General features: G+C 38.7%; 1 protein-coding gene across 2 annotated transcripts; it reads right to left on the bottom strand.

Moving 5' to 3' along the window:
* Positions 1–3,379: 3,379 nt before the first annotated feature.
* Positions 3,380–57,388, bottom strand: FREM1 (FRAS1 related extracellular matrix 1). 2 transcript variants are annotated; one of them, XM_065745553.1, is made up of 36 exons: positions 57,158–57,388; positions 52,648–52,742; positions 51,791–52,092; positions 51,108–51,304; positions 50,151–50,474; positions 48,990–49,098; positions 47,562–47,693; positions 44,776–45,120; positions 44,063–44,205; positions 43,437–43,633; positions 42,307–42,397; positions 41,508–41,675; positions 40,858–41,066; positions 39,468–39,561; positions 38,855–39,107; positions 37,321–37,518; positions 35,983–36,168; positions 35,274–35,470; positions 34,212–34,434; positions 33,315–33,459; positions 30,013–30,154; positions 26,780–26,975; positions 25,796–26,060; positions 21,261–21,679; positions 20,375–20,572; positions 19,697–19,841; positions 17,190–17,319; positions 15,748–15,820; positions 13,887–14,036; positions 12,547–12,785; positions 11,774–11,821; positions 11,339–11,521; positions 10,947–11,072; positions 10,124–10,239; positions 4,787–4,872; positions 3,380–3,913 (listed from the first exon to the last, which is right to left on the bottom strand). In XM_065745553.1, exons 1-36 carry the CDS (start codon positions 57,386–57,388, stop codon positions 3,714–3,716), a joined length of 6,555 nt encoding a protein of 2,184 aa, XP_065601625.1. In that variant the 3' UTR covers positions 3,380–3,713. The 2 variants fall into 2 exon arrangements, with proteins under 2 accessions (XP_065601625.1, XP_065601624.1); XM_065745552.1 differs by lacking the exons at positions 26,780–26,975; positions 30,013–30,154; positions 33,315–33,459; ... (17 more) ...; positions 52,648–52,742; positions 57,158–57,388 and having other exon boundaries at positions 21,261–21,732; positions 25,796–25,878.
* Between the last annotated feature and the right edge of the window lie 3,971 nt (positions 57,389–61,359).

Genomic DNA, 61,359 nt, shown 5'->3' with positions numbered 1-61,359 from the left:
CTTACAGAAGGTTTCCACCCCCTGCCAGATCTCCGTAGTGTAATACACAAGAATTCAGATCAGAATATGTTGGTTTCGAAAAGCACTCCAGGGGCCAGTTGCTAAGCAGTGTTATACACAGCTGTCATCTTTCAGTCATGTTCTCTGTCAAACTTGTTTGAAGTTGGGCAATAGATATAAAGTTTGACAGGGAGAGGAGGTGGTTAAAAGAAGCAGGCAAATAAGGAGCTCACATTACCTTTCTCTTTGTAAAAAGCCAGCCTAGCAACTAAGCTGTTGCCTCTAAATTCTACTGCTTTTAAAAGGCATATGGATATGTTCTATGAAATAGGTCTCATGTTTATTCAGAACATCCATAGGTAAATACCAAAATTTACATGACTTTCAGCCTGTCAGAATTTCCCTGTTGATCACAGGATCACACAGAATCACAGAACTGCAGGGGTTGGAAGGGACCTCTAGAGATCATGGAGTCCAACCCCCTGCCACAGCAGCTCCCTAGCCCAGGTTGCACAGGTAGGCGTCCAGGCGGGTCTGGAACGCCTCCAGAGAAGGAGACTCCACCACCTCTCTGTGCAGCTGTGCCACTGCTCCGTCACTGCACTGGGAAGAAGTTCTCATTTGTGCAGAACTTCCTGTGCTTCATTTGTGTCCATTTCCCCTCATCCTATTGTCACACACTGCTGAGAAGAGTCCAGCCTCATCCCTTTGCCTCCCACTCCTTAACATATTTATAGACATGGATCAGATTCCCTTTGAGTCTTCTTTTTTCAAGGCTGAACAGTCTCGTCCCTCTTCCTCCTAATGGAGGTGGTCCAGGCCCTTTACCATCTTTGTGGCCCTGCGCTGGACTATTTCCAAGAGATCCCTGTCTTTTTTGTACTGGGGAGCCCAGAACTGGACACAGTTCTCCAGATGAGGCCTCACCAGGGCAGAGAAGAGGGGGAGGTTCACCTCTTTTGACCTTCTGGCCAGATGCTGATCCTCTAAGTGCTCGTTTTCCATTGAGTGTACTCAAAGTCTAATTCAAACAGTACTGAATTCCGAAAAAGTTGCTATCAACATTTCAGGATTTTATTCCCTTTCTTTCCTGAGCCTCTTAGAGACACCAGCTTCCTAATGCGACAGAAAAAAAAGTGACTTATTCATGCTTTCTATGCTCTGAGTTTGTTGTTTTCTTCAAACTCTGGTATTCTAATAAAAGATGCAAAAATTGCTGAAAAAGGTATTTCATTTTTAAAGATGGACAAATTAAGAGCACATATTCAGAATAGTTCATTTTACTGAAAAATAATTCAGCAGCCTTTCAGGTATCATATAAGAGTATCATAGCCTTGCAGTGTATACTAGTTTCAGGTTTATTAGTGAATACATTGTTGTAGGTTTAATGAAATCAGTAAACACATACATTTTGCACAAGTTAACAACCTGTTTTTTAGTGAAGGTTTCATATTCTTCAATCACTTTAAGGTACTTCAAGAAAGGTACAATATAGGAGAATTCTCCCCTCTTCATATGCAAGCAAACAAACAAAAAATCTTTGTTGTCTCAGTCTAGGCATTAGCCATTTATTACTTTCTGGTTAAGTAACAAAAGCTCTATGGCCCAAATTCTCTCTCTGTTCTAGTTTTTCATTAAATAATTAGGAGAGGTATTTAAACAATCCTTGTAAGTTTCACAAAGATAGCACCAATAAACACAGCAGGAAATCCCCAAAGAAATAGAAGTTTCTGGTTATTTTAACATTCTCTGGTACTATTTTTTCACTGTGATTCCAGAACACATTTAGAGATCCCATATGTGCTTTACTGGACTCATTACTGACTTTTTTCACTGAAAACTATGAGAATTAAAAGCAAGCCTGGACAGGTACTCAGCTACGTGTTTTGGGAAATTCTTGAAACAATTAGCATATATGTATCGGTTTTAGATAACTCCTTCAGCAAGAGTGCTATAAAAGCACTATAAAGTGTCTATAAAAGTGTCTAGAAGCTTGGGAAGAAGATAACAAAATAGAAATCCTGGAAGTATATTAGGTTGTATCTGCATTTATAGCATTAATAGTGATAAGTTTTTGTCCATGATGTTTTACATCTGAGCTTGTGATGCACTTGTGATTATTTACCATAGCTACTACACTAAGGTCCTTACTACATAGGAGTACTGACATGCCTATTCTAACACATCACAGACAAGAAGGAGGGATAAATAAAACCCAGAATGGTGCCTTTGAGCCTGGAGAGGTGATGCTGCTGCATCTGTTCCCTCACCAGACTTTAAGGAACCCTAGAAGGAGCAGAGATGGAGCAGAGATGGTGCACAAATGCAGTTGATTCAGAGGCTGAACAAATTCATGAACTTACAGAGGGCATGGACAGAATTAACTGGTGGCAGCCGGCAGGCAGATGGGAGGGCTGAGAGTTCATATGGAGCAGAGTAAATTCTCCATACTCTGTGCCACACCACCTGTCACACACTCCTGGTGGGCAGAGGGAATGTTTGGGATATTTTATTTTTTGTTTCGTTTTTTTAGGAAGCTTACGACTTGTTTCTGTTTTAACTTTAAGACTGGCAATAAGAAGGTCCTAAAACAAGACTTTTGACACGTCAAAGTGCTACCAAATGGAAAGTTATGGACAACTAGTTTGTTTTTTTTCCTGTTAAATGCTGGTTTTTAAGCCTTTCTCAGAACTAAATCTGGATTTTTTTATTTTTAAAAACCTTAAATCCCTAATAAGGACTTAGATTAATACTTTCCAAAATCCACAGCTGCCTTAATATAATGTGTGTCTCACAGTTAAATTGACTTATACACACATACAAACCCTATTGATGCTCATGTATCACTGAATATCCCATGATATTATTCTGGGATTAAGTTTCCATATTAATTTTGTGTGCATGTGTAAATCATTCTTCGAGACAGCATTAGATCTAGACAGCCTACATTACTTAATTACACTGCAAAAATGATGGAACCATCCTGGAACTCCAAAAAAAGATTGAACAGTTTAATCAGAAATGTCAAACAAACGCAGCTCTGCATGAGCAGATTTATTTGAATCTGAAACTGTTCTTGGATGGCAGAAAAAGTAACAGAGGGCTCATGAGCAAAGCCACTCATGTTGGTACGTTCTCAGTAAACCCTTTCAGTGTTACTGTTTTGGTAAAATGTTGTAGTATGGCATGTGGAGAAAGCACCAGTATTCCAACAGTCTCCCTCCCATCTTCTCTCAATAGAACTTGTTTTTAACAGCAGAGCCTTCCCTCATTTCAGTCCCAATTCTTTTATGACTGCAGCATAAAACTGCCGTTTTCACTGCAATTTAATTAAAGTATCAGCCAATTCACAATCAGTCTTAAAGACTGAAACAAACTGATGTGCTACTTCTTTTTGTTATTTTTTTTAGTAAGTATGTCTACACAGAAATTTGTTGTAGCATGTCAGGCCTAGTTCTTTAGTGTGAAAATACAAATGAATCAAGTGACAGATAGATGTATTTGGAGAGAGATCAAAGTCTTGAGCAGGACTTGCTGTTTACAGCTGACCTCTGTTTCTTGGTATGAGTCCAAAGCATCTGCATCTCTGGCAGCATATAAAATAATCTTTTGTGATCATTAAGATAGCTTTCTATCTGCATACTTTCACTTGTCTGCAGATAAATAGACAGAAACAAAAAATATCCACATGCTTTCACTGAGATCCCCATTTTTTACAACTTCCTTGAACATATGTAGCTATTCCGTTTGGCCTTCTTGCAGTCAGTTGCTTGCCATTTTCCTCTCTTTTGCACCACTACACAGTTGTTCCCTCTCTCTGGAAAGTGATAGGAGCTTCTTCTCCAGTTTATGTAGGTAACAGGTTCTCCTCCATTCCATTCCCAGTGTCCGGGATTTACTTGGTCATTCAAGCCTGTGTGAAATCAGTAAGAACCAATGAGTGATATTCATAATCTCTGCAGCCTTATGCCAATGGAAGCATGTTCTTCTGGCCTTCTGTCTAAAATGCATACATTATTGTTCTTCAAGAAAAAAATAACATCTGGAGGAGTATAAGTAAAATACACTTGAATATTTGTATGGCAACTAGACTCATCTGAATAAGTGAAAATATCCTTTTCTTCATTGTTGGCTGATCCAACAGTGATTCCTCTTTTTCTCTGATATATTGCGTGCTATCATCTCCCAGGTTTCTCTTCTGTCAGTTAGGAAGGCAAATAAAATATGTCATAGCTTCAGACTTCATCCAGATTCCTCCCGAAAATAAAAACCTGCAGATCTTTGTAGATTTTTTTACCTTTTCTACTACTTAACTCGTCTTAGAACATGCATTTTCACTTAGCTTCTGAGTTCTTAAGACCAAAATGGGTGGCATATTTTCAGATATGACCTATGTTCTTAGCTAGAAGAGATTACAATCATAAATTTGACACAATGGGCTAATAGACTTCTTATCAGAGGAGTTTATTTCCACCAGATTATACCACTGAACATGATTCCAAACTGACTGCAGTTTTTGAAGTTGGTACAACTGATTTTCCAACTGTCTTTAAAATGTGAAAAGTTCCAAGGCAAAAACACCTCAGCAATAAACTTTTCTTTTGATACATAAAAACTTAGCCAGGTAATTAATGTTTTTTGATTGCTATGAAATACCTGCAAAGTTGAGTATGATACTACATTTGAAACCTAGGCTGAGAAGTTTATCACAGTTTCTTCTTTCTGAAGTGCAGGGAAACTACAAGCCTCTGAGGAAACAGACTTTATAGTCAGATGATGTACTTGCCTATCCAAAAAGGCTTCCTCCCGCCGAAGTTCCACAACCACTGCATGTGTTGTTCATTAGCTACACTTGTGAGACTCCCCAGGTATCTAGGCTCAACAAGAGAGGATGAAGTAATTAGAATTTCACAGAGTGACAGACATCTCCCATGGACTTATCGTCAAGAAGGACAGATTCTAATATAAAGCAGATACCTGAAATTTCACAGGAAAATCAGTACTGGAAAAAAAGAATAACTATGATACATTATACATTAATGTTGATGCATTATTTTCTCTAGAATAATGATCTTCCATAATAAAAATCCTTCCACTGAAAAATACATTTTCACCCATGTCGTAGTACAGCCAACCCTTCTGAACTGTGTTCTGACAAAACTAAATCTCTGAATAGTATAGTTTAAAAGTCTGTGTAATTTAGGGAGTTGATATAGAATGGCAGTGAAGTTCTCTAGAAATACTGCTGAGTTGTTTGCAGTGACTGTGCATTTAGTTCACATCCAGGAGCAGTTTTGCTTTGTATTAACCAGATATAGAATGAGACCAAGGTACCAGTTCTGCTCTGTGCACTAGTATTCCAGTTCCTTAGGAGGACCTGCAAAACCTGTGGATCCTGTGGATGCCATATCAAAATGCCATGCAAGATAGGGAAGCAGGTAAATCTTACGTCATGATAAATTCCTAGCAATCCTCAGTGTTCCCCCAGTCCCTATCACACAAAATCTGGATTACCTCTTAGTGTGGGTATGCAGGGGCATAGTATGGAGTAAATTCACTGCGTTGATGACAGTATACTTCCTCTGCAAAGGCCTAACCCATTATCCCTACAGTCAAGTGAAATTACATACGACTCATGCCCCTTTGTACACTGGGTCCACAGCTCCACTTCGTACAAGTACAGGAAGGCCTGCAGGATGCCTGCATGTTAGCCTTCACACTGTGTGCAATCATGCCTGCCCTACACCAGGAACTGCACAGTAACAGGCCCCACCTAGAGCCTCCTAAGTTCTGGCACCATCAAAGAACAAAGCATAGGGAATCTTACTGACATTTCCTGTATACAGCTAAATGTGTGTCTGGGTGCCATCAGAAACACAAATGGTAGACTGACCCAGCAGAAAAGGAGTTCGAAGCACCTTGATAGGAATAAGGCATTGTGCACCCCCTCATGGTACAGACCTCCCAGGTTCCACCCACTGATTGCAGAGCTGTCCTACCAGCTCCCTGCAGAGGCTTTCAACAGGCTTCTTGGCAAAATTTAGCTAATGTACTGTCAGTCCCCTTACATCACAAGAGTGGAATGTTCCCATTTCTCTAAGCCCATCCACCAGGTCCATCTAGCAAGGTTCCAGTGAAAAAGGAAGTAAGCAGTTATTCTGGCAAATGCTCTTGGAATGCTGAGGCTGAGGAAAAATTTGCTTAGAAGTTTCTGTGGCATTGCTATTAGCTAAGCAGGAACAAAAATAGAGCATTTTATCTTTCTGCTACTTAAGGACAATCAAAGCACCAGAACTTAAGTAATTTGTTTATCCCCGTTGTTTCCATTGCTTTAGAAAAACTAAAAACAAAAAGTGTCAATTTGCTATCACTGACTATATAATTTTTGACATACAGAGGTGGTTTCAGCAAAAACTTCAATTACCGTGGAGAGACTTCAGCACTGCAGTGCAATAATTATAATGTTATTTAATCTTTTCTCCATAGGAGTGCTTTCTAAGTAGAGTCTGAGAAACACACATGGCTGAAGAGAGAACAACCGTTCTAATTGTTACACCTAGACAGCGGATTTGCTGTTTCATAGGGAAATGAAAGCAGTACCACTTAGGATAATTTTACTAACCTGTACCTTTAGAGAGAGATCCAGACACAGGAAATGACAAGATACTGTTATTTATGGAGTTATATAAACATACCACTTTGTAATATAAATTACTCCAGAGAAGATATCATAGTGCTTCATAAACAACCATAAAAAAGCAAAATAAATAAACAAACCAACAAGCCGAACCACAGCACTGATTCCTGTGCTAAGTCAGTCCATTTGCAAATTATTCCTTTGTGCTTTAAAATTTCTGATTTCAAGTCAAGAACATTCATCTAAGAGCAGCTTCTCAAGTTAAGGAAATGTTGCAGGTAGCCATCAATTTTTATATGTTATATGCAAAAACACTTAGCATGAAGACTTTCCTGATTCTAAATTAAATTAGCCAGCACACTTAAACCATCTTTGTACCATTCTGATAAATAGAACTTCTGCAAAAGCACACTGAACTAGCAGTATATATCTTCATAGCACGGGAGGACCCCTGATACAAACTGCTGCAGTCAATTCACATCCCAAACTGACAGTGAAAGAAGGGGGGAAGTGGCTGAGTCTCTGCTCTCATTAACCCAGGCTTTTGTTTGGCTGCCTGTGGAGTAATCCTGGTGCCTTGAAATAGCTGCCTAGTGTTGTTTATGACACTTCTTGGTATTTAAAATATTCAGATGAGACTGGTAGACACGCTGTAGAGCTTACAGCAGTCCTTCATTTCTGGTGTGTCTTTTAAAAGTCAGACAAGACACCCTGGGCCTTTAAAATGACTATAGATATCTGAGTCACTATCCTGAAGTCACCAGCAATAGTGTAAGTTAAATCAGTCAGAGAAGTAGCACAGCATTAAGAGAGGAGAGGAGCAGGGTCCATCCTGCTTTGCATCATGTGCTGCTGAGTTGTCATGAAGGATGACCATTGTGGTAGTATGTCTCTGCCTGTAATTCCAAAAGAATAAAACCACATGTTGCTAATGTACAAACAGAGGACAGAAGAACAGCCCCTTCTTTAATAAGCTGTTAGTAAAGGATCTCAAAATGGATCAGACTTAGATTCTCTATAAATATTTAATTTCAGGAAGATGAAGTCATAATTTGACAAGTAGAGCAAAACAAGCAAGAGTGGATTCTGCCTTTCCAGTGAAGGGTCCTCTCAGTGGCATCAGTAAACCTATCTCCTGTCAGTGAGTCCTGCTGCCCTGACACCTGTGGAAGTTATGTTACTATGGGATAAACAAGAACTGCAGCATAAATTACCAAAATTGCTAATAAACAAGGCTGCCTTGTGATCACTGAGCCATAATATCCCTCAGATTCTCTTCATGTTCACAGGAGTCTCTTCACGCATAAGAAACAAATGTAAAGAAATGAATTAACTTTTCTCTCCAATGTATTGGAGGAAGTTTTGAAATGGTGAAAGGTTTTCAGAGCAATGAGATTTTTTCAGTTTCACTGTCCCCATGGCACACAGCAACTTGAGACAAGATAAGCACATCTTTCTGTTGTGTTTTACCTTTGGACACGGAAATCAAAGAAAAGATCGATGTGTTGCTGCTGGTAACAAACGCAAGCAATGCATGTCAAAGCCCATTGATGCAAAATGCAGCAAAAGAAGCCCAAATAGGTTTGCATAAGCCCATGTGCATACAGTTACATCCAGACAGTAATTGCTACCACAACTGATAGCATTGCTTTGACTGAGTAGTTTGGTCTCAAGTCCATCAACTTGGGATAAGAATGTTTTCTCAAAAAGAATTAAAGGTTGATTAGTTGCAGACTGTTAACAGCTTTAACAGTGTGTTTTTCTCCTTCAAAAGTTTAGCAACAAAATTGAATAGAGTTTGAAAATAAAATCATTTTTGTCAGAATAAGAATTATTCATTTTCACTGAAAAGTGGCAGATATCCTGACAGTCGGGTTTTATTTATTTATTTTTAATTCATTATCTATTGTTTGTATGATATACTAAAAACAGAGGAATGGAAACCATGCTGATCTCATTTTCTTGTTGGAAAACACCAGTTATTTATATGTCAACAGTGGATGTATTAGGAATATTAACTACAGAAATACCAGAACTGGCAGGGGTGGATGATAGGGGTGCAGGGAGTAGAGCAAAAGCACAGAGTATTAAGTTATCTTTTAGCAACACTTCTAAGTGTGTGCCTGGGGTCGTACTTTTGTAAATCAATTCCAGGTGGAGATCAGGAGTATTTCATTTACCATGATAAAACTTCCTCAGTCTCTGGTAATCTGACATTAATTAAATTGTCACTGCCCTAGGATTCATTTGCTTGGGGATTGTGATATGCCTTGACTCTTTGTGTAGCTGTTTCATGCAGTCACTAACTTACTGTTACTCAGTTCTTAACTTCTGTATTACACACTGTAGCCTTCAGCACAAAGTTATCTCCTACAAACAGTATGTGTCCTTAGGAACACACTCTTATAGGAATCGGGAACAACTCCCAGGGATTAATATGATTAATTCACTGAGAATTCCCCCAGGAATCAGGTGAAGGTTGAATCCTTCAGAAAAAAAAAAAAAAAAACCCCTTTAAAAAAAATCACAACTGACAAGTTTACTTCGATAAATGGAATCATTAGGTAAAGTAATCAACCGTGTAAAATCTGTGGTGAGTTTTCATGAGAAGTATCTTCCATCAGCTACTCATTACTCCATTTACTCATTACCAAGACACAATATGCTAATATAACAGACCAGAATGAACTGAGGTTTGTTACGCCTGCTGGTCCATGTTTCATATACCCTTATTTTTTTAGCTCCTTACTGAATGTATTTTGTTTCTTTCGTGTCCAACCTATGTTTCTGTTTTCATTTCATGGAGCAATGGAAATGGATTATCAAAGCCCCTTGTTTTGTTCAATCTGGGGCTCAAAATTAAACACAAGACTAGCATCAGTTTCAGTCCAGACTCAGAAAACCAAAATCACAAAGCAAGCCTCCAAAGATCAAGACTAGCTTGTATGGTGAATTTTATATTTGCCTCCTTCTTTGAGACAATTATTATTATAATTAATTAGTTTTCATTTATCTTTAGAAGTCGGAAACTTACTGTAAGATTGCACGTTAAGGTTTCTAAGTAGTTAAAGAATACGAGGAACAACATCTTGAGAAGAATACTACCAGGAACACAGGAGCTGGCAACACTTTGCTGTTGCTTGTATCAACTGAAGGTAGAGCAAAGGAAGCTGGGGAGCAGAGAAGACTGAAGTACTGAAATTTTGCTGTATTTCTCTTCTCCCAGACTAACCCACACATCTCCCAGTGGGAAACAGCTAGGAATTAATGCTGTGAATAAAGTATGGTAACGAAGCAAAATGTAGCGAGACTAATAATGTTTCTGTTTTCCACAGGGTCATAATGCTAGGACTTGTTCAGTCATTTTGATGCTGTATAGCACAAGAGAAGTGGGACTTAGCCAAATCAGCTCAACTTCAGAATCAACAACCATTTCAGGGAAACAACCAGAGCACAGCAAACACATTTTCTGGAAAAGTCTCTTACTGTTGTCTGCAGGCCTGAGCAGCAGTATCCCAGGTGACCTTTTGATTCACTACCAGGAAATAGCAGCTGCCATTGTGATGACTCCATCCAGAGGGACATTTTTTCATACCTGCCTCCTAAAATGAAAGATGAAAAACAACTCTTGCTCACAGTAGTCAGCTCTGCTCTACACATTAATAATCAAGCTGGAGGCTGGAGGTACTGCTTATGACCTCTCTAGGATCCCGCTGAACATGGACATTGACATATGACAGTAGAGCTAAAGCATCATTTAGAAGATGTAAAGAACTACACGCCTACTGAAGGATCCTACTATTTATAACCACTAGCTTAAAACTGGCATGTCTTAGATTCAGAAACCCTCTCAAGAGTGTAAATAGTTTGGATAATATTTCCGGCTCCTGTGATCTGTGTAGGGAATGCAGTGTAGGACAGTTCAGTATGAGATTCTAAGTGGTGGGTGAGGATGTATGCTTATAGAATACCTAAGTTATCTGGTTTTACTAAATTAGACCAATTGTGTCATTGACGTCATTCACTAGTTCTCTCATGCAGTTATTCCCAAAAGTATTCAGTACATTTGTGCCTACATGGCTTGTCCAGGAGCACCTGTGGATGACGGATGAAAGGTAACCCTAGCAATAAAGCTCTCCTCTTGTTTCCGGGAATCATCTCTTCTGGTGACAGCAGACCTGGCTCTGGACAGCTCTTTTATCTCCTCTGCATATCAATTATTGTTACAGAGTGATCCATTACTTCAGAGTCTTGCTTATTGTAGATTCCATGTTCTGATTTAGATGCATATTCATGACAACATTTTTACCTTGCTTTGGGAACTCCAGAATTTCCATTTTATCCCATCACACTGAAATAACTTTTGAGTGCTTTCTTCATAATGCATCAACCCCTTCAAATCTGGTGTGCAGGCCCTTGAAAAGGAGTGAAAATCCTGAAAAAGGAAATGGCATTAGAACAATCAAAAGAAAATAACTATGCAAAACAAGCTACAAGAAACTGATGAAACTGCTCATTTTAAAACTTAATGACATGAAAACTCTTCAAGGACTTTGTTGTTATTTGTCTGTGTATTGTTTAAACTTTGTTTTGGAACAGGCAGAATTAGGCTTCAGACCTCAGAGGCGTTAACTCATTTTGGGAAAGAGCATGACTGAAAACAGATGGTAAAAATGACTGTGAAAACAAAAAGTTTCATACCCAATGTCTTGAGCTTGGTTCAGATGCCAGTTGTGCCTTATCAGCTTGTGGTATTTCTGTCTTCCTAGTGGAAATGGCATTTATCTGTGATTGTGCTTGGCTAATGACTGACACTTCAGCCTTCTTGTTTGCTTTAGCCGATGAGGTGTCATCCTCTACTTTGAGTGATACCATCCCATGGTACTTGGTTTTACAGTTTCAGACACAAGCAAAACAGGAGAGATAAAAAAGGGTTAGCACTTCCAAGCTACTTTTAAATACTCGCTTCTCCTCCTGCCCAACAACCAGTCCACCCAAGCAATAACATAAATTGCTGTAAATCAAATTACACCAAGGAAAATGAAAGATAAATAGAAAAATAAAGTGTTGGTCTACATGAAGTCAGGAAATAACAGAATCAGAAATAAATCATGGCAATATTCATTATTCTCTTACTCTGTAAACCACATCTGTTCCATTTCTGAATACAGATGAAGGATGAACCTGAAAAAAGGGTAGACTATTAGAATGAGATGGGTGTATTCATGCATAACAGAAACAAACAAAAAATCATGTGAGATTTAATGTATAGTGTAGGTTACAAATCCTTCACGACATATCTTGGTTTTAGTTCTTCCTTTCTGAAAAAAGAAATTGATGGCTTATGAAAAGAACTGTAGAAGATCTCACATTAAAAGTGTATATATAATCAGATTAACTTTTAAGATCACAATATCAGAATGTGACTAAACCACCTAGTTAAACCAACTTTGCTTAAACAGGAAAACAATGGGCAGTAACTGTACCTTGCTTAAGATAATAATATTTTCAACTCTACAACTTCAACACCAGACTTACAGTTTCCATGCACTGGCTTGATGCTAGTGATTTCAGTGAAACTGTGTCTTTCTTCTAGCTGACCTATAACTTAGACAAGATCAGAACCTCTATAATTAGAGATGTTGCTAGTTGCATGTTTCCTTGACCAACTCTTTTTTCATTTCTCTCTTAAATACATAGATCTTCAAAACCAGGAAACATTCCCATGCCCCTCCACCCCTCCTCAAAGTATTTTAAACAGCTCTACAGGTCAGATTCAGAGCAAACTCAAGTCATTTATAATTATTGCATAGTCTGGTAGGACCACTACAAAAACAGGACAAGTAAATGAAGATACCAAATACCAATGAATTAATAAATCAGCCCATTGCTACACAACAGTTTCTTACTATTCTGCCATTTCCAGTCACTCTCAGCCTGGCCCTTGACTGATTCGCCAAGCTGTTCTCCTGAAGCATGTCACCTCTGTGCTTTCTCATCCCTTTGGAAGGAGGTGGTGGGATCCCTTCCAAGTGAATGCTGCCAGGCCTGGGAGGGGATGAGGAGCCTGAGGAAACTGCAAACAGTGTGCCTCTCCTCCAGAAGTCATGCTTGCTTTGGCTGGAAGAATGTAAAGAGCTGCACTGACCTGAAAGTGGAAAAAAAGGCACATGGTCAGTTCTGGATATACTAGCAGATAACTGGTCATATAGACACGGCCACTTCAACAGCCTGCCATTGAAAGTTGTTCCTTAATTAAAACTCTATAACTACAACAATCTATGTTTGTACTATGTCTATCTAACTATCGGAATCCCTACCAAACCTCTTCTGAAGATATCTGTTTCCAGGCATAAATTAGGGTTTGGAGTGCTGAATTTTCGGGCAGGGATGAGTATCTTTAACTAACATTACTGATATTTCCATCATTACTAGCCAATTTCCTATCCAGAAACTTGAATACTGTTGTTCCTTCAAACTAGCTGTGTCAGTGAATATCTTTACATTACTAATAAACCTAGATCTTCAATTTTAAAAGGATTTTTTTTCTTATAAAATCAAGCCTCATTCACTATAATACATCCACTTAAAATACAGTTTCATTAAGTGCCAGAAAGGAAAACATTCTTCAGCTTTCACAGGACTCAGCTGCTTTGCTAATCATTTGTATTTTTCTGCTGTTTTTTGATAAGCTTTTAGGCACACCACATTTGCTTACTGAAAAACACAATAAAGAAATAAAGGCCTAAACTCTGTAGTAATCACTGCTGTGCACTGTAATGTTGTAGACTGTGATTGTTAGGCATTAGAAAATGTACTTCTGAGAGCTGAGTCTAGTTGTTAAGATTCTTTTTTGAGAGGAAAATCAACCTTTTTCAGAGGTGTGTAACCAGTGTTATACAATCACTGAAAAAAAAAAAAAAAAGAAAAAATTTCTAATGGAGTCAAAAATCCTTTTTTTCACTTCAGTAAATGAGTGCTGAACTCATGTTGTTATGAAAAGTGGCTTGTTTCCCCTTCACTTTTCTCATTTTGTACTCGTTGCTTTCTCCATGCTGTGTTTCCTAAGAGGATGGATATGACTGTGTGAGAGAATAAATGGTCTGCAACTGCCAAGCCTGTTTTCTCTAAAAAGAAAGTAAACATTTTGATGTGAAGGTAAGTGTTAGGAACAACTTGTGGTTGAAAATAAATAGCTACCTAGCCAAGATTGTCCCACAGTTTAAAGACGAAGATCAAAAGCGAATACCTCCTTTTGAGTCCAAAATTTTCACTACAGCTTTTGTCTTGGTGCCAAGAACAGCATTCACAGAGGAGTTCAGAACTACTTCAAAGACTTCATCATCTTCCTCTAATCTGTCATAAGTAATTGCTATATTCCACATCTTGGTTGACATTCCTAACAGAAATAAACATTTTAATTACTCTTTAATTGCTATTTCAATCAATCAGAGTGTCAGAAATATATTAATTAACATGTCTGCAGCTAGAATGGAGTAGCTTGTGTATGCTATTGTTCTGCCACCAACTGACTGGATGCCTGCTGTTCTTCTAAATAACTTAAGGTTCAAATTTGTTCCCAAACAATGTTGATTCAGTTTGAGTGCATATATTGTAACAGAAATCTGCTTTAGACATGAGAAATGACACTACAATACATAAATTTTGACTTCTGAATTTTCAAGAGAAAATGTGTCATGTAATTTTATGCTGAGAGCTTAATCTAAAATACCTGCTAAAGGATCAAAGAATGCACTGGCTTAAAGTACAGCCTTTCAGAAGACATATTTTCCTCATTACAAAATTTTGACTTGATTGCCTGTCTTTACCAGGTAACTTCAGGCTTGCATTAGTGGGAAGGAGAAAAGATCATTCCAGCATAAAGGATTAGGCTGGTTATTAGCAAAAAAAGCTTTGAAATTTGTCTGGAAAAAAGTCAGAAGTAGAACAACAGAAATTGATAGCAGATTACACACTGCTATCATAGAAACACATTGGAAATAGTTTCTAAAAACTCATTGCTAACATCCAGAATTAATGTCAAAGGTACAAGGACAATATCGTGAAATAAAATCTCTTGATACTTTATACCATAGCCTCACTCCTTTTCAATCTGAATCCTCTGTTAATAAACAGCTTAGTTAGTGCAAATAGACCACAAACTTGGTTAGGGCCTCCTCTTCCTAATCTGTATTTACCATTTATTGATTCAAGTCTAATGTGCCATAAATTGGCATAGTTGATGTTTATTTTTGTAACAAATTTATTACACTTAATAGATATTTAATAAATATGACTAATGAATAAATATCAAAACTTGACTAGAAATTGATACCCTGAATGTACTAATCTGAGGGGTCCTTTCCAGTTAAGCCTAAGCAAAGGACTTTCAAAGAGAGCCATTCAGGACGACATGAGAGAACTCAGCTGGTTGAAATGAGGATCTGTCCAGAAAAGGGAAAGAGTGTGCATCACCTGTCCATGTTCACAGTTAATTTTCATATGGCTCACCACCATAATCAGAAAGACAGTAAGTGACAAGATACCCCATGCCTGGAGAATCTGCTTGTAAATGCAAAAAAGGAAAATTCCACTGAAAAGCCTTGCACTGAAAATCTCTTTCTGATAATCTCTAGCCATTTCAGTACAAAGACTGGTAAGTCTGATCGCACAGTACTTTAGAGGAAGAATGCTGGTTAAGTGCAGTATGAAAGATTTCTTACACTGATCCCTCTAATCTTTCTTCTATCTTTAAATTGAAATAATAATAATATAAAACTAATACTAAATAAAGAGTCTCATAGAGTGGCTTATTGGTTTCAAAGTGCTTCAGAACACTGAAAATTAGGGATAATATCCACCTTTCCCCACAAGTTTCTACTGTGGTCTGCTAGGCATCATTCTTTATCCACCACTGAAAATGAACCAGCAGTTGCTTACTCTGCCCCCTTTCATTACACTCAGCTTTCTCTAAATGAGCCCAGGTATCTTTATTCCTATTCAAGTCCTCTGCCTGTGAACACAAAACAGGTATCTCTCTCCAAAATGTGAGTTTACACTTTCAAAATCCGGGAATTCACTTTAAAATTAGTCAGTGCTCTCATTCATACCTGGATCAAACTGAATAAGTTTGGAGGAAGTCACTGTGAAGTCCTTTCCCAGCACAGCAGATATTTCATTGACCTGCAAAGAAATGAAGCAGTACAGGGCAAGCTGTGACCTATGTCATCAAACCAATGCATTCTGCTCTGTGCTGAAGGTATAATGTGTCTCCTCATAAGGTCTCAATGAGACACGCCAAGCTTTAGCTGTGCTTAGGCTGAAAAACAAGATGGCCTATAGGATAACCTTGTGATATGCAACTGTAATGTGCCCCTTGCTCATGGTTTAAAACTTAATGCCAAAAAAGCATTCACTCCATCTTAAAATCTTGTCTCTCCAGATATCAGATTGCAGCTGGACAGCATCAGATCACAATGCTGGTCACCAGGCCTGGGAACCCAACTCTTGGACAGGCACCTATGGCTTCCTGGAAAAGCAGCATCAGCCAGGCTGTGTTTGCCTGTTCTGGTCTTTGAGAGGTCTTGGAAGAAGAGTTTCCACAGAGAGCTGCCTGCCAGCCCCACAGACTCTTCGGGATATGTATGAAAGTATATGTGTTCAGGAACACCAGTGCCTTTGAATTTTCACACCACAGAGGACACTGGCTTCCACACTGTGGTCTCAATGCTGTTTTCAGTTTCCATGGTCTTTTTAGCTAACAACCAGATTCGAATTGCTGGTGTCTGTTAAGGATGAGGCAGGATGGCCCCTGCTGAAGTTGAAGTCATAGCATAACTCTCACTGATTTCAGAGGGAAAAAAAAGACAGAACAGTTCCAATCAGGGCTATAATGTAACTATAAGGGAAACTATTTTTGCTAGCAAGGAGTGCTAGAAAATCTTGGGACTTCCATTCTATGAGGAAAAATAAAACGTGTGAAGACAAGTTGCACAAAAATATCCTGATTTTACAAAAAATAAAAAATCTGCAGCTTGCAGTTTATTTCCTCTGGCGTACAACATAGCCTATTACTGAAGATATGGGGGCTCCTTGTGGGCTGTTTCCTAAGCAGACAGACATAAAGCCGGTTTACTGCCTTAACAGAGAAGCTGCAGCCACAGTAGCTGCTGGGCTTCTCAGCCTGAGCAGAGGAAGAGGTCCCAGGACCCTCCGTGAGGGTCTGCCCAGAGCCTGGATTCCCAAGTGGCAGATCCTGGAAACCCAGCCTGAAAACAGTGTGAGAGAAATGTCTGCACTGTCACAGAAGCTCATCAAACTAAAATATTACTCCAAAACATGCTAGTTAGGGCTTATAGGCAATTCTTAAAGCTACTCTGTCAGAAAGTTTCTGTCTGTCTGTACTAGACTGGATAAAGTCCCAATAAGTCTGGATTGAACTGCATAGCCTTTTTCTAATTAATAAAATACCTCTCAACTCCAAAGAAGAAATTAATGGGCTCCAGTGCTTGTTATTCAGTTTCCAGTTAAAATGTTGCTGTTTCAGCTTTACCTTCACTGCAATAAAGGCAGAATCAGCAGAGTGTCCTGTCCTGGTGAGTTTCAGGGACACCGTCCCCACGTTCTCACACACTTGATATTCAGTCTGCTGCATTTCAATGCGAGACCACCGCAGCTCCAGCCTGCAGGCAGAGAAAAAAAACAACCTGTGTAGAACAAAGCCATGTGCCCTGCTGCCCCACCCCTGCTGCCTGACGGGTCTGTATGGTGGCCTCTCGACCCTCGATCTAGCCAATACACATGTTAAGTCAGTGTTTTCCTCCCAGTCAATGCATTTGTGTGTGATTTGGCAGTTTATGTGAGAAGCAGTAAAGAAATCTCCCAGACTAGTCCTTGTCTATTCCAAGCAAAACCTCAACATTGATTCAGAACAAAAGAGATTCTGCAGCAAATTTGAGAAGAGTTTGTAGCATCAAACAGGCCAAGACAATTTACTGTGTTTCTCTTCACCCCCATTATTTGTTTTCATTGTCTCTCCCTAGTATTTTCTCAGCAATATTCTTGTTTCTTCACACCTTTTCTCTTCAGCCACAGAAGGGGCTGAGTCAAAATTTCTCATATAATGAATTTTAGAATGGCCTCTAGAGAAAATGACTGAACCTTGGAGAATCATATGCGGCATCAGCAAAGAGATTAGCTTTTGAGAAGCAGAAGGAAAGAAAATGAGCTGTTGTACTCACAAATCAGCCTGAACTTTTCTAAAACACATGTCTAGATCGTACATGTCCAACCTGCAGCCTATGGGGTGTATGTGGTCCAGGACAGATGGTAATACAGCTCCACGTGATTGTGAACTTTTAATGTTGTATGACTTTTAGCAATCTTTTTGCAAACAGCTCAAGCATGGACTATGTAGGTGACAACAAAGCGCAGTGGAGCAGGGGGTGCAGTGCAGTGCTGAATGCCACTCACATCCACCACACAGAGATGGATCAAAACCCACATGTATTACGCATTTATATGCACTTGTGACTCTTGGTGAGTAAAACATAGTGATGGACAATAATATTTCAACATACAAAGGAGTGTGTGCCTGCAAAGATACATAGTTTTTGTTAGTAAGCAGGTCTAATATTTCTCATTTAACTATTCAACTTGGGCTTGTGATATTTCATCAAATTGTTTAATAAGATAACATTAGTTTTCATTAGTTTTAGAAAAGTAAAGGAAGTAAAATATCTCACTAGTTTAATGGTTTCGTTGCCCTCTTTTTTATGTTTTAATAAAAAATATAATAAAAATAAAAAAGTTTTGTTACTTATATAAATTAACGATATTATATATTTTATATATAATATATAGTATAGGCCTTTAAGGGTTGAATAACTATAGAACTACTGGAAGTTTTTTTTCCTGTCTTCCTATACCTTCTGATCTTCAAGGAGCAGATAGACTATACAGAAGCTTACAGAAGCAGATACATTTGCTTTCTTTTTTTCTAAAGAGCATGTATGAGCCAAATGTAGTCCAGCAGCATTAAGATAAAAGGTGGCTTTCCATTTTAATAATACCAGCGTTCACATGAAATTTTCTTCCAACCCAATAGCAATTAGATAATGAACTATTCAAATAAATAGTCCAAAAGTTTAGAATCAAGAAAACAATTTTTCCTTTAAAAGACAAATTTCTCTTTGTTCTGAGATCCAGTGCACTTAAGAAATAAGTTCTAATTCTCTGAAAATTCTATTTCCCACAGGAATAGTGGATTTCTTCTCTCTTCCTAAAAAATAAAATAAAATAAAAAGCAACAAGCATCTCTACGTATGTTCAAGAACGCAGAATTTCCCACAAATAGAGCTGCATTTTAATAATGCTTTTAGTATCAGTTCTTCTGTGAGTAAGCTCAAGGCAGCTGAGGAATACTCAGGTTAGCTTTGTTCAGATGCGTTTGTATATAGGGACATCTCTTGGCATAGTGCATAACTGTGGAAACACTGTCTCACTGTTCAGTTTGCACCCTCTCTCTGTCACTCAAGTGCTCTACAGAGCAGCTTGGAGCTTGAAGCCAGCTTTCTGCTCCTCCCCCTTTTCCCTCTCCATGATTCCCCTTTTGTGGGTAGCTGGTCTAGCCCAGGAAAATAATATTGGTTATTTTTCTCAGTTACTTCAGATTAAATACTGAACATTCAATCCTATGTGCAGAAATAAGAGAAACATTGTCCCCTCAGAAGAGCTTCATCCCATTTTTGGTCTTTAGCATCAGGTACTCTGCAATTTTTATACATTAGGTTTATTATGTGTTTCTCTGGGACCCTGAATGTGCTCTAGTCTAACTTGAACTAACCCTTTTTATTTCGCTTCCCTGAGAGGAAGAGACCTACGACCTACTGTATTCTTTAGAAAAAGAAATGGCAGTATAAGTCTTTGAAATCATGTCTGTGTTCACTTCTGCTGAGCTTCAGTGAACACGTATTCATTTGTCCTAAGCCAGAAGCTGTCCCAGAGCCCTAAGCAGTGATGTGTTACACTGCATCCCTCAAAACTGAAGATCAAAGTTACATTTGGGGAACCGCTGAATTTCCATTGGTATCTGTGACCTGAAACTCCAAGTTGTCTGAATTCACTTCCCACAGTGGGTTGATGACATAAAATATAATTTTGCTATTTAAATCCTTTTGGCTAAACCCTTCACGGATAAGTCCACCTGAGAAAGAAAAGAAACATCAAGGTAAGCCAAAAGTCCATTAAGCAAGAACCACTTAACTCACTCATATCATCTGCTTTCAAATTTCGCTTTGTAAAACACTTACAGAAAACTTTGAACTTCCAGTAATCTGCTTATATAGCAACACACTAACATCCCAGTTCATTATAAGCCCCAGCCAATTAGTTCCCCTGTGACATGTTCATCAAGTGACCTAGTTTACCTAATTCTTTTTCAATAATTTCAGAGTGCATTTGCTTTATTCTAGCTTTACTACTTCCTGCATCAGTCTTTCAGGTTTTGTTTCCCACAAGTAGTTTCTCAGTTGCAGCTAATAACAGTCTCCTGGCACTCTGCAGAGATCAGTGATGAACATGAGACTCAGGTCTTAGTGCAAAAGCTTTTCTTTCACATTCAAAACTAGCCCTATATTTAAGAAATTTTGATTTCCTGTATCAAGCAAGCATTAACAGGAAAGGTTTTGAAATCTGGCCTGGTATGTCGCAAAAGACGGAGATTATAGAACACAGTACCTGTTGTTACATTTTCCAAGTATCCATAATGAGGACCTCGTAAGATCTTAAAAAATATTTTGTCATCTCCTGTACTGGGGTCAGTTGCCTTCAGGGACCTAGAAGTAATATAGATCCCATAATTGCCATTCTTCAGCATTTCCACATCAGATAAGCAACGGAGATGAATGATTTTTGGTGCCATTTTGTCCAAATGATCTACCTACATCAAAATTAGACAGATGTATATTCATTTTACAGTATCAGAATACTCTCTCTCTATACTACTTTTGCTAAAAGCACAATAGCCCACTTAGGATAGCAATAGTAACTTTGAGAAGCCATCTATTGCAATATAAATCTGATACCAGTTAAGCACTAGTTTCCATGAGAGTCTGCCAGGCTCAGTTTGGACAGTCATTTGTTTCATGCAATGAGAGATATAACATGCTTGGGAGAGAAACACAAATAATCTGTACTTCTGCCTTGTTGTCTCCCACATTCCCTATAGTCATTCTCCGTTTTCTTCATAGCAAATTTAAGCTCCATCAGTTTATTTGTTGCCACAGTTGGACTATGGTAACAAATAATACAGTATGGGATTTAAATTTCAATACAGAATATCATAGCAAGTATAAGCAGGATGTCTTTTTTTTCTTAAATAAAATCCATTTCTTTGCATTTATATATATTTACATATTTATATTTTTTCTGGGGAATGTAATATATTAATTATTTAGTTCTCCAGGTTAATTACTTGCAGAATGCAGAAAGAAAACTTTTTAGCTTAAAGATATCACTGTTAATTCAAAAACTTCAGCGAAAAGCAGTTCTAAGCTTAGTCAAAAAGTATTAAAGTACTATTTTCCACTTTATATATCTCCTTTGATTAGGCCTGTGGTCACACTTGCCTGAATAATGAATGCCACTGGCTCGATCCGCACCCTCCCATTCACGATGAAGCCTTGATTAGTCCTATCTGTTGCAACAAATGTAAATCTGTCAATCTGGGAATCCCCACCTCGGTGCTTGTATGCAACATCCATATTGTCCACTTCTTGTTGGGTGAAATTATATTGCAGTAGTACAGTCCCTCGGTAATAGAGATGACCATACTGGGGGAGCTGAGTCAAAAGGAAGGTAAGGTTTTCTTTGGCAGTGTCAGAGTCTGTAAGCTGCAGGACATCAGGAGAAAGGAGTACCATACTGCCTTCCACTAATCTTAACCCCATATTCCTAGATAGCGTAGGCAGAGTTTGGTCAACTGCCTCCAAGGAGATAATGAATGTTCCATGTTTAGTCCTCAGTCCATTGCTGATGATGAATCTGGCAAAGAGAGGCAAGGTAGTCTTCAACATGTGTTCTTGATTCACCATGTACTGAAATAAAATGATAATGCACACCTTTATTACAGGGCTTGCCTGTGGTGATACTGCACAACACATGAGAACTAGAGCTAATTTGAGCACAAACTCAGATCGTGGGGTGGATGTATAACTTAAAAGCATGAAAACAGATGGACATAATTATACTGCATCTGCAGGAATCTGATATGATGCCAGAGGAATGGCTTTGAGGGTAGACCCATCAGTCTTAGAAGTACTAACAGAGCTGACCTAATCATCTAGCTCAGATACAGATGGAGCAGATCTGAAATGATGAGCTGACTGAGGCTGTAGGTACACATTTTATACTTAACTATATCTTCAGTGAAAGTGCTAGCTTTATCTACAGCTTACTGAAAGAGGTGTGTGAAGTACATGATCTACCTGGACAGGGGGTTTGTTCTATTCACTGCTACAAGCCTGTCTTATCCAGTAATTGCAAACTACATTAAAAAGAAGAAAAATTGGAAAATAAACATAGAAATGCATTTTCATCTTGCTTTACAGAGTATTTTAAGCATTAATAGTACATGTAAATTTCTGCAAATTCAGAAGAGCTAACATATTTCTTTACAAAGCCCAAGTAAAATTTCACTGAAATACTAACATTGTGTGGAATATATTGAGCAGAACTGTACAAGTTGCTAGGTTAATTTTAAAAATGTAGCTGTCCTTATCACACAGTCACATCTACAGAGTTATTCTTCCATGCTCACAATTTGTATTAATAGCAGCATAGTTTCTTATAATTCTCTCCCAAGCAGTAATAGTTTCAGATAAACAAAAGACATGATTGTGCTCTACTGTTATTTTTCCTTGCCTAAACTAGAAAAATATAGAAGTCTCCAAGTCTGGAAAGAAAATATGTTGGAAATCCACCAGCAGGATATGGGCTTTTGCCATACAAGTGACAGCATGCTCTACAGACATTTATCAAATTTTGTGGTTGATAAAAATAAAGAGAAAACCAGTCTACCGGGTATCTAGGTTTCACTGCCAAGATCACTACTGAAGTTTTGTTGTTGTTGTTGTTGTTGTTTTGTTGTTGTCTTTTTTTTAACGTAATAACACTGCGCATGCTTGGAAAAAAATCTGTTGAGGGTATATGAAAATAAAAACTGCCTTGGAAATGTTTCATGATCCTTTATTGTCACATCATCACATAGTACATAAAGCTTACCTTTCTTTCTACCAAGCTTTCTGTGGTTGTGCATAGTGCATAGAAACACTTATTGGAGAGTGGTTTTCAGCCACCTTTGTTCTGTCTGAACCGAGAACTAAACACCCTCTTTAGATCAGTGCTGCTTTGCAAAGAAAATATTGCTCCCGTTCTTCACCCTCTGATGTGCATAGTCTTTTGAATGCACATTTAGCCGCACTTACACTGTTGATCTCATTTGGGACAGTATCACTGCATGTCTCAATCTAACACACTTCCATAATTGCAGTGGAATGAGGACTGGTTGACATTTAGATTATTTCTGTCCTCTTACTCTCCTTACCTTGGAGGAGTATTAAAATAAATACAGGGTCAAAACCTGGTCTGCTGCTGAATGATTTGAATATGTCACCTTCAGTTGGTCATAGAGGAGCTTACTGCATCACACGGGCTGTCCATCTAAAACTCTCCACTACCTTCACCAATGCGGGATGATTAGGGCTTCATCAACTTGTAAGCAGGCAATATGCCACTAAGCAGATGGGAATGGGCATAGGCATATCAGGGACAATATAACAGTTAGAAATATGTTTACTGAGGATGGTATTCCCAGCTGGGAACCTAGAGACATCTGTCTGCACTGACCTAATGCTATTGTGCCAATGCTAAAAGCATTGCGCTATTAGTAATCTAGCTAAAATCAAGCACAGAACTAGAATAGTGAGGATAAATTGTATGCTAAGGGAAAAAAAAGTGAAAACACATTCAATCAAGACCTTATCTGCATCTCAAAAAATCTAGGAGGTTGCAGCTGAAGTGAGTTTCCTCCAGGCCCTTTGACAAAATTGTAAAATTGTTTTCAATTATATCTCAAACCATATGTAAGTGAAAGACTTAGGATAATTCAGTTTGTGAAAATGAAGATTCAACCAGAATCTTCTACAGCACACCAGACAGGAGCAAAACTCTTGATTATATACATCAGGCTGAACATTACAATGCAAATGTTGTATGCTACTTGATTTCACAGGTGATGTGGAATCAAGCTGTCTGTGCCCATGAAGTCCTTTTCTCCTGCATCTTCAGTGTTTGGGGTTTTGTTTATTTCTGGTTTATGGCTGCTTTATTTTCCACTTGGGAGTGGAGAACAGCCAATATTCTCTTCACTCTGATGTAATTTAGGGGACAACTCTCAGGCACAGTTAGGAGGACATGTTGCATGGTTTGATTTCACCATTACCAATATTTCATGCTTTCTGCAGTTTGATGGTGATAGAGTTGGCTGTAGAACCTACCATCTGTCATGGCATTTAAAAGATAAAAATGGAATCATAAGTAGTGCCAGCTCATTACAAAATTGCGCCAGCGTGTCAAAACGGAGGACATTAGCATGTACTTTTAGCATCCTGCTGCCAGCATCTGATGTCAGGTTGCTAATCACTTGAAGTCATCTGTCCAAACAAGCACTGCCAAATCTTTCTTCCAGGCCAGCAGCACCAAACAATGCACACAAATTTATGACCAAAGAAAGTACTTCAGTGGAAGGTAAAATCTGATCAGTTCATTTCCCAGCCTCCTACCCACACATTCTCCATAATTACCCATATAATTAACACCATTCCTTGTTTAAATAATAATAGTATTGTCCTACAATATTGATATGTCTATACAAAACCAAATTATTTGCCAAATGTTAACATCAAGGAACATCAACTATTGTGATTAAAATATTTATTGAAAATATTTATTAAAGCTTTGTAACCTTTCTTTTCATAAAGCTGATTTTCTAATTTTGTTCTATGCTGTTGGCATAAACAAAAGACATTGGCGTCATCGATATGCATAGTTTCTCTAGATATATTGATCTATTTTTGTTAGCTTGGTACAAACCTTATACTGATTTATGACACTCATACATCACCAGTCCTAGAACTTTCATTATATAAGATAATTCTGGTTTTGGCCGTAGTATTTTACAACTGTACTGCTAGGTTTCCATAAAGCCAAAAAATATCCTTTCCCGTTTTTTCTTTATAAGTTAATCGAACAAATCTCAGAGTAAATTGAAAATCAGAATTTTTGTTACATTAAATTCAGTAGAAGGGATATTTCTAAGTGCTTCCACTGAGGAGAGTCCCAAGATTGAGAGTTTATTTGATATTTCCATGCCCCACTTTCTTTGCTTCCATGACAAAAAAACGCTCTTAAAGCTGTTGATGAAGTATGTCCTTACAGCTCCGACGTGGGTGATGGAAAATGCATCTGAAGTCAGGAATCTTTTCACACTCTCAGAAGAGTGTGAATTGCTCTGAATTGCAACTGTTAAGAGCTCAGCATTTCATTTTTCATAATCATAAATGAAAAGCAATTAAATTCTCACATGGAAATCTTGAATTTTACTGGAAGTTCTTTTCCTGTCAAGGGCTCTTTTTAGATGATGTTACAAGGTGTTATCGTTCTTCCTTCAAAAACATTTTATTTACTTCTGAAATATTTTTTTTTCTGAATTTGCTCTCTTTTAAAGATACCTCTACAGTCATTACCTAGAGATTACTCACTGCATTGTTGCATTCTCTAGCCAGTGGAATTTTATTTAATAAAATAAGAAAATATTCACTTTGAGACTAAGCTTAGTCTAAGCTGGTCTAGTTTGGGTGTTATAGTAATGTTTAATTTAGTATATACTAAATTGTAAATGTGGGTCTGGCTACTTATTCGAAGTAGAAAATGTGTTTATTACTAAGGCAGCCACAGCTATGTGTATTAAAGTGAAACTATCTTTGTCATATGAATATTGAGAATTCCCACAGAGCTTCCTCCTCCTCTTATATTTTTTCTCAGTAGATAACCCAGAACTCTACGGGGAAATGTATGTGGAGGGGTTTTTTAACATCTTACCTGAATGTATCCTCAGGAACATCTGCCTTGGTGTTGTGAACATAGCAGACTATTTGACTTGCTACATCCATTTGACTGAAGCTCGTTATGGGGATGTCAGGATAGCTAACATACTCTATTTGTCCATATTGAGGTGGGGAAGTTATCACATAGAGAAGCTCTTCAGGGTTTTCAGTACCATCCAGTGCAAGCAGGACATCAGTTGTAATGTAGCCTCGATTCCCTTTTGGTACCTTGAGAGGTTTTATGAAAACAGCAATGTCTCCTGCATGATAAACAAAGTAATAGTAAAATAGTGGTTCTGAAGTGAAAGTTGTTTTCTTATGCATCATTTAGCTATACAAAATCCCTCATCAATAGAAAAATTATAGGTTCTATTGAATTTCACAGTGGGAGGAACTTCAGTATATTTCTAAACTATCTTCTGCTCAGAGTAAGGTCAGCAATTTCCAGGCTGGATAGGGCTTCATTCCATTGGGGCCTGAAAACTGGCAAGAGTAGAAACAGCAAAACTCTAAACACCTGTTCCAATCTCAGGTCTAAACATAACGTAGTGTTGGTTAACCTGGCCTAATTTAGTTCTCTAAGAGGTACCTCACGAAGAGTGACTGTAAGACCATAGCATAAACCCGGGAGTTTTGAACAGTATTTTGCTTACCTTATTATACACTTGCTATTCTCCTGTGCTGCAATTTACAGCTAGTTTCAGATAAATATTCTCTACTCTCTTTGAACACCAGCTGGGATTCCTGAGAGGCAAGGCAATGCACTGCCTTAGACAGTGCTTTCTCTGATCCTAGGATCACCTCTGCAGCAGCTGGAGCATCAGGGCTCTGGTTGGCAGTGAAATCTGAGCAGATAGACTTAGGTGTCTGTAGGGAGATTTGCCAAGGGCCTACATAGTGCTTGGGGATGTACTGAGACATGTACCAAGACATTTTTTCAGAAACAGGCACTACGAAACATGATCGGGCAGATCTTTACCCTTTTCCATGTCCTTGATATTTATGTTGAAGTCTACAGCTGGGGATCTGTTGCGCCCATCCCACAGGTAAAATGTGAACAAGTCTTGGTTCTTGGACCCTGTAGCTCCTGTGTGGACATATCTCACAAGGTTCATATCCAGTTCTTCCTGAGTGCACTTCATTCCAGTTTGGAGAGTCACCCAGTGTCTGCCTACCTAGAAAGAATGAACATCCTTCAGTAAACAGGTGCAGTCTCCTATGCATCCTCTGCAGTTATTTTTGGTTATTAGCAGCTATGACAACCAATGGTGACAGCTTTCTGGCTGCCTTCCTAAGCTTTAGACTCTTTCCACACATAATATTTTGTGTTTTGAAGGGTGGTATATAGCTGCAGTTGCTCCGAAGCATCTGTAGGGCTGGAAGAAAATAGCTATCATGAACTTCTCGGTGAGACATCAATAAGATGAAAATTAGTTTGCTGACACAGCTCATGTTTTCTATTTCTTAGGCAGAACTGCTCATACTTCTCTCCCAAACCGTATCTGAATAGATATCAGAAATTGATCTATGAACAGCTCTAGGGAAGCACAGAAGCTTCCCTAGAGAGCCCAGAGGTTTTCTGATGGAAAAATATGAAATGTTCAATACAATTTTCTAACTTTTAGAAGATAGATAGTGCCCTAAGCTGGACTGATCTGTGTATTTGACACATGTAACACGAAGAGGATACAAAGCCTTGTAAAGTCAGAGGACAAGCATACATTCCTATTGTTTCAGGTAGGGTCACGTGAGACTGCAACAGGTATACTACAAAATATTAAACAGGACTTGCTGTCCCCTGGGTAGATGTTGAATATATCAGGTATGCAAGTAGTGTCCTCCTCTGCCCTCTCAGATGGAGTCTGGGCTCCAAGAAGAAGGAAGAAAAAAGATTAGGCGAGAAATTGGTAGCATGGATGATGCCACACTCAGGTCTTCGGGTTCTATGATCTTGGACACACCTTCAAGAAAGCGGGCTGGCTGACATCAGAAGAGATAAAACTGACTGGGTGGGGTGTCCTGATTTCATCTGGGACAGAGTTGATTTTTCCTTCATAGCATGTGGCGTAATGCTATGTTTTGGCTTTAGGAGAAAATCAGTGTTGATAACAGACTAATGTTTAAGTTGGAGGTGCAGTACTGCACAGAGGGAAGGACATGTCAGTTTCTCAGCTTCTCATAATGTCCTGTCAATGAGAGAGGCTGGGAGGGGCAGAAGGACTTGGAAGGGGATGGAAACAGGACAGCTGACCTAAACTGACTAAAGGGATATTCCAACATCATATGACATCATACCAATAAAACTTGAAAAATTTTGAGTAGTTGGCTAGGTGGGCAGCTGCTGCTTGAGGACTTCCTGGGCATTAGTTGTCAGGTGGTGAGCAATTTCTTGTTTATTACCTGTGCTCAGTGAAGTATCAGAACATGTACTTACATATATATAATTATCATTACTAACATTTTTCCTCTTCCTTTCTTGTCTTAGTAAATAGTTTTTAATCTCAATCCATGAGTTGTACTTTGGTTTTTTGGGTTTTTTTTTGTTTGTTTTTCAGTTATCTCCCCCATCCTACATAGACAGTGGAATCAAGTGCACCCTCAACATATTTGCAGATTACACCAAGCTGAGTGATGCAGTCAATTCAACTGAAGTAAATGAAGGCATCCAAAGGAACCTAAACAAGCTTGAGAAGTAGGCCCATGTGAACCTAATGATGTTCAACAAGGTCGAGTGCAAGGTACTATTCTTGAATCAGATTAATTCCCTATAGGTGTTCAGACTAGGATAACTCATTGACAGCAGACCTGTGGAGGGCTTAGGGTTCTGGTGAACAAAAAGCTTGACATGAGTTTGTACTTGCAGCCCAGAACGCCCAGTGTTCCATGGACTGCATCAAAAGAGGGGTGGCAAGCAGGGTGAGGAAGGTGATTTTTTCCCTTTACCCTTGTGAGAGCTCATCTGGAGTACTGAGCCTGTGGCCCCCAGCACAAGAAAGACATGGAACAGGATTGAGTCCAAAGGAGAATCACAAAGATGATCAGAGGAATGGAGAACCTCTCCTGCAAAAGACTAAGGGAGCTGGGCTTGTTCAGCATGGGGAATGCTCCATGGAGACCTCACTGAGCCTCCTGTTTCTTAAGGGGGCTTTATAAACAGGTGAGAGACAGACTATACACTGTAATAGTAATAGGACAAGGGGGGGGGGAGTGGATTTAAACTAAAAGAGGGCAGATTTACGTTAGATATTTGGAAGAAATTATTTCCTCGGAGGAAATTGAGGCACTGGAAAATATGTAGAGAAGCTGAGGATGGCTCATCCCTGGAGGTATTCAGGGCCAGATTGGATGAGATCTTGGGCAGACTGATCTAGTGGTTGGCAACTCTGCCTACAGAAGGGGTTGAAACTAGATGATTCTTAATATCCCTTCAAACCTTAGCCTAAGTTATATGATTCTATGATACCAGGCACACAGTGCTCAAGAACATGCATGTACCTTTTGTGTTCAAACCAACAGCTCTCTTGCCCGAGGGTGTCTCCTGTAATTCAGGTCTGCAGATTCTTGCTGACGTCCATATATGCTTATATATATCCATATACTAAAATACTTCTGCAAATCTTGAAAATTGATTATTTTATAATGCATATGCACATATTTAAAAGAGGTATTTTTTTTCTCTCTTTTTGTTCCAGTGGCTTACTTTTGGTCAGTAGACAATAATTTTTGCCTCCTCTTCTAATATATTCTTGCCTCCACTCTTGTTATGTATTTTCTTTCTTATTTTTCTTTCTTATTTTTTCTTCCTTTCTTTTCCCCAAACTATTCCTATAAATCATTATTTATTTCTTCCTCTTTCAGGCATATCCTTGCATTTTTTCTGAACTCTGAAGTCATTCTTGTCACCTCTCCTGACCTAGGAATTTTTGCCCCCTGCTTTGTCATTTATTTTGTCACTCTGAGTTGGCTCTCCCAGCATCTCTCTTCATTGTCTCCTCAAATGAACTGCTATGCTTTTCATCTTCCCTCTACTCTTGTTTAGGATATTTGCATTAGGAGTCAAATCCTCTAAGAAATAATTGTTTGGTTTAAATACTTCTACTGTTGAACTAGCCATAACAGTCTACTTTAAAACATGGATTTGGGAGAAAAAGAAGACATACTAACAAGACAGAGTTGTTAGCATGCCTACTCTGCTGAAGTACAAAGACTAACCTTGAGTTGAAGCTGGCCATTTTCTGGAAGTCTTTCAAATAAGTAGTAAATTTGCCCTCTCGGGGTATCTTTATCTTCAGCTGACAGAACAGCACTAGAAATTATTCGAGTTTCACCCATATGCACCTCTATATTATCCTTCCTGCAAAAATTAGAAGTTATATATTGATATGAAAAAAGAGGTACAGGTTTTGGAACAGTTAATTTCTCTTCCAGGAATATAGATTGCCCAGATGCTGACAGGAATAACTGAAGAAAGAATGGAATGATTTCCTATTTCAGTTCAAAATAAAAGAGAGGCTAACAGTATAGACCAGCTACTTCTAGTGGTGGTGAAAAACAAAGCAGCTACCTACAACATTCTGGAATTTACCTCATCTGTCCTTTTCACCAGGTCCTATTCCACTTACCCTCTCACAATGATGGCAGCAAACCAAAGAGGCTGGTGTTACACACCACTGCTGCTATAGACCATAGGAATGCTAGCTCCATTGTTACTTAAATGAAAGTTTCTCTTTCAGTTGAATGCTATTTTTTAATCTTTAATAGAGTCTTCTGTATTCTTGATCCAGAAGAAATAGTCATCATTAACCAAAGCAAAAATTGAGAGAGCTTTGGTAAAAATCCCACATGGCTGGAAATAAGTCCAGAGACTTGCACAAGCAAAATTCTCTGACTGTGTCTCTTCTGTTGTTTTTTTGTTTTTTTTTTTTTCAGCTAGTTACCATCCTCCATTTTGCCTTTGCATATGCTGCTTTCTTTTTTTTTTTTTTTTTTGTTAGCTACCTTTTATTTTTGTAATGCATCATACAAATCACGATATAAGAGTAAAGAAAAGTTTCAGAGTTTGGAGGGGATTAAGCATTCTCAGTCACCTCAGGGATGGGACCTGCTCAAGGTAATCTGCCCAGTGGGCGCAGAGCAGGTTCGAAAAGGACAGATTCCTTATGTATTTTGGCAGCTATGCTCTGCCAGACTCAACTGAGCATGTACTAGCCATATTATTTCAAAGGCCAAATATTGGTTGATTTTTACAAAAAATGCCAAATATATACCTCCTGGAACAGCCATTTCATTTGCTAAATTGGAAAGGCTTGCTTTAAGATAGAGTAACAATTAAGATTTCCAAATCATGTCTAAATATTATTTATTGATATCTGAAAATATAATTACTGTCCTTGGAAAAAAAATGAACTTTTTTCATAAAGTTTGAAAATTTGAACTGATTATGAGGCATAGAGATTTCATACCTGGCAAAATGAGAATCAACCAGAATGGGATCATATAACAAGGCACATCAAGTAATATTAATGACAGGTCAGGCAACCTTAATGTTTTACTTATGTCAGTGATAATCACACAGCTTTGCATACTGAAAGGACCAGGTGTCTGAACAAAAGACTGTGTAAGCTAGGGAGTAAAAATTCCAACAGTGAGAGAAGATAAACACATTTTGGTATGTTCTCCAAATGCATTCTAATCCCAGCAAATTTTTCTGCATAACAGGTAGTCAGTTAAGTCCTTATAGCACCCATGTATCTGATCTTGAGGCTAAGCTTTCAAGGGGAATGCATGCTGGCCTTATAATCTCCAAGGGCACTCCTTGCTAAAGGATGCAATACAAATAGTGACAGATTGAGTTTTTGGCAGTCACTGTAGATAGGGACAATTTGCCAGCCATTCTTCAGTCTGTTGACCACAGCTAATGGAGATGAGAACTGAAACTCCTAGGAGCAAAAAAGGTACACTTAGATCAAAGTGTATTGTCATGTGTTCACCTGTAAAACACATAAGGAAGTTTGTACCCCACAGCAAAGATGTGACAGCTGCATATGATGGTTAAACCACTTAAATGTCAAGTTGGGTAAGTTCAAGTACTACCACTTAACTGCTGGCAACGTACCATATCTCAGTGGAAGAGTAACAGGTAAGAAGCATTAAAAGTATACAATGAAAGAGATGTTCTGCAAGGAAATGGTTTAGTGTATGCTACTGTTTACAAAAGAAATGGCAAATGCTGTGTTTTAGCATTCCAAGCCAAAGAAGCAATGGTTTCTGGATCCAGTTGGGCAAAGATGAAAACACAGCTTCCTGCTCTCCATCATATTTCTTCAGAGAAAAATGATGGGAAACAACATACTAACTTTTAACAAGCAAAGGACAAACTAGCAGTGGCATTTAATCATTGATGATTAGAGTCTGATATGACAACATAAACTATAGCCTTTATTCTAATTCAGAACTGACTTTCTTCCTTGTTATCGCTATGTGGCCCTTGATAATCCTCACTAGAAAACTAACATTTGTTTTTGCAGGAAGATCTACATTGTAAACAAAACACTCAAAATTCTCTAGAATAGTAAATGTAGGTCTGGTTTGAAGATAAGCCAAAACCAGACTATTCTGCAGCTAAATGTCCTGAGGGATCAAAATGCCTATTTTAATGGCAGCGTGCTTGACAGGCTGTGAGTTGTTTCTAAAATGTAGGCTTTGGAGCCATATTCCCAAAGCTTTCAAGCCCCCAGCTCTCCATCTGCCTGCCTAAGACTGGAAAGCAGCCAGGAGGATGGAGTCCCTGACAATGCTCTACTCTGTGGCTGAAAAATGAGGATCCCAAGGGACAAGTTCCCTGCTGTAATGTCCAGGAGGTTCAACTCACACAGCCAGCTGTCTATCTGAAAGTTGTCTGCCAGGAGACTTCTGACCAGATCCAATTCATTTACGAATTCTAGTTTTGGACAGTAAAGGAAGTTAACGTATACCTCTTCAAAAATTGAATTATGGCTGAGAAATAGAGTATTTTTAGTAGAAAAGGAGATAATCATCAAACTGAAAGACTTTCCCCAGTGAGGCAAGAAGATATCAACTTGGTAGACTCTCTCATGCCAAAATCCAGAGCTGCTTTCAGAGGGGTGTTTGACACAGTCAGTTACCCTAGGAAAGGGGAAAGCAAAGCATCTGGGGTGGATACCACGGTGGACATGTGTAAGTAACTGGGGCTCCCTGGCCCAATTTTGAAGTTGGTTGTGAAAGATTAAATGTATTTGTTGTCTATATTTTTATATGTTCTCTCTAGCAAATGCCAACTCTATTTTCTTAATATTTAGCAACATTCTTCTCTAAAAATGCTTTTACAAAACCAAGTAATACTGAACGACCCTCACAGAAACATCTGTGTTGGCATTAGTCTGTGACTAATTATGGTGTCCTTTCCTTATCAGTCACTGATTAGCTGTTTTGTTCACTTTTGTATCATTTTGTCTGGATTTTTTTTCTGTCAGAGACAGGAACATGTGGCTTACTTGCTCAGCACTGGTTTCTCATCATTAACAGGGATGACCATTACTGAAATGGTTCTGAGGACTTTATGTTTCCCATCTGATAGCTGGATTTTAAAGCTGTCATTGAGGCTTTCTGAATCGTCATGCATGTACATCAGTTTCATACCTATACATTGGGGAAAAAATAGGAAAGACAGAGAGAGAAAAAAAAAGATAAAAAAAAAATGAATCTGTCTCCTGCTAAATATTTTGTACTGTTTTCAGGGATATTGCTTAATGGGTAGAAAAAAGTCTCCTCCTCAGAATTTGAGGACTGAACTACATTTTGAGTGTCAGAATTAAATTTATGTCCCCCTTGATACTGATAGATCTGTTTTCCACACAGTGCCCACTGTATGAAAGAATCTGACATAGTCTTAAGTGTTAAATACAAATTTGATCACATGTTCTCGAAAGAGGTTTGCTGCTTAAAAGTAGGCTGATAATGGTAAGCTATTGAGCCCTGTTTTATACTCTTATCATTTACTGAAATGTTTAAACCCAAGTTTTCTCATAAACAGCTAATAAATATTTTTGAATCAGTTTCTTTCTCTGTTTTAGATGTTGTGAAACATTTTGAAATGTGTTTGCTCATATGTTTCAATACTCCCATGATTTTTTTCAGGGCAGACAGCCTCTCTCGACATACTACTGCCCTTTTTGATATGTAGACCTCTCAGGGTGAATTTACGGACAGTTCCTTAAATCATTAGATAACATCAGCATTAAATAGGTTTGTTTCTGTTCTTAAGCATTCTCTTGAAAGTACCCCTAAGGCAAATTAATAAATTACTGATGCAGATTTCTCACTGTGTCACCTTGTATGCTATGAATTATTGAAGGAATGAAAGACCAGTGTCAGAAGAACACTGCACTTACCATCCTTCAGTAGCTCCATAGAAAAGTCATGAACAAGCAACCCATGGTTGTGGTGGTGAATTAACTCTTTGTAGTGCAAAATATCATTGCCATGAACTCCATTAATGAGGAATCCATGTGAAGGCTTCTGCACAACATCAAATACCAAGTGGTCTTGAGGCACGTCCAGATCAACAGCATTGATAACAGAGAGATCCAGCTCTTTCATCATACCTTCTTGAACCTAAACATAAAAGAAAAAAAGTCATACTCTTTTACATAAAAAGAAATTACAGTGTATTAGCATGGTTTCCTAAGTTGGCAATTTTTTTTTAGGAGTCTGTTTCTTTCCTCTATCTCTTTCCCAGTAGCTTTGGAGCCGACTACTGATTCCAGCCAAATTCAAGAGTAGTAAATGGTTAAAGTGATGAAAACAGAAGGTGTGATGAGATAAGGTATCTGCCCTGAAAAGCTTTTATGTATGTAAATATTGTGTTAAGAATCAGAGAATGCACAGAGAAGAAAGCTTTTAAATATATATGTATTAAAAATACATATGTTATAAATACATACAATATGTCTGCATATATACTATGCATATGTGTACAATATAAAAATATGAATATATGTATATGTACAAATCTATAAACATGCATGCACTTTGTATAATAAAGTACGATAAATTCATGCTTCCTTACAGTGTTATTATTTATAGTAAAATCACAGTCTTCAGAGAAGGGAGAGACTAAAGAAGGTACAGGAATGACTCTGCAAAAATTATGGAAGTCTCTAGTGAAAACAGAAATATAAAGATCCTCCTACGCTCTAGTTGACTTATTTCTTTATAAGTCCTCACTTACTTTACTGCAAGTTACCAGAGCTGTGCACAGCTTCTTATCATCAAAGCTCTGTGTTACAGATTTAATGGGATTTAACTGAGCTGTTTCCTGAAGTAGGGTGAATTATGCAAAGGAAAGGAAAGATGCAGAGAAATATGTGTTCAAGAAATGTTTTGATTTATAACAGAAATATATTTTCTGGTATAAAGTTATTCTATGGCAGGCATTTTACTTTTTTCCTTACAGAAATGTTTCTTGCTATGAATTCTGGGACTTCATCATTGGTTGGGTTGATCAGCACAAAAAATGGAATCTCTGCTGAATGATGCAGCCCATCAGTGACATAAAGTATGAAGTGGTCTGCTGTTGGCTCCATTCGCACATGCCTCGCTTGTACATAGTTTATATTCAGGGCTTTCAGATTCTTCAGCTGAAACGAAGCTAGAAAATTTAGAAATGTTGAGTTAGCACGATAGTTTCCTGCCCACTGGTCTGACATAGCATAAACAAATCTGAAATGATGTCCTTTAATGACCAAATCACTTCTGAAACTTGGTCTTGGAGATTAACACACTATCCAGGTTTTTCAAATTCTCAGCTACAGCACTTTATTGACAGAACTGAGGAGAAGCTGGAAGAAGCTTGCTTGAGAGAGTGAAGGGGAAGGCAGAGAAAGCAGATTAATGTCTTGTATTGTCACCTCTGATAGATTGCAGCTGGAATGCATAAAACAAGAATTGTCTTGTTTTCTCCAAGTACTTCTTTTTCTCATTTGCAGAACTGCAGACTCTCTTTGAAGTCTCCCTACACAGTCCCACTGCTCTTAATTTGCCAGCAGCTGCCTTCATCAATATGACCATATTCATGCTCACACCTGCATCTACCTCTCCACAGCCCATTCTAGGGCCCTCCATGTGTTTTCTCTGCTTCCTTACTACACTGTGTATACTTACCTATACTTAGACCAGTGTTACTCTTCTCAAACCCAGGAGAAGGCAGTATATTTTCAATGTAACCAAACAGAGGAGGAGAAACCAAGACAAACTCTAAGTCATCTGCAGTGGTGTCAGGGTCAGTGGCAAACAAATGGTTAGTGCTAATGGGTGCTGAGGAGCCCTCCTCCACAACAAACCTTGCACCTGCATAAAAAAATATGAGAAGCATTACTGCATATTTAGCTCACTTGCTGTTGTTTTTGTTAACAAGAATAGAAATAATAAATAAGGAGGAGAAGACAATACATTCTGTGCTACTGAAGGTATTGGTTTGCTTTTGACATTTTTGGTTACCTTGTCCACTTTCTCCATCACAGAGTAGAGGGGAAGAGTATCGCAAATTGATTTAACTGGTAAGTTATTAAGTATGGTTTACGTGCTGCTCAAAATCAGTTGTTACCTCTGTTTGTCAGAGCATTAATTACATGATAGCTGTTACGAATTGCAAATAATGAACAATTTCTCATGCACCACTGCTTAATTTCCCTGCTGGGACAATGCTTCATTTCCAGAACATTGCTTAGGTGATAGCCTGTAAATTACAGAACTACTCATACATATGCTTAAATATTCTCTGGAATACAGCACATGTACATGATGCCTACAAACAAATGACATTGAAAATGACAAGCATATAGAGAACACACCTTTAATAAATATATCTCATCCAAAACCTGTCATTAAATGAAAATTTTACTTACTGTTCTGTTCACTTACTGGACTAAATGTACATTACCACCACTATTTCTTTTTCCTCTGAGTGTTTCTGATTCTGAAAAGTACTGGTGAAAATATGGTTCCACTATTAATTTGATCAGTTACAGATGTAGTCTAGGATTTCTTTATTCATCAAGAGAATATAGGAAATAAAATATTTCCTCCCTTGATATATCAATAGTTATTCAAACTAGTGTTCTGTTGTGTTCTTAACATGAAAGGTTGATTTATAGTTATATTTTGTCATTGTACAAATCTAACAGTTGTCTGAGCCTAAGTTCAGGGATGAGAAGTTGCTGAGTTTTACTCCGTCTTATGTGTGCAACAGTACATGTGTATAGATGCTCAGGAGCAGATCCAAGCACTCTAATCTCCAGCCACATGGTTTCAGCATGCAGCTGAAGATCCACAAGCAGTTTCTCACATTTGTACTTGCAACTGAATTTGGAAGTTGCACTGCACTAGCAAAAAAAAAAGGAAATTCTGATTCTAAATTTCTCTTTGTTTATCTCAGCTGACTCTTTCAGTACTGCATAGTACATGTTATAATAATATGCTGTAGTGAGAGAAAACTTTCACCAGTTGCAATGGATGGAGGTTGGTTGTCCACTGGAAGTACAGTGATGTTAAGATCATACACTGGGAGTGGATGATGAAGAAGAACTGGAGGAGGAAGAGGTCTATCATAACAGCAATCTTTCACATCTGAATCAGCTTCATCATCAGATACAACAAAAGTTAAGATCTCAAAGGAAAGATTCAGGCCAATTTCTCCACCTGAAAAAAAATGTTGCAATTGTGAATGAATGTTCAGAATTACTGTTGGGAAGTTAAACTACATGAAGAAGGACCTTGTATCCTGCAAAGAGAATCTACACACAGAAGATAAAGAGACCAAAATGACTTTAAAGAAAAATTATCCTAAAATGAGTGGAAGCTAACACCTCTCAAGAAGCATCCAAGAGTGAGTGCAGCCCCATTCTCAACAGTGCTGGCAGCCTGCAGCCAGTTTGGCTGTGAGATGCTGCTGATACACTGCCTACAAAGGGCAGTGACTCCCTGCCTCACTTATAATAACTGCTGGCAGCGCATTTAACATGTAGAAATTTGGGAACATGAAACACAGGAATTTGCACCTGTGAAGGTCAGATTTTGCCCTTGTTGCCCCTGGAAAGCACTACCATTAAAATAGCATTCCCAGAATCTTAAGGATATTGAAGAAAAGTTTGCTGTGAGTAGTCACAGTCAAGTACTTTGTTCTCTTCTCGAATACCAGCTGTTCATTTTAAACAGTGCCAAGCCTGAAAATATCACATTATTCCCCACACTAGCACAGAATTACAGACTAATTACACAGAAAACCAGAGCCTTCAGATAGACAGACAGACAGGCAGACAGATAGATAATAAAGCTGTCCTCAGGAATGAAGAAAAAAGAATCCCTTTCATGACAGTGAAAGGACCAAATTAAGCAGGAAAGAGAATTAACTAGCCCTTGTTTTCTATAAGTAATCTAAAAAATGTATTTGGGGATTTTAAAGATAAAACCAGAAAATCATATATTTTTAGAACTGAAGTTTTTCTTGAATAATCTTGACACAGTTTACCTTGTGGCAAAAGTGGATGGCAAACTATACAAAAATGAGTTTCCCTATAGTCTGGTAAAACAGGCAGTTAATGTCACAGATTATTAGCAGTTTTCTATGAAAATTCTGCATCCTCATGTAAAACATTACATTAGTTATAGGGGATTATGGAAGGAAGTCAAGGATATTTTTTTAATGTCATGAAACAAATAAAAATACTATGTTTAGCTCCTGTTTTATCAATAGTTTTGCTGGGGAAATCATATGATATCTGCACCAGTAAAAGATATTTTCCAGGATGATATTTTCATGTACTTGATTTACTTTCATTTTCAGTTCAAAAAGGAACTTGGAGATGACATTGAAACAGTTGGTAGTTTTACACGATCAGACCTATTTCAAAACCAGCTCCATTTTTTCTCCAGTCACAACACATGGTTTTGCAGCAGCACCATCTACAAAGATTTTATGGATTTAGGTGAAGATTTTTCCACCAAAACTGTTTGACCACCTCCCAGTCTCACTTACCAGTATGCTTATATGTGATTAAACCAGAAATGACATCAGCTTGGAAGAAACGCTCCACAGCAATGCCAGCTTTCCTCAGCACCCCCTGGGAGGGCTGGCGAACCAGCATGAACACCAGCTTCATGTCATCACTGTCTGCATCTGTGGCATATATGTACTCTGAGGAGAGGACCACTTCTTCACCCTCTGGGCAGCGTACCACATTGATAAGCCCTGTTCGCATAACAGGTGGCTCATCATTTATGGGCAACACCTGGTCAGAAAGAGAATTTAACATCTTTTATTTTCATTGCAACGAAAACCTGCTGTTTCTGCTCCAACTTGCAACATAGAATTAGGTTCAGAATACATTGAATTCACTCTGTGAACTACAGAAACAAATTAATTAGGGCTACTGCTAAAATCCAAGAACAAAAGTAAACCAAACTAAGGAGGTTGTGCAAAGGAAAATTTGCTTTTACATTTGGCAAGGTAACTCAAAAGATGCTATGAAAAAGGAAGCCTAACAAGTCCATTATCTCTCAGCTTCTAAGGGAATATAAAGACCTTCAGAACGTAAGCTTTGCAGTATTTTACATACGCAAATGCTCTTGGAGGTTTGCAACACACCAACCTTGACCTGCAGGGTGAACTCTAAGGAGTGGATGCCATCTGTGGCTGCAAAAAGGACTTCATCTGTAACAGTCTCAGAACCATCGTGCTGATACCTGTGAGAAAAAAGGAGCAAAATTATTTTCATACAAAGAAGCTGTGGTTTCTGGTAATTCCAGACAGTACGAATCCCTCCAAACCAGAAAGCCAAACCCTGTGCAAGGGTGCCCAGATAAGACTGATCACAGTGGGTTCAGGAAGCTTGTGAGAAATCCGCAAGAACACCCCGAGACAGAACAGTTATCAGACAGGAAAAGTTTCCACTGAACCTTTGTCATCTGCAGTATGGATATTTGCGAGCTGCCTATTAAACAGGCTTTCTCTCTGCAGTACATAGGTTGCACTGAAAGTTATACCTATTTATTTCCCTGGAAACTACAGCAGATACAGAGAGCACAATGACACTACTGGATAGAGAAAAATCTCAACTACTCAAACAGTATTTTTTGATTCTCAACTACTCAAACTACATAGTCACCACCATTAGATATGTATTTTCACCAGCGATGAAGAACTTGCATACAATACCACCTACAGTCTCTGCATTCACATCCACTGTTTGTTCTCCATGAACATTCAGCAAGTATCAATAAATGTCACCGGGCAACATTTTTTCCACATGGAGGAATTCAGTTTCATACCATTGCTTCATATACACTTTCATCTCAGATTACATTGTGTCAGACTACCCCTCTGCTGCCATCTGTCACATGGCAACAAAGAATAATGGACTATTGGTGGGGATCTTCTACCTCCACTGCCATATCAATGACATCCACCTCTGATGTCAACATAATACAATAGGAGGCATTACTTTCAGAATGGCCCTTGCAGGAGTAACCCTCTTTAACTATCAGAATGAAATAAAGTCAAGGAGCTGTAATTCTGCATGTGTGTAGGAAGTCAGCATCCTGCTCTCACCACAAATACAGTAGCAATATTCGCATCTTCAGATTAATCAGTGCCAAAATAACCTTTCATGTAAGTCTGATAAACACATAACTTCCATAAAAGAAGAAGCTGGTAAACGCTGCCCTCTTCACAAGAGCTACATGGCTGAACATAGAATTGCCTCCTCACCTGCATAGGGCAGTACCTTCTAGAGAAACCCACTTGCATCTGGGCACGGCAGCTCCATTTACTGACCACACTTCTGCTCAGACACTACAGTGACCGTTATGGTCATGAGGTTCAACAAGAAGTTTTGGCTTGGAGCAACACTATCAGAGCAATACAGTGGTGAGCACTACCAACTGTAATTTCCACACCTTGCTCTGCCTCTCTGCAGGAATCTTGCTCATCTAGTTGTGACACTCAACCACCATGAGGAGAAAAGCTGCCACTCTTCTAACCTGACTGCCAGGGTACGCAGGTCACGACAGGAAAGCTTGTCATCCTTCTTCATGGGAACGCCATCCAGCTCCACTGTACCATGCTGAGGCTGTCGCTGCAGAAGGAGGAGAAGATGTTCCTGTTTTGTGTCCATGTCAGAGACAAGAATGTGTCCCTCTGTGACAGGGCTGAGGCCACCCTCTTCCACCGTCAAGTGGCTTGTAAAAACCTGCAAGGAAGAGAATGCTGAACATCTGCACTTCAATTTTCTGTATTATTAGTTCATATGACATCTTAAAAGTTGAAATGCCAAAGGCTGGACTCCTTTCTGCTGTGTTGGAAAAATGTAAGGAATTTGCAAATAGTGTGTCTGATTCACATATCCCAGACCTGATCGCATTCAGAATTCCATAGGCAAACAGACAACATTTAGAGGAGGGATTTAGAACTTGTGATTGCAGCCTTTAGCTAATGTACTACAAAAAGTCAACTTGCACTTTCACCAAACTTTGCCTTCCTCCCCAGTGAAGCCAGTGTACCAGACACAGAAACCCTGTTCCCATGGAAGATTTTCCTTTTATTTCACTCCAGTGAGGAAACCTCCCTAGATTTCTGTTCCCACCCAAAGTTATTTCCAAGCCCTTCTCCCTTCAGCTCCCCATGGCCCTACCTCTGGAGCTTGGTTATCCACAGGAAGAATTGTGATATTGAAGCAGATCCCATACAAAGTGCCGCCATGCTGATTGCTGACAGAAAATACAAACTGCACTTGTTGAGGATTGGGCCCAATGTCCTGCAGTGGGGGCATGTAAGCAACTTTCATATAGTTCACAGCATGCTGCAAAAAGTGAAGAGAGGTTTAAGTAAGAGAAGATGGGTGTAGCCATTAGCCAGGACATTAGGAAACTTTTTCATTCCCTTGTTTGATGTTACATGAACTTTCAAAACTCATTCCAGAAACTGCTCACACTCTTCAGCTACTGACAATTTGTGACGTTCTGCCCAACCATGTAAAGGCAGGCCAATGAAAGAGACTAAAATAATCACCAGAATCTTACATTCAGGCACACATAGTTAGCCAGGGATTAAGACCATGTTGGCTCAGGGCTCTCATCATGGTGTTACAGGTCACCACTATGCAGCCTTAACCATTCTTCACGATACAAAACAGGCCACTTTAATACTATTCTAAAAAAATCTATCTGTCAAACTACAGAACAAAATCCCTGAACAAGAGCCAGGTGGAGAGTTATGTTTGCATTTCCAGTTATGAAGCATGATAAAAATTTGTTTTAAAAATTGAAATTAAATTAGCAAGCAATTTAATTACCTCTTCTAAAGCAGTGTTCATGTAATAGTACTGCACCTCACTTTTCACCTCTTGTTTTCCTATCAGGAAAAAGCTAGATGTTTGTGACTGTTCTTAAGAGTGTTTGCTACTGTTTATACTACCATATAACATAACAAACCTGAGTAAATGTCCTCAGGGCAAGAGCAGTGGGATCCTTGACCAGTTTGGGGATGGTGTCCACCATAAACAGCTTCCCAGCATCTGAGTGACTACAAATCACACATGTTAGCAATACTAAAGAACAGGAGAAAAATAAACAGACATGTGGTTTAGTCCTGTATTTCAAATGAACTTCCCACAACTGCACTAAAAGGAAAAGCTTTTCCTTTCTTCTATCCCTCCTATTCTGCAAAGTTTATAACAGAACACTCACCACCACACAAAATATCTTTCAGGATGGTGAAAAAAATCATTGCATACTTTATAAGCAAGCACTGGGTTTTCCGCTAATGTGTCTCTGCACATCTCTGCTATCAGTTTCGGTGCAACTGTGCCTATTTGCACCACCTGCAATGCTAGCCCATGACACTCTTATCACTTACACAACTGCAACTATCATTATACAGAAAATGAAATTATTCTGTTTCTCTTTAATCTTACAAACTTCTCCAGTCAACCAGTTTGACCAAGCCATCTTTGCGATGGATACAACAGCGGTGCCTGTGCCTCATCAGCTGGACAGGCAGCTGTCTAAACACCCTTCCTCCTCCACTGCTTACTGATTCACTGTGGCTTGAGGTCAGAATTGCAGATGTTGATCTTCAGCATAAACCATACAGTGGTTTAAACTTTCCTGTTTAGTAGATAGTTGCCAATAGTATTTCACGATACTGTAGCAGTAGTGCACTGCCCAGAAATAGCTGTAGCACCTTATCTTCTCAGTTTTGGGTAGCCCCATGTCAACACCAAACACCAAAAACCAATTACAAAAGCTTCTGTGAACTGTATTCAAGGCAATATAGATATAAATCCACCCAGTGTAAAATGCAAATTTAGCTAGAGAAGATCTCAGATGCATTTGTTCTTTCTTGCTAGACTATGCAGCTATATTATTCTGTGTATTATTATGCTGCTTTTAGCTGTAACTCAATCTTAATTATTAAAAAGAGATTTGCAGTCAGGTATGATCACCTGCACTTTAAGCAGATGGGAAACCTGAAATACAGGTATACTACTGCCACTGAAACTGCTTCTCTTACGTGAGGCTTTGCTCTGTCCCACATGGAAGATACAGCAGGCTACACCTACCCATGCATGCAAGAGAAAAATGGGGAAGTGGTTATGGTGTATGTGAGTTCCCTGTCTTGCTCTTCCACATCTACGAAGTGGAGATGTTTCTTAGTTAGGTAAGCAATTTCAGTCTCCTTAACAACCAGGTGACGGGTCACTCCTGGGGCTTCTCTGGGTAGCTGATCATCCACAGGTATAATGTGCACCATCATCACCTAAAATCAGAAGACAGAAAAGTCAACAACCTTTTCTTTTTATAAGAAAGCATCCAAGCAATAGTTAACACACTTGTACACAGAAATAACTAGATCACTGGATTATGAGATACATAACACTCACAAATCTCAGCAGCATCCCTTCTTTTCAAAAGCAATGCTAAATGTTCAACCCTTCCATGGAACAGTTCATTCACTGTTGGCTTCAGAAGGCTGTTTCGTTTGTTTGTATCATCTCTGAATCTAATATTTTCAGCATTTAATGTCATGGTTTGGGAGAAATTCACTAAGAATAGATAGAGAACATTACCCCATGAAAAGTACATCATGAAGTATGGTTTATGGCAAATAGGAGAGATCAATCCCAGTTTTATTTGAGAGCCTTGCAGAAGTTGAAAATTCCCTCCCAAAGATGCTTCAGTGTCATACCTGTGGCTCTGAGAGATTGGGAGGGTCATGGCTATCACACAGCACAAACTCAATGGAATCTTCAAATACTTCTCCTCCCAAATGATGATAATAAATTATTCCATTAAACAGATCCCTCTGAAGAAAACTGCTGACAGGATACCCTGTTAATTAAAAAATATATCTTCTATTGAATTGTGTAAGTAAATAGTGAAGCATCATGCCCCCTTTCTCACTCCATCTTGGGCAAGTCCTTAAAAATGTTTTCTTGTTGTTTTCCATGTTTTCTGCAGATCATCACCTTCATTTCCATGTCACTTGGTAATCATTTAAAAAATGAAGCAACTCAGCGAACTGGCTAACAGCTGTATGTAGAGGGTAAAATAACTCCCTTTACAGCCAGATTCCACAGTCTAATACAGGAATTCTGAGCTCAGTTCATCTAATGGCTTTGAACCTTGTAGACAAAATATCTCCTGATTAGCTCAATTCCTCTGGAGGAGAAAAACAAATTGGAGAAATAGAAAAGTTTTGTGCTAAACTGTGTTCAATTATAACTATCCTGGAACAAAGGAGACCAACATTAAAGAATAGTGAGAATTTGCAATGTAATAACAGAAGTCTAAATTTTCCATGACTCATCCTGAGCCAAAGTAAGTCTAATTGTCATACTTAATACAGTTTAAAAATGTGAGGAAAAAGAAAATAGTGCTATTGTGAGTGTGTTTCATTACCTATTAAGTTTGGCCCTGGTTTCTTCATGATTTCTCCAGCCTGTGGTGGCTTGGTAATATTGAACACTATGTAGTCATCACTGGAATCCATGTCAGAAGCTTGAAGCATGGAGCCCTGGATCAGGATCATCTGTCCCTCATGTGCTTCAATTACCACATTGCTGATAAGAAATGGAGGGCTGTCATCTTTAGGGAGTATATTGATTGGAAATTTATGGCGAATACTATGCAGGCCATCAAAAATCCTGAACACCACAAAATCCTTTGTGGAATCACTGTCATCATGATGGTAGTAAACAACTCCAGTCTGAATGTCAGAAACTGTAAATATGAATCCTTTTCCTCCTGTCAAAACAGTAGAAGTAAATACATTACAAATGCGTAGTTCAACCCTAGGAGGTTCAACTCAAGAGGAGAATTCTTCCACCAATATAAGCATTACTAAGGTAAAGACAAAGAGAATGTATTTCTAACTAGAGGGAAAAAAGAAGAAGAAGGAGAAGGGGAAGGGGAAGAAGGAGAAGGAGAAGGAGAAAGAAGGAGAGAGAAGGAGAAAGAGAAGAAAACCCAAATAATTCTACTGGAAACAAGTCTACAGATATCAGAACAGAATGCAGAATTTACAACTATGGTAGCTTGGAAAAAATCTTCTAAATGTGTATGGCATTAAGATAATATGAGATATCAGTGATTTTTAACTATGACTGATTTCACTTTAATTTCAAACTCTGCTTTCTTATCAGGACATTTTGCTTTTATGTCAAGAATCAAGGATATTGTGCTCTGTGTTTATAGGTCCACATTTCAGTATAAATAAAAAAAAAACTAGATTTGTCACTCTTGTTTTTATTCTGCAGATGATTGTCCATGAAAGCGGCCATGGACTGAACATGTTATATACTCATAAAATATTTCAGATAGGGTGAAATTTTTGTGGACTCCCAGCTGATGCAGGAATAGATGATATTCCAAGGGCCTCTAAGGAAAACATTTTTTGGACCTCCAAGCTGTGTGACATCCACAGTGATGCCCACAGCTGCAGGTGCATTTTCACTCCCTTTGTTACTTACTTGAAGAGAATTACAGGTGGCTTTTATAATGCAGTGATAATTACTACATCTCCATCAGACAAAAACCTGTTAGAGGTGACAGGAGGTGGAGAGCAACATCATGCATTCCTCTTATAGTCAGGGCTTTCCTTTAGCCCTAAGGACCAGCATTACAAAATCTGGCAAGTGAGCACCCAAAGCATTGCACTGATTCATTGTTCCTTGCAGGTAGCAGCAATCTGCACAAATTCAGGTTATGCTGGCTCACACTAGGCTGCCCCAGGTCTACCTTCAACCTGAGCTCCTCTGAAACAAAAGGCACTGGGAGTTTCTGCATGTATGGTGGCAGAAAGCTGGTCCCACAGACCCCAAAACTGCATGCCAGGAGTTTCCTGAGATGAAACATACTTCATGAGTCTCAGTAGTTTCTATTTCTGTCAAATTCTATGAAAAACCTTTATCCTTCATTTAAAAGTTTGTTTTACTTTTCTAGGCTGTGAATTTTGTTTAAAAACATTTAACCATCAAAAAGCCAGCATGAAGAGCAGCAGCATCTTTTCCACCCTGCTAACAGCAGATTTCTATTACCTAAGTATTTTTCCATACTTCAGACTCAGGTTGCAAAATCAGTAATGCTGAAAATGCAGGCTAGAAAATTAGAAGTGTAATATAATTGCCTCTTTTTCAAATAAACCTTTAAACTACTAGAAGAACAACAACCACATTCAAATGTTTCATGTATTTGCCAGTGAATCAAAATCACTAAATTCTTTAAGCAGTACCTAAATGGCAAAACATAGTAGCTGCATTCAGCCTAGGCCATGCCTGCTTTATGAGAATGATTTTTTTTTTTAATTTTTTTGAATTTTCAGCTGTGGGACTCGAAAAGTAAGAAAGTAAAAAGTTTACGTACATGTTTGGTTGGTTGGTTGGTTGGTTTGCCTGGGTTGATGTTTGTTTTTACTTTTGTTTGGTTTTGGGGGGGCTTTTGTTTTTACTTTTGTTTGGTTTTGGGGGGGCTTTTGTTTTTACTTTTGTTTGGTTCTGGGCGGGCTTTGTGCGGGGTCTTGCTTTGTTTCGTGGTTTCACAGCCGTGCTTCTGACTATGGCGGAGCTGCAGTAGAGGAAGGCCGCCAGCAGAGGGAGTGGAAGGCCGCCAGCACGTCCGCCATGGGCGAGGTTTTTCCCGCGCTCCCTCGCCTCCCTTTGGCTCTGCTGTCGCTGCTGACTCCCGAAGCGAGGATAGGAGCAGCATCTCGTGCCTCCCGCTTCCTCCCTGGTGCAGCTCGGGGACGTACTCAGCCCCGCTGCTATTGCTCTGCCTCTGCGGTGCCATCGCAGCACCGTCTCTGGGGGAGAGAGTGACTTTAAAGCATTGGGCAGAATTTACATGCAGTAAGGAAAGCGGTAACCAACTGTATTTATGAAACTGGCACGTAGGCAAAACATCAGACTTTTTTTTTTTTTGCCCCACTTCATGATTGAGACTACATAAATGCACTGTTTGCTGTAATGTATAAGCTATGCAACTGGCTTTCCTTAGGAACTGGTGAACCTCTGATATTCCAGCTGTTCCCTCCTGCGCCTTCATTCCCCTATACATCTGCCTCTTGCGTGGGCTGCTCTCAGCAGGGAGTGATGTATCTGTAGGTGTCTCTATGACCTCCGCATGGCTGCCACCAGTCATCACAAGAAAAGGTGTTTCCAGGCCCCAGGTGTAAACAGAGATTTATTTACCTCGCACTGTGAGCTGCCCATGCTGTAAGCCGTCAACTGTGACCAAGCGAACATTCTGGATATCATCATTGTCTACCACCTGTAGGTGCTGCCATGTAATTGGACGGGATTGCCCTTCCAGAAGGCTGAGGCCTGCAAAGAGCAGAGTTCTTTCACAAAAGCGTCACTCAAGGTTGCCAGTGTCCCTCTCTGAACATTTCTGGAGTCATGAATAAGTCATGTTTCATTCTATCTACATATCTGAGACAGACATATCAAAAACAGCCTAAAAGCTTGATACCATCTTCTCTACAGCTACTTTTACTTTAGTCAGTTGCATTTAAGGAATTTTTATTTCTGAGAAACAGCACATTCTTTTTCCCAGTTACACAACAGACCGTTTGGAAAGACTTCTGGACATTTGCAGAGATGAGAGTATGGTGTCTGAGGTCTCACAGTGTCTGAAAGTGAGGACTCCATTTCTTAGTGTGTCTAAACTTGAAAATTATATTGATATTCATGAAGGAGGATAGTATGTCTTCCTTTTATTCATTCATTTCAGGTGGGGTTTCTCTGAAAGACACAAGGCCTCTTCTTCTCAAATACTGTCCCATTCCACTGCAAAGAGACTGCAGCTTCCCTGGTGATAGCTTGAGTTGTTTGGCTTTTGCCTTTTGTGGCTAAATATCAATGCAAATTTTTACAGCAAATGGAAAAGCCTATCCCTTCCCCAGGGGACAACTGTAAACTCAGTTGAATTTGTTTAACATTTCTAGGCTTCTGTTGCTGTTGGTGTCTCATACCCTGACTTATGATCCCAGACTATAATACAGCAATGACCTGCACAAGTCACCCCTTGCATTCCGTACAGGGGACTTCTTTCTCCTGCATGGTATCACATACATTCTGACGTGTTTTCCATATACTCACTTCTTAGCACTTGTATTTTCTCTTTCCAATTTTCATCAGTCCCTAGCCTCCCTTCTACTTCTTTACCATCCCATTCTCCTTCGGGTTTTGAATAAGCATATCTTTCCAGTTTGTGACTCTTGTGCTTGCTCATTTTTCCAGATTTCTACTTAAAGGAGTATGTACAACACACTACTGAACAACCCTTACTCCATCATATATTTGTCTTATTATTTAAACTTGTTTCTGACTTGTTCATTCTTGAAGTAAATGGTGTTTACAGAAATTCTGATTGATTGATTGATTGATTGATTGATTGATTGATTTTGGAACTATCTCTTGTTTATTTTTTCATTTCAATTAGAATATTTCTTTGAGTTTCTACAACATTTTCTCCAGATATAGAGAAAAGGTAGATTTACAGTCCTTTCACTTAACAATCCTTAAGCTCCAGATGCAGAACTGAATTTTATAGCTCTGTCAGACTGCCTGTGTCCTAAGTGTTTTGTTGCAGAATAAACTGAGGAACAGAGATGTCACCTGTATTCCATGAAACCCTGGGAGAATTTGTATCTGCTGTTCTGATAGAAAGTTGCACAACGATTGGTAAACTCCTTTCAAAGTATAAGTCATGAACCTCAACCTCCAGCTGTAATGTAAGCAGAAAGAGAGTTCATTGGAAAAAAAGAATCTGAAAAACAACTGTACCTCAAAACACATACAGTGTGTTCCGAGAGATTAATTCTAGGAGATTTTAACATCAGATAATAAGTTAAAAATTGAAACTTGATTTAGATTATAAAGCGTATTTGACATCCTGTACTTGATCTTGTCATCTATGTTCTTCCCAGCAAATAGTGGGAAAGGTAATTTGCAGTGTGTAGAAATTAATTTTAACTGCAGATTTGGGTACAATTAACACAGTGATCAACATTAGACTTTTTAATAGCAATAATAAAGGGAGAGGGAAGGGGCTTTTCCCACTTTTTAACTAAAAAAAAAAAAAAGGAAGAAAATTAAGGACTGACAGATAAATATATTTTTTTTAATTTATGTATTTGATATGTCTATCAAACTGTTGAATGGCCTAGATATTCTTAAATCTGTAGTGCATTTCAAAAGCAAAATAGAGAAGAGGTGCATAGAGAGAGAGAATTTGGTAGGATGACCACTCCTCACATTAAAGAAACAGCAAGAAGGAAGCTCTTGTGACAGCTGAGGTTAAAATAGGCAAATTTAATCAGCAAGAGATGCCAAATTGTATTACATCTGTTTTGCTTTCCTGTCTACCCTTTCTCTGGATTATCTTTCTCTGATTATATGTTTCTTTAGACAGTTTCATTGCTTTAGTATTAACTAAAGAGATAATAAGAAACAATAGCAGATGAACAGGAAGAAGATGAACAAGAAGATCTGAAAAATACTATTTAGTATCCTTCTATATTCACACATAGAAGGATTACAAGTCTTTGAGTTAAAAGAAATTACTTAGCTTGTGTGCAACAACGATCAGGTTTGTGTTAGACAGATAAGTTGATGTCAGTCATAACTAAATGTGGTAAAGATATTATCTCAGTTCCTGCACTATATATAGCTAGAGAAATAATATTCACCTTTTTCTGAAAAAAAAAAAAAAGAGCTGATTTACAGCTTACAGAATCTTGAAGAAAAACAGAAAATGTTCATGCGCTGTACTTTTACCTCATAATTCCTCCTGTCTGTGTGGCTGTTGTTTGGAGGTTGGTAAGCAATAAGCGTTTCACTGAGGTCTTTCCATGTGAAAGAGCCAACAGGCTTTGTGTGGTCTGACAGATGAGTAATGAAGCCCTGCAGAGGTGGCTTTGTAACGTTGAACACCAGCAGGGACTTTGGAGTTTCCTTGTCTTCAGCATCAACTGTTGTAGTTGTAATGGGAGTTAAAATAAATTGGTCTACTTCCAAGACGAACTTTGTCATTGGAACAGCTTTGGGTATTTGATTGGGCATAGCACTTTTAATCTGAATAGGAAGCCACGCATATTCAGTCTACAAGGAGAAAAAGGAAAGCTAAAAAGATGAAGTGAGGCAAACAAAGTAAGTTCAATTTTCATTACCTTCACATAGCTAATTGGAGCACTTGTTAAAGCGATAAATTATTCTGAGAAGAATTTAAACATCTTAATAAAAAAAAAAAAATGCCCATAGTAAAATATTTAGGCCTCAGAAAAGGTTTTCCAGGTTCACTTGTCTTATGAAGCAAACATGCCTAATTTGATGTTTCATAAATAATTTTGCCTGACAGAAATATGTACAAGGCATTAAGTATTATAAACTGAATATGTTCACACAGCTCTTAGTTTTTATTTACTATATTTGTTGAAGTAAGTGCAGTTCATGGTTTATAAAGATGTGGAATTATGCCAGGGTTAATCTTTACTCCTTGTCTGAACTACTTAGGACTGCCAGTAGTATCCAGAGTTGTATCTCTATAGCATACTGGCATAATGCTTTTAATCTCTCTATCTATCAACACAAAATAATAATAATTAAAAAACAAAAAACAAAAAAAACTACAAAGGCTCACTACCTATCTGAAGATGAAAGAGAGCAACAAATTCCTTTTTTTTTTTTTTTAATCACTAAGATAATCAGACATTATAAGTTTGCATAAAATTCTACCTTGTGCAGAGTTTTGCTTCTGCTGTCTGTGAGATCCAGCCTCACTGGAATGTAATCAGTATCTGGTGAGTGAGGGTCAAGGTGCTGATACCGAATGCCCTTCCTCAGAAACTCCTCACAGCTCATTTTCGTGTTCTGGATGACTCTCAGTCCCAACACACAGCTCCTGTTTCTGCACTGCTGGCCTGGGCTGTGCTCTGTAACCCAACAGAGGCCATAATGAAATAGTTAGCTGAGCAGAAACCAACATGAAAAGCCTGTTCCCAAGCCTGACAAAAATCCAATGTGATGACAGTTAGGACTCATTTCCCATCCTAATTTTTCCTACAGGATTTTGTTCTTAGCTGAGATATTTCTGTTCCAGCTTCCTTTGGTTCTTCAGGAAGTGTTACTTCCAACAACTCCCTGTACTGTTTAAATGGGTTTTGGCACTTCCAGAGTCATTGCATTGATCCACAGATCTAGGAGCTAAAAACAGAGTCTTTTTTGGGAATTACTGACCATCTGTGAACTGAATTTTGCTCCACACAAACTTCATGATCCTTTCAGTCTGTAAGACAGCTCAAGCTGTTCGTTAAACTTCACATGACCCGCTCTTACCCAGCATGTCTAGAGCAAACAGCAGACTTAATCTGCCAGGTCTCTTTGAACCTGCTAATACAAACAACTAAAGAACATCATACTAGGGCCAAGAAGGAAGCTCTGTGGTTGATCCCCTCGAAGCTGTTCCTGCTGCACGTCCCCCATGATGAGCTGGCCATGAGCAGGAAGGTGGGTTTCTGAAGAGGCAATGGAAACGGTGCATTCCAGGTTTATCTTCCTGTTGTAGTCAAAAACGAGGATGTTCTTGTCAATTGCCCTGGAGAGACCATAGTACTCAGGCACCTCCAGAGCTTGGGAGCGCATTTTGATGATGTTACAGTCTGGCTCGAGTAGCTGCACATGGAGGGTGAATGTTTCCACAAATGTTTCATTTTCAGTAAACCTATGGGTAATAAGAAGAAAATAATTGTGCTTCATCCCCTCTTCTGTTGCTCTTCGAGAATTTGGTGTTAACCTCACTTTCTCAACCACATTACAAAGCCTTTTCCCTCCTGTGCGCTCAAACCCCAGGTCTCCAGAGACAATGAGACAAAGCTGCTCACCTCTCCCTACTTGTAAAAAGAGGTTTCGAAAGGAATAGGTTATTTATCATGTATTCCCAGGGATATGTGTCCTAGTTTGTGTTAAAACACAGAACATGCTGTGCTACCAAAGTACTGCTGCCTCTTTCAATAGGAAAAAAAAACAAAAAAACACTGATTTTCTGTAGTGAACAAGCAGTGTAATAACACTCACATTTTCACAGCATATCTGAAATACATTGTGAATATTGTACCTGTAAGTAGACAGTCGGTTGTTCTTTGATGCTGCTGCTGCTGAATCTAAGTAGTTACCTCATGTACAACAGAGCCTGTTTTCCCTGTGAAGAATGGTGTGCTTGCTCCTCCTGAGAATGCTGCACTATAACAACAAAGTGTGACGATCCAGCGCTGCTTACCTGTACAGCCTAAGCATGACCGTGTCTGTGTCTAAAATCGGACAACCATTATGGGTGTACTTGACTTCATTAAGATGGAAGTGACAGTCAAAAACCTATGCAGGAAAAAGAACATAGAAATAGAACACTATCAAAGAAGCTAACTTCATAGATTCTGTTCCACTTCTTTCTGGTGGTCAGGAATGCATTGGCAGAGGGAAATGTTTAATCTTTTGTTTATTCAAGCCGTTCTATGGTCTCTCAGAGAAAGCCAGAACAACCACAATAATGTGGGAGTGCTGGCACTCTGCCATAAGAAAGGCATACCTAGATGATTGCTTCTTTCCACCACTTCCTTCCTCTCTCCTCTAGCTCAATGATCAATTTGAGCTCACACTTCTCTATCATGACAGCCTGTGGATGTATGGATGCATCTGTTTTTAGAATGAGAGCTGTTTTCAGTTGGTCTGAACTGCCAGCAGTTCCTGCAGAATTGTATCAAGTTTAACAGCTTTAAAAATTGTTTATGACTGTAGCTTGATTATACAGTAAATCTATAGCCACTATAACTGGAATACAACTTGGAGTCTGTGAAACTTTCCTGTTGGAAACTTTGCTACCTCAGATTTCTCAAATGATTTTGGAACACTGACTTTGTATTTACAGGCCTTTACTGTATTATATGATATTGCTTTGTGCCACACCGACACTCTGCCTCAGTGTTGGTGTAATCCTGTGGCATAAAAGCAACATGAAGCTCACTGCAGATGTGTACTAACTAATTCAAAATAAATTATTTCTTATGCCTCACCCTGTTCAAATAAAATTTGAAAATTTGCCTGGCCTCTACACAGCTCTTGCATAGGCAAAGGAAGCTCATGTTTCATATTTGCAGAAAGAGCATATTATTGTCAGCAAGAAAGAAGTTAATAACTGCATTTCTTATCTGATTCCTGCTGAAGTTAAATTTGGTTTGATTCACTTTTTATGGGCTGTATTCACATGTGATTAGATTTTCTATGGGCTAAAATAAAATCCATTTAGCATTCAGTGGTACTTCTGATGAGTTCGTAACAATAAGGATTAATACACAAATGCAGTTGACAGACAAACAACTATCTGGAGAAAATAGAGCTAGTTTCGTACTACCAATCATCTCTTTAAAATGTGGCTTGCCTTCATTAGCTACCTTTTCCCAGTGACTCTGGGGAGTGATAGAATGGAAAGGGTGAGATTCTAAAATGTTGACTGGAGTTTTGATAAATGGAGAAATTGTTTAGATGCTCTGAATTTCAGTAACATTATAATTATTTATACAGTACAAAAACATGCAAGTTCTAACTCTGTTCAGTATTTAGATACTGTTCAGTATCTAGAAACAAAGGCCAGTAGTTCCTACATTCTTCAGTGTGAATCCATGAAATAGCCAGGATGTGTGTATATTAATCACACATTCATATTTAATTTAGAAGTCAGGGTTTGTCACCTTTTAGTGGTGTGTCACGTTAAACAAAATTATAAATTTTATAGAAAAACTGCTCATATTATAGCTTCCTGTAGTTCAGTAACATCCACAGATGATGAGATACTTCACTGCTGTAAATCAGTGTAGAGCCCTCAAGGTCTGTAGGATTTTTTTTGACTTGTAGGCCTGACATGCACCTGGCAATCAGATACTCCTCAGATGGTACATCCCTGTCCATGTCAGAGGAAAATGCCTACAAGCAAGGAGCTGGTTATTCATATCAGATAATTGATTTCTTTTTTTATAAGACATTATTTTCACCTCTTAATTTCACCTCTTAATTGTCGTCAAGGGGGTAGAAAATGAAGGACATTTCCACAGAAGTCTGTTAATGCTGACTGATTATCTTATACGTGTATAAGACTCAATCTGCTTTGAAAAAAGAAACATCTGTTTTATGTTTCCTAATATGTTTGCCTTTCATATGAACAGCCAACTCTAATTGTCTATAAACTCACTGGGTACAACAAAGGAGATCTGAATCTTCTCCTAATTACCATCAAGCTTTGTTTTTTTCCAGTTCAACTGCTTTTAAATTACAAATTATAATTATATTGTCACACACTCCAGGTACATCACTCACTTTAATGACAGTAAAATAGATAACGACAGGACGAGAGGGAATGGCCACAAGTTGCGCCGGGGAAGATTTAGATTAGACCTGAGGAAGCATTTCTTTTCTGAAAGAGTGGTCAGGCACTGGAATGGCCTGCCTAGGGAGGTGGTTGAGGCACCATCCCTAGCGCTGTTCAAGAAGTGTTTAGATGAGGTGCTAAAGGATTTAATTTAGTAGTTGGGTAGAGATAGTGATAGGAGGATGGTTGGACTAGATGATCTTATAGGTCCTTTCCAACCTTATGAACTTATGAACTTATGAGATAAAATCAGGGATACTTTCTGGCTGCATTATTTACTGATTGGAGGAGCATGAGTGGCAACAGGATGACAAACTCTGGCACAGAAATGTGTCATAGAAAAAGGAAACCCTCACCTTATAAAAATTGCCTTGTTCCTTCCTGAGGAATAGGACTGGAAATAACTGACTTGGAAACATACTGCAGTGTTCCCACCTCCAAGAGGCTGCAGAGAGGAGGAGAAGGCACATTTCCTAATTTTTCCTGCCACTCAGGCCAGGACATGTGGAGGAGAGGTGTCCCTCACCACCAGCCTGATACTCCACATCCACCTGCCCAGAAGTGCTCACCCTTTCAGGTGAAGTACACCCACAACCTCCAGGAGGTTAGAGACCTCTGCACAGGCAAAGTCTCTGCTGCACAGGCACAGATAGGAACCATGGCAGGAAAGACATTTAAAAGAGGTTAGTCTGAGAACAGAAGAAGACAAGGACGCCAGGTACTGCAGAAAGTAAGTTGTGCAGCATTCATATCTCCTGCGGCCTCTGGAAAACGTTCTGACTCTGTGCTTAAAGGATGCTAGCTTACAGAGGAAAACTGGCTTTTTCATGGTCCTACTTCACATTAGTGTCTGAGGCAGAAATTGAAAGCAAATTCAACACCACAGTTAGCTGCCCTGCACACACAAGTATTCTACTAACAATTAAGCATGTAAGACTCTCCTTTTCTTCTAGTGGACCAGATAAAACCTGGGAAGTGGAGGGGGTTAATCTTCCAGAGCCCTGAGCTTACAGAAGCCCTGGGGAAGATCACTAGCAGAGGCCCTGTACCTCCTGCGACCAGGTTCTGGAGAAGAAAACACACTGCACTGCTCATTGCATGCTGCTTTCCTTGGCATGGAAAGCGCTGGTTTGCCTGAAATAATCATGGTGTAAAATGGTGCAGAAATAATGTTGACAACCAAGCCAGAAGCTTTGAAATTATTGCACTCTACCACTTCCTTATTGCACTCTACCACTTCCTGAAGGGGGGTTGTGGTGAGGAGGGGGTGGGCCTCTTCTCCCTGATAAATAATGACAGGACGAGAGGGAATGGCCACAAGTTGCTACAGAAGATTTAGATTAGATTTGAGGAAACATTTTTTTTCTGAAAGAGTGGTCAGGCACTGGAATGGCCTGCCTAGGGAGGTGGTTGAGGCACCATCCCTAGTGCTGTTCAAAGAAGCGTTTAGATGAGGTGCTAAGGGATTTGATTTAGTAGTTGGGTAGGGATAGTGATAGGAGGATGGTTGGACTAGATGATCTTGTAGGTCCTCTCCAACCTTATGAACCTATGAACGTATGAACCTATGAAATACCTTCTGAGACTGGTTTCTGCACTGGCCTTGCAGAGACGACCAGAAACCTGAGAAAAAGTAAAAAGCAATACATATGCAAAAGTGTGGAATTGTATGCATAACAGAACTTTTCAAACATAGACGAAAGCTGTTGGGTTATGGTTCATTTTAAAGCCATTAGTCTTCTGTCTTTACCATTACATTTTCATGTCAGTTACTTCTAATTCCTTCCTGCTATGAGTTAGATGGGGAGATTTTTGAAGCAAATGAGTAGCAGAATGGTAATGTATAAAATACATTTCATCATTCCTGCAAGCTCAAAATTTTAAACAAATTTTTAAGATGTATTTGCCATCTGTTAACAATGTGACTGTTGCAGAGCAGACCAAACAGTACTGTACACAATGTGCTTATTGTATGTGATGATTTTTTTTCTTAATTGTTCCCAGTGTAGTGGCTGTGTGACTAACATGCAAAATGCTCTAGCTTGGCTACACATTACTCAGGGGGCAGTGGATAATGTTATGATAGAAAAACAGACAACTGAGAGACTGGAAGATGTCTTCTAATCCAATGTTTTGAAATGCCTATTCTCCTTTTGCAAAATAAAGTTCTGACCAAACTCATTTTTATACATTTGTATTATTGAATTCAGCTTTTTGATTTCATGGATGCTATTCTCTGTCAGCTGGATAATTTTAGTTTTAAAAAAGTGAATCTTATTCACAATGAACATTCAGATTTGTGTGCTTTAAGCATTACCCAAATAGAATTACATAAAGCAACATTCTGAACTGCAAAACAGGGTCCAAATACCTGTGGAGTTAGCTTCCCAACCCTCTGTGTTATTGGCTCATTTCTCACAACTTCGACTTTGCACACATCCTTCTCTCTGGGGATGGAAAACTTGAGGTCATCTTCTGACAGGAAGACAGACTGTCCCTTCATCACTTTAATGCCATGGTTGACACTTATAAGGGAGGAGCAGACGACTCTTAGGAGAACAGACAGCAATGGCAACAACAAGGTTTTCTCAAAGGGCTTCATTTTATGAGGCTACACCAGCTCTTTCCTGCTAGTGAAAAAGTTCTTGACAAAAGTAGTCTTCTCTTCCTCCTCTAGCAAACACTCACCGAATAATGGATGGCCAAAACATTCATAGGTAAAAATGTACCACGTTTTCTACTACGATGAACCTTTAGAGTGCAGCTTGAACAGATGCCTTTCAAAATATCCTCAAATTTTTAAAAAATCCATTGCTCAAGCCTGACAAAATGATGAATTTTCTCTCAGAGCACTTTTAATGTCCGTAAATCCTAAAAATAGAGACACAGAGAGAGAAGTGATATAAGGTACTGAACATCTGTTGAAAACAAACAAACACACTTCCTAGTCATTGCTTTAAGCTGCAAATGAATTCTACCTTAGAAGGCTATTAAGAATGCATGTGCTCTGAAAATCAGCTTTGAACTGGTGAGATTTCTTTCTCTACAGACCAACTCTCGATATGAATTCTAGGCACCTAAGCAAATAGGATCATTTGCTATGTGAGATCCTCTGCTATGGGATATTTTTACCTCTGGACCACTTCAACTAAACTAAGTAGCTTTTCAATAAAAGCATACAAGTATCCAGGTAACTTCAAAGTACAGAAGGAAGCATTTGATTGCATTCAACATAGCTAAAGGTAAAATAGAGAAAGTGTGATCTTTTGTCCATTTAATGATGGGAGATGTCGAGGAAGGCAACATTTAAGCTTTAGTTCAGCACACATTCACTGTACCTCTCTATTTTTCTTTCTACAGTGACTAACTATTCCTGGATGTCAATAGAGACATATGGCATTCCACTTCCAAGTTGAAGTATTTCTTAAAAAAAAAAAATAAATAAAGATTCAGAAATCTTTTTGAACTTCATTAAAAAAAATAGCAATAAGAAAAAATAAAATTACACATTCTCTTATACCCCAAGTTGCAGTTAATCTTCATCTTTCAAGTTTATAAATTCCTAAGAAAAGCACAGTTGTTTTATCATTGAATAAGCACTGCTGAAACACCCTATATAGCCCTCCAAAGTAACTGAATCTACTGTCCAAAGAATATGCAACAACACTGATTTCATTAAGTCTGATTAAATCCTAAAAAATTTCAAGCTAGTTAAGCATCTGCATTCCTTCAGGTTCTGATAATTTTTTGGTATTCTGACTACTTCCAGTATAACTGTGACCCTATCAACAACGAGCTTCCCTGAAAATGATTTAAAACAAAAAACACATGTATCTCTCTTTATTTCCTCCATTACTGTTCACAGAAGTGTTCTCTTTACTGTTTCCTGCAGAATGACCTCTGAACAGATTACAGTTTCATCTACGTATCAGCCAAGTCCTACATTCCATTGAACAACACTTAGGAATTTGATAACAATTATCAGCTTCTTCAAGTAACAAAAGAGACATCCATTCATTTCAGCCCAGATTTAAGACTGAAAACTTTGCAACTAACATATGTTTAAAGTTAGATGTATGTTGACTGTGTAATTTGGACCCCAGATCTTTACTTTGGTTTTCTAGCTTATTATCTGAAAATATTTCCATTTTGGTCTAAAGTTATGCAGCTAGCTCAATCTGAACAAAAATTCACGACTCTAGCCAGAGAGAGGGGAATGAAATTCATTATTTCATAAAGTTTTCTAATGATTACCAGAAATAAAAAATAAAAAATAAAAAGCAATCAATAGCTCAGTTGTTTGGGATTTTTTTTTAAGATTTTACTTACATAGACAGTTTCTATTAAAATTCAAAGACATAAATGTGCCCAAAATGTATGCCAGTTTTTGTTTCCTTCTAGCAGGGTGGGTGTATTTAACATGTCATCAAAATGAGCACACTGAGACAGCACTCTTCTTTCTACATTTCACAGTTTAAAACATATTCTGCATTACCATAAAGGACAGCTTGGAAGGAAGGGAAGAAAAATAGATTAGGCTTCAGACTCCACATGAGAAGGTAGGGTACTCAGCACATGCAGTTTTTAACCTGAATATCTGACTGGTATTTATCACTAGAGCGTGGATTGCTAGCATTCTTTTCAGATTTAAACTGTGTTTCCCAAAAATATCAAATGTGAAGAATGGAGAAATGTTCTGAGTGAAAACCTGCTTCAGTTGCCATGTTCTTGTCCTAATTCCTGGCTTTAGCATGCCAGGAAACTGACATGGAACCTGCAATGGATTTAAAATCCTTTAACTCCTCCAGTGAAGAAGCAAAGCATGCGTAAATTTTGGCTGGTTTTACCTCATTCCTCAAGCCATTCAGAGGCTAAGATAAGAAACCAAGTAGGAGTTCTAGACTCTGACTGGAAGCTCAACAAAGAGGTAAGAAATTGTCAGTGATGAAGAACAGACCCAGTGATCTACAGCTTATGACAACTCCAGTAAGTTGGTACTCCTTAACACCAGATTGGCATTTGTTAACAAATGCATTAACAAAGGCATTTGTTAACAATTAAAATGGCAACATTTGCAGAGCAGTGGATTCCTCACACAAAATGACAGACATCCTCATGTATTACAGAATGTTTTGTTGTTCGAAACAGCCTTGTCTGCCGCTCAGCAGCAACAGAATCCAGGAAATGCGTTGTTCTCATTACACATTTAAATGTGTTAATCAGAAGAGAAACCTGGCTGTATCTCTCAAAAGGGCACCACCAGAACACTGTTCATGCAGAAACATCCACAGCTCAATCCTGGTGAAGGTCTGTCTACATTCTGGTGCCCACCATAGAACCCAAGACTGAGTGTAGATAGCAACCTCAAGCACAGGCAGTGGTTCCTTTTCTTACCTTGCATTGAACACTGAGAACAGAAAAGCTCCCAGAGGAGCCACAAGCATTTTGTTCAATTTCATAGTGAAAGTGTAAGAAATTCTCTGCCACAAAATAGGTCCCATAGTGTCACTGTGTCTTACAGGCTTGCCTTAATGGTTTTGGCCTGCAGGCATTGTTCCTCTATAACTGTACATTTATGCCTGCCCCATACGTTCCTGCAAGTGATCCTATAGGGCTGCCTCCTCCTCCCTCTGCAATTGAATGAAGTTCTTGAGAAACGTAATCTCACTTTTTCAATCTAGGGATAGCGAAATCAAATTATAAGAGATCCTTTCAGCATATTATGACAATAAAGTGAGAAGATGTTGGAGCAAGCCATGATATTACCATTCTCCCTCTGCATAAAGAGGACATTTCTTCAGCAAAGTTATGTGTGTCCTACCAGGCTCTTTTGCTGGCACACAGTGACAGAGCATTAACTCTACAGCTGCTGGTGATACCACTGCTGTATTTTGCAGTTATTTCTAACTTCCTCAGGCCCTCTCTACTGCTCTGCCCTTCACACCACAGCTGGGCCTGGTTCACTCCTGTCATTCCTTGATGTGTCACCTATGTATCCAAAAATAAAAAAGTTTCATTTATTATTGTTAATGCTGAGGCATTAATTTCAAATACACCTTATTATTTCAGATAAATTTAGAAGTTTAATTAAATCATGGTGTTTGTTAACACTTTAGGAAGATTAGTGCAGTATTTTTATACTAAGTTTGTTCCTTGTTGATTTTCTAAGGGTCAGTCTGGAAGGCAGGAACACCTGAACCAGGTGAGCTGTGTGCCAGAAGTAAAGCAGTCATGTCAGTGCAGTGTTGGATTCTGCATTACTTGCTATTTTTCGTCAGGGTTACTAATGACCAGATCTGCAGCATATTATTCACAGAGAGAGACTGAGACAGCTAGGTTTGCTCAGCCTGAAGAAAAGGGAGAAATCTTATTGCTACTTCCAGACATCTAAGAGAACCTGAAGGTGCATACCAGAGGGCAGAGGTGCAAAAAACAAAATACACAAGGGAAATTCACCTTAGATACTAGGAAAGAAACAACATGAGCACTGTCCCTGGAGCATGTTGCATAGAGAAACTGTAGTCTACCTGCAGGTGTTGTAGAGTGTCATGACCACTTTAGATAACAGGAGAT

This window comes from Cyrtonyx montezumae, unplaced genomic scaffold, assembly GCF_038088225.1.
Source record: "Cyrtonyx montezumae isolate F1298 unplaced genomic scaffold, pur_monq_1.0 scaffold_36, whole genome shotgun sequence".
NCBI classification, from domain to species: Eukaryota; Metazoa; Chordata; class Aves; order Galliformes; family Odontophoridae; genus Cyrtonyx; species Cyrtonyx montezumae.
Note: the sequence above shows the minus strand (reverse complement) of the source record. Positions and strands in the feature narration are given on the sequence as shown.

Bases quoted from the DNA above. Each gene is read 5' to 3' on its own strand.
- FREM1 (XM_065745553.1), bottom strand. From the start codon at position 57,388: ATGAAGCCCTTTGAGAAAACCTTGTTGTTGCCATTGCTGTCTGTTCTC. The intron at 35,471-35,982 runs GTAAGTATACAC...TAAATTTTCTAG, and splicing joins TAACACTGGTCTAAGTATAG to CTTCGTTTCAGCTGAAGAAT. The intron at 33,460-34,211 runs GTAAGTGCAGTG...CCCAATGTATAG, and splicing joins TATGGAGCTACTGAAGGATG to GTATGAAACTGATGTACATG.